This window comes from Rutidosis leptorrhynchoides, chromosome 10 (assembly GCF_046630445.1).
Source record: "Rutidosis leptorrhynchoides isolate AG116_Rl617_1_P2 chromosome 10, CSIRO_AGI_Rlap_v1, whole genome shotgun sequence".
Classification (NCBI taxonomy): domain Eukaryota; kingdom Viridiplantae; phylum Streptophyta; class Magnoliopsida; order Asterales; family Asteraceae; genus Rutidosis; species Rutidosis leptorrhynchoides.
In genome coordinates, this window is record NC_092342.1 from 108,633,822 (window position 1) to 108,705,910 (window position 72,089).

Sequence of the window (72,089 nt, forward strand, 5' to 3'; positions counted from 1 at the left end):
CGACTAACGATGACTTAACGACTCAGTTAAAATGTATATACATGTAGTGTTTTAATATGTATTTATACACTTTTGAAAGACTTCAATACACTTATCAAAATACTTCTACTTAACAAAAATTCTTACAATTACATCCTCGTTCAGTTTCATCAACAATTCTACTCGTATGCACCCGTATTCGTACTCGTACAATACACAGCTTTTAGATGTATGTACTATTGGTATATACACTCCAATGATCAGCTCTTAGCAGCACATGTGAGTCACCTAACACATGTGGGAACCATCATTTGGAAACTAGCATGAAATATCTCATAAAATTACAAAAATATGAGTAATCATTCATGACTTATTTACATGAAAACAAAATTACATATCCTTTATATCTAATCCATACACCAACGACCAAAAACACCTGCAAACACTTTCATTCTTCAATTTTCTTCATCTAATTGATCTCTCTCAAGTTCTATCTTCAAGTTCTAAGTGTTCTTCATATATTCTACAAGTTCTAGTTACATAAAATGAAGAATACTTTCAAGTTTGCTAGCTCACTTCCAATCTTGTAAGGTGATCATCCAACCTCAAGAAATCTTTGTTTCTTACAGTAGGTTATCATTCTAATACAAGGTAATAATAATATTCAAACTTTGGTTCAATTTCTATAACTATAACAATCTTATTTCAAGTGATGATCTTACTTGAACTTGTTTTCGTGTCATGATTCTGCTTCAAGAACTTCGAGCCATCCAAGGATCCGTTGAAGCTAGATCCATTTTTCTCTTTTCTAGTAGGTTTATCCAAGGAACTTAAGGTAGTAATGATGTTCATAACATCATTCGATTCATATATATAAAGCTATCTTATTCGAAGGTTTAAACTTGTAATCACTAGAACATAGTTTAGTTAATTCTAAACTTGTTCGCAAACAAAAGTTAATCCTTCTAACTTGGCTTTTAAAATCAACTAAACACATGTTATATATCTATATGATATTCTAACTTAATGATTTAAAACCTGGAAACACGAAAAACACCGTAAAACCGGATTTACGCCGTCGTAGTAACACCGCGGGCTGTTTTGGGTTAGTTAATTAAAAACTATGATAAAATTTGATTTAAAAGTTGTTATTATGAGAAAATGATTTTTATTATGAACATGAAACTATATCAAAAAATTATGGTTAAACTCAAAGTGGAAGTATGTTTTCTAAAATGGTCATCTAGACGTCGTTCTTTCGACTGAAATGACTACCTTTATAAAAACGACTTGTAACTTATTTTTCCGACTATAAACCTATACTTTTTCTGTTTAGATTCATAAAATAGAGTTCAATATGAAACCATAGCAATTTGATTCACTCAAAACGGATTTAAAATGAAGAAGTTATGGGTAAAACAAGATTGGATAATTTTTCTCATTTTAGCTACGTGAAAATTGGTAACAAATCTATTCCAACCATAACTTAATCAACTTGTATTGTATATTATGTAATCTTGAGATACCATAGACACGTATACAATGTTTCAACCTATCATGTCGACACATCTATATATATTTCGGAACAACCATAGACACTCTATATGTGAATGTTGGAGTTAGCTATACAGGGTTGAGGTTGATTCCAAAATATATATAGTTTGAGTTTTGATCAATACTGAGATACGTATACACTGGGTCGTGGATTGATTCAAGATAATATTTATCGATTTATTTCTGTACATCTAACTGTGGACAACTAGTTGTAGGTTACTAACGAGGACAGCTGACTTAATAAACTTAAAACATCAAAATATATTATTATAGGTTCGTGAATCAACCAGTGGCCAAGTCTTACTTCCCGACGAAGTAAAAATCTGTGAAAGTGAGTTATAGTCCCACTTTTAAAATCTAATATTTTTGGGATGAGAATACATGCAAATTTTATAAATGATTTACAAAATAGACACAAGTACGTGAAACTACATTCTATGGTTGAATTATCGAAATCGAATATGCCCCTTTTTATTAAGTCTGGTAATCTAAGAATTAGGGAACAGACACCCTAATTGACGCGAATCCTAAAGATAGATCTATTGGACCTAACAAACCCCATCCAAAGTACCGGATTCTTTAGTACTTCGAAATTTATATCATATCCGAAGGGTGTCCCGGAATGATGGGGATATTCTTATATATGCATCTTGTTAATGTCGGTTACCAGGTGTTCACCATATGAATGATTTTTATCTCTATGTATGGGATGTGTATTGAAATATGAAATCTTGTGGTCTATTGTTATGATTTGATATATATAGGTTAAACCTATAACTCACCAACATTTTTTGTTGACGTTTAAAGCATGTTTATTCTCATGTGAATACTAAGAGCTTCCGCTGTTGCATACTAAAATAAGGACAAGATTTGGAGTCCATGTTTGTATGATATTGTGTAAAAACTGCATTCAAGAAACTGATTTCGATGTAACATATTTGTATTGTAAACCATTATGTAATGGTCGTGTGTAAACAGGATATTTTAGATTATCATTATTTGATAATCTACGTAAAGCTTTTTAAACCTTTATTTATGAAATAAAGGTTATGGTTTGTGTTAAAAATGAATGCAGTCTTTGAAAAACGTCTCATATAGAGGTCAAAACCTCGCAACGAAATCAATTAATATGGAATGTTTTTAATCAATAAGAACGAGACATTTCATAAACCACCTAGCATGGTTGACCTGGTGAAACTTGATCTAATAAACATCAGTAAATGGCTCACAGTCTTCATCATCCAGTGGTACAAATCTACACAAAAAAAAAAAAAAAAAAAAACCTCAAATTGAGATCAGACTACAAATAAATAAACACATAATTTGGAATCATGCTATACATAATATGCATTCGTTAAGTATATGTATATTTATCACCTAACAGACCACATTTTAAAAATAATAATTATTTATTCAAAATCATTAGCTGAAATAACTTACTCATCAATTTCAGCGTAATCTCCAAAATATTTCCGCAATTCATCACCACAACCTAATGCTGGAACATTCCTAACGATCATATACCTAATTAAAATCACGAATGAACAAAGTGAGTTATTTAGGGTTCAAATACACATATACGATGATTTTAATGATGGGAAAATAGTCACCACCGGCAATTTACAAAGCGGAAACAAACATCCGTTTGACAACCATTTCCCGATCCGTATGAAACCGTGAGGATGCTAACAAATAAGCTATACCAAATCCAACCTAAATCAGTCCCAATTTAGTACCAAATCAGCTAATAACAATAATCGAGCACACACAATACACACGAGAATTTTTACGTGAAAAACCTCTCAAAATCGAGAGTAAAAACCACGGGACTCGTAAGCCACTTAAATTCCACTATCATCAACAAAGAGAACAATACAATAGGTCTTCTCTAGATCATATAGAGGTATACAACATCATCATACTCTTGAACTACAACAATCAACAAGTATATGAACAACCTAAAAGACAAAAGAGGAATTATCTCACCCAAAACTCTGCTCTCTGTTCCAGCAGCAAGAACACGACCTAAAGTCCTTATTAGATGAATTCAACGGTTGAAAATATTGGCACTGATGTCAGGAAGACACAGTCCAAAAATTGTGAAGATTCAACGGTCGGATCTCCGGGGATCGAAGGTTTTCTGGCCTGCTGTCACTGTAGACGGAAATTGGGGTTTTGACTCTTTTTCTTGATCTCTCTTGCACTCTTGAAATGAGAAAGTAGCTGCACTTGTTTTAAATTAAAGATGCCCTCTAATGGTTGACCAAGTCAAACAACCAATTGGGCCTAATTTGTTGGGCTTGGGCTAACCACATAATTGGAAACCAAATAAAAAACCCAACAAATCTCCCCCTTTCCAATTATGAGAAAGGGATCGCCATCCCGGCGATTGAGCAAAAAACCTTGAGCTTCTCACTTGCTAAAGCCTTTGTGAACATGTCGGAACCATTATCATCGGTATGAACTTTATCAAGTTCAAACAAACCATCTTCAAGACGTTCTCTAATCCAATGATACCGCACATCAATATGTTTTGTCCGCTTATGATACATAGAATTTCTAGCCAAATGAATCGCACTCTCATTATCACAAAGAACCACATATTTTGATTGCTTAAACCCAAGGTCTTGTAGAAATCTTTTTATCCACAAAAATTCTTTGCACGCTTCTGTTGCTGCCATATACTCAGCCTCGGTTGTAGACAATGCAACACACTTTTGCAACCTTGATTGCCATGAAACCGCTCCCCCTGCGAAGGTCATCAAATATCCATAAGTGGACCTCATGTTATCTTTGTTTCCTGCCATATCTGAGTCTGTATAACCAACGATCATCGGCTCTCCTTTTCCAAACGTGATACCCAACTTAGAAGTACCTCTTAAGTATCTCAGAATCCATTTAACAGCTTCCTAATGCTTCTTACCATTTGACATAAACCGACTAACAACACCTACCGCATGAGCTATATCAGGCCTAGTACACACCATAGCATACATCAAGCTACCAACCGCTGAAGCATATGGAACTTTGTCCATCTCCTCAACATCCTCCTTTGAAGTAGGGCAATCTCTATCTGTTAGCTTAAAGTTGGTAGTAAGAGGGGAACTAACCACTTTAGCAGTCTTCATGTTGAACCTACTAAGCACCTTTTCAATGTATTGCTCTTGTGATATATGTAACGTCTTAGCACCTCTATCTCTAGAAATACGAATGCCAAGAATCTGTTTTGCTGGCCCTAAGTCTTTCATAGCAAAAGACTTGCTCAATTCTCGCTTCAACTGCGCAATTCTTTTAATATTTTTACCAACAATCAACATATCATCAACGTATAACAACAATATGATGAAATCATCATCACCAAACCTCTGAAAGAAAACACAATGATCTGAAGTTGTCTTTCGGTAGCCTTGCTTTCCTATAACCGACTCAAACTTCTTATACCACTGTCTCGGTGCTTGCTTCAACTCATATAGACTTTTCTGAAGTCTACAAACATAATTTTCTTTACCCTTAACCCGAAAACCTTCAGGTTGCATCATGTAGATTTCCTTATCCAAATCACCGTGAAGAAAAGCAGTCTTCACATCCATCTGTTCAACCTCAAGATCAAGACTAGCAGCTAACCCAAGAACCACTCGAATAGATCCCATCTTCACGACCGGAGAGAAAATCTCATCAAAATCAATACCCTTTTTCTGGCTGAATCCTTTAACGACTAACCTAGCTTTGTACCTTGGTTGTGAAGTAAGCTCATATGTCTTCACTTTGAATACCCATTTGTTTCTCAAAGCTCTTTTGCCTTTAGGTAACTTCACCAGGTCATAAGTATTGTTCTCATACAAAGAATTCATCTCATCTTGCATAGCTTCACCCCACTCTTTCTTATGCTCATCTTTCATTGCTTTTGAATAACATTCTGGCTCTCCCCCATCAGTAACTAACACATACTCATCAGCAGAATATCTAACAGAAGGATGACGGTCTCGGGTAGACCGCCTAAGTGGGACAAATGGGGGCACATCTGGTACTGGAATCTCTACCTGCTCTGGAGCATCACCAACATCAGTACCATGTTCATCATTCTGAACATCATCTCCAACATGTTGTGGAGTAACTGGATCCAAATCAACAAGATCAGTACTAGGTTGAGGAACTGAATCTGTCATCTCAACATCTTTTAACATCTGATCTTCTGTAAAAACAACATCTCGGCTTCGTACAAGTTTCTTCTGAACTGGATCATATAACCTGTACCCAAAATCATCTTCACCATAGCCGAGGAATACACATGGCTTAGTCTTCATATCAAGCTTTGACCTCTCATCTTTGAGAACATGAACAAAAGCTTTACATTCAAAAACTCGTAAATGACGGTAAGAAACATCTTTGCCGCTCCAAACCCTGTTAGGAACATCAAAATGCAAAGGAACACAAGGGGTTAGATTAATAATATGAACTGCCGTATTTAAAGCCTCACCCCAAAAGGAATCGGACAACCCTGCATGTGAAAGCAAACATCTAACTCTCTCAACCAAAGTTCTGTTCATCCTCTCTGCTAAGCCATTCAACTGAGGTGTCTTTGGTGGAGTCTTTTGATGCCGAATACCATTCTCCTTACAATAAGCATCAAATCTGCCAATGTATTCACCGTCATTATCAGTCCGAATACACTTGAGTTTCTTCCCCGTTTGCCTTTCAACTAGTGCATGAAATTCCTTAAACTTCTCATATACTTGATCCTTTGACTTTAAGGTATAAACTCACACCTTCCTGGAATGATCATCGATGAATGTAACAAAGTAGAAACATCCATCAAGTGTCCTAGTCTTCATAGGCCCACACACATCCGAATGTACTAGATCAAGTACGTTTTCCATTCGAAAAGGAGAATGACTCTTAAACACAACTCTGGTCTGTTTCCCTGCCAAACAGTGAGAACACTTACTCAAATTAATATCACTAACACCCGACAACACATTCTTCTTAAATAAGATAGACATCCCTTTTTCACTCATGTGTCCAAGTCTTTTATGCCACAACTCGGTAGAATCAACATTGTCCACTGCGTTAACAATGTTCTGGATGATCTTCGAATGCGTTATGTATAATCTTGAGTCTTTCTTGCCTCTTCCCACTATCATAGAACCAAGAGTTAGTTTCCAAATACCATTACCAAAACCGTTATAATAACCATCATCATCAAGAATGCCTGTTGAAATAACATTAAGTCTCATATCCGGAACATGTTTTACATTATGCAAAACTAACTCCATTCCCGTGTCAAATTTCAAACAAACATCTCCAATACCAACGATCTTTGATAACCCAGAATTACCCATCCTAGCAAATCCATAGTCACCTGGAGTGTAAGATGAGAAGTGATCTCTACATATTGCAACATGACATGTAGCACCACTATCAACAATCCAACTCGTGTCATCATGAGTAAGATTGATCTGTAGAGACCCGTCCTAATCCATCCGGACGAAGTCCATATCGATTATAAACGATTCACAACAGTTGATTACATCGCGAGGTACTTGACCTCTATATGTTACGTTTTACAAACATTGCATTCGTTTTTGAAAAGACAATCTTTCATTACATCGAAAGTTGACGTCATGCATACCATTTCATAATATATTTAATTATAATTGACTTAATAATAATCTTGATGAACTCAACGACTCGAATGCAACGTCTTTTAAAATATGCCATTATTGACTCCAAGTAGTCTCCTTAAAATGAGCAAATGCACAGCGGAAGACTTCTTTCATACCTGAGAATAAACATGCTTTCAAGTGTCAACCAAAAGGTTGGTGAGTTCATTAGTTTATCATAAATAATCATTTCATAATTTTAATAGACCACAAGATCTCATATTTCCATTTCTCATAAACATACGTCTCATGCATAGAGACAAAAATATCATTCATATGGATTGAACACCTGGTAACCGACATTCACAATATGCATATATAAGAATATCTCCATCATTCCGGGATCCTCCTTCGGACATGATATAAATTTCGAAGTACTAAAGCATCCGGTACTTTGGATGGGGCTTGTTGGGCCCGATAGATCTATCTTTAGAGTTCGCGTCAATTAAGGTGTCTGTTCCCTAATTCTTAGATTACCAGACTTAATAAAAAGGGGCATATTCGATATCGATAATTCAACCATAGAATGTAGTTTCGATTACTTGTGTCCATCTCGTAAAACAGTTATAAAAGCAGTGCATGTATTCTCAGTCCCAAAAATGTAAAGAGTAAAAGGGAGCAAATGAAACTCACGCATATAATTATTGTAAAACAGTTAATAAAACATTTGCATGTATTCTCAGCCCAAAAAAAAATGTAAAGAGTAAAAGGGGTTAAATGAACTCACAATAATGTATTTTGTAGTAAAAATACATATGACGACATTGGACAATGCATGGTTGGCCTCGGATTCACGAACCTATATCATTTATATATTTATTAACATATATAATTGTAATCAAATAAATTCATATATTATATATTAAATTATATATCTTATATATTTAATTTGTATATATTTAATAGTTAATATCTATATAGTTTAATATTATATTTAAAATCAATAATTTGTTATATGTTAATATTTAGATAAATAATCTTAATATATAATTATATGTAATATCATGATAGTTGTAGAAAATATTTATTTGTTATAATAATATTGAAAATATAAAAGTAGTAATCATAATAATAATATTAATACTAATATTAATGATAATGATAATGATAATGATAATGATAATGATAATAGTACTACTAACAATACTAACTATAAAAATAATGATTTTACTAATAATACTAACATTTATTTAAAAAAAAATATAATGATAATAATGATAAGAATAATAATAATGATAAGTAAGTAAATTAAATAACTACCTCAAAACAAGCTTTGAAAATAAGATATCATCAGTAGGGATCGAACCCGCGACCTCTCGTATAATACAAACAGCCCTAACATTCCTCTGCTTCTGTTTAATTGATTAAATCAGCGACCTTAATTTATTTAAACCCGTTTTATCCTATTTATTATTTCTTCTCCTCTCAATTAAATCGAACAAGTAATAGCTCGACACAATTTTTTTTTTTTTTTATTATTATTGTTGGGCCAGAACCAGTATTTGGGCTTAGGTTAATTTTTGTTGGGCTAATGATATGAGCTGTTACAATGGGCCTGAGCAAAGCTGTTAATAGTTGCTGAGTTATTTAAAAAAAATAGAATACGTAGGAGTCGAGGATCGAACATTAGACCTCCTGGTAACACACACAACAACCAAACCGTTCCACTGTTTCTGTTTATCTATTATATCTCCCAACCTATTTTTATTTAACCCGTCATCACTCATCACCATTCCCTTTCGTTTCCTTTTTCATCGATATCATAAATTTTCACAATCACCTTCTTCTACGCTTATCATCATCATTAACGCTGTAACATCATTTTCATCGTGATATCCTCCACCGTTATTGTTCGAATAGAAAGCAACGGTGTTTATCGTCATGTATCACCATCGATCTTCATAATCACCTCCTTTCGCTGAATTGACACGGTAACAACAAGTTTGTTGCTGCAAAACTCAAAAGTTAGAGAGGACACGGAGATAGAGTGAGAGAGCTGGGATGGTGGCGTTTTAGGAACTTCAACATCAGCAACTTGTAGCTGCGGTGGTGGTAGTTCATGATGGTGAGGTGGCGGATGAAGGTTGTAGATGTGGTGGAAGTGTTGGCGGTTTGTTGTGGTTCTCGTCTGCGAAAACAGCGGTGAAACAAGAACATAAGATAGCAGCCCAACATAAATCACAAATGGCATTTGTTTTTTTTTTTTTTTTTTTTTTTTTTTTTTTTTTATTCGAAGTTGCTGCATGTATGAAAAAGAAAAATATATATATATATATATATATATATATATATATATATATATATATATATATATATATATATATATATATATATATATATATATATATATATAAGAAAGGGTGTTCGGTATATGGTGCTGGAAGGTGGTCCGGCGAGTATGGTGGTGATTTGGTGGTTTCACGGTAGTGGCCGGTGAGGGTGGTGGTAGATGGCTGAGTGCTCCATGGTTGTGAGGAGATGGGAGGTCGAGAGGCAGGTAACAAACTAAGGATGGTGATGGTTGAAATCAATGGCCATATGTAAGTATATATAATACATCTAATAATTTATAATTATTATATACTAATAATAAAATAAATAAATAAATAAAAAAAAACATCACATGATCTCAAAGTTAAACAGTTAGTAGCCAGCTAATTGTCCTCTTCTTTTGTTTCATGGAATAAAATAGTTTAGGGAATTATTTTAGTTAATAAATTAATTAATAATTAATAATTAATTAAATAAATAAAAGGATTGAAGTTAGGTGGGAATGGGTGGCCGACACTTTAAAGCTTCATCCCTTTTTTCTTTTTTTTTTTTTTTAATAATATAACCTATATTTATATTATATTTAGCTTATAACTTAGACAATTTTATAAATTGTGGGCGTAATTTGGATTCAAAACAACATAGAGGTTTCTAACTATGAATAGCTTGGACATATTATGCAACACACGATATACATAAATCATATCAAATATGAATGATACGACTTATGTCGAAAAATATAAAATTACACGAGTTAAAATATAGAAATATAAAAAGTGTTGAAATTTATTAACTAGGTCCTAAATATAATGTTAGTAAGCCTAAAATTTATAGAACTCATTTTCGTATCACCGTTTATTTTAAAATTACAATAGTTTGAATTTAACTTGCTTAATATCAATCAAAACATCAAATGAGTATTACAATTATTTAATATTTATTTTTAATATACTTTATTTATATATAGAGATATATTTTAAATAATAATTATTATAATATCCTATTTTAATTTTATTAATTTTTTAATAACAACAACATATAATACTTCAAATTATATTTCAAATTATTATTTATATATACATACACACATGTCTATTTACAATTAATTATTCGTGAATTGTCGAGAACAGTCGAAGGTCAGATGAATATATGAACATTGCTTCAAAATTTTCTAGACTCAACATTACATACTTTGCTTATCGTATCGAAATCATATAAAGATTAGGTTTAAATTTGGTCGGAAATTCCCGGGTCATCACAGTACCTACCCGTTAAAGAAATTTCGTCCCGAAATTTGAGTAAGGTCGTCAAGGTTAACAATAAAAATGTTTTCTTGACGAATATGAGTTGATAAATAAAGTTTTATCATTATTGATTAATATATATAAAACTATTCGATTATGTGAAGCGTACGAGTGAAGCTGTCACAAAAGATTGAGATAGAGATTTAACTTTTGACGTAGTCACGTTTGAGTTTTTAGAAAATAAGGTGCATCTAATCTTTTGACGTTGTCTTGGTTGAATTCCGAAATTCAAGAGATTTAAAAGAAAATCTATGAAATCTATAAGATCTGATCCTTCGGGATTTACGGGATTTAAGATCTTTTTAATTAAATGCTATCATTTGTCTCGATTCCTCTGTCAAGTATTTCCACTATAAATGAACTTCTTCCGTTCCATTATTTTCACCATTCCAATACTTTCTTTCTTAGTTCGTACATCCAAAAGTTTGTGAAAATGCTTAATCCAGTTCTGATCCTTGTTCTTATTCTAACTATCACAATGATCATTCTCCTTTTCCAACTTCCACCAGAGGAATCTGCTTTCTTCTACTTTGCCCTTGGGTTTATAATGTTTTTAATTCTCCCGTGTTTTTATGTTGCGATAAACATTGATATACACGGTTTGTAATTTATGTGTTGTTATCGGGCTTTATATTCTCCCTTATTTTTCAAAGCTTTATGCTTTTGTTTCCTCTTCCCGACTTCAAATCAAGCGAATAATGGTCCAGAATTTGTAGATATAGAGTCTCGAATGATTATAATGTTCGAAGCAGGAAGGAATGTGATAGCACGGTTTGATTTGTCAAATTACCAGAATCACTGAGAATAGAACTATCAAGAATATATTTTCTTGATATGTTCGGAGGTGAAGTAGAATGAACGAGTCGTGTAACATGGCACATGATGACGTTATGATCTGTGAATCATCACATTTCATTAGAAACTCAGCATGACTTACTGTAATATAATCACGGTGATCAAGTGTCATTATATTATACTCACTCATGCATCAGTTCCCAACACTACTTCAAAAACATTCATATTTTAAATTCGAAAGTTTACAGAATATAGAAGCTAACAGTTTCTATATGATGTAACACTGATATCTCAAAGAGATAAATGATTTCAGATAAGATTAGTTATGAAAATATATTCAAAAATATCGAGGATATTTATAGTGAAAGATACGATAATATCTTTGAATATTTAAGATCAGAGGATGATAGAAACTATTATCTGCAAGGGTTTAGAGTAAGGAGCAAGATATTCACTAAAGACTTTAGCAGACATTGAATCATTTGGATTCTTTGTAGTCAAACTTATTCTTTGTGATTTGTCTACGGCTTCTTCATAGTTTCACATAATCAGCTTTTCGGTACTAAATTTTCTATTGAATGTTTCCAATATAATGATACCCAGGAAGCACGAGGAGGTATATAATTTCGGACGAGAATATTTATGAAAATATCCTCAGAAATATCGAAGATATTGATGATGATATTTTGGAATTTCTAAGTTCGATGGTTGATGAGGAAAAATTTTTCCGCAAGATCTTAACATGACTTTGGAGCAGGATATTCTCTAAAGATTTCATCGGATTCAGATTTACCTGGATTCTTTGAATATAGAGTTTGGTCCTTGTATTTGTCCTTGGTCTTCTTCATGGTTAGCTCAATCCGTTTTCCAGTTCCAACTTTTCTGAGCTTTTCCAACATACTATTCTTTATCATCAAACTTTCGATGATTAGGGTCGTTTACGGTTATCTACAGTTTCTGCTGCTTCATTCAGATTTTTCAACATTCAGAGTATTGATTTGTGACTGAGTGTTTTTCAGAATTTTAGAATGAGAGATCATAATTCTAAGAGATAAATGTCATACATATAATTGTTGATGTAGATATGCTGTGAGTTTTCAAAGTACTGATTGTCGATTCCTCTGCATTTACTGCTACCCTATCTGAATCATTTGTTATCGACCCGAGATGATTTCAAGAAAGTTGTGTTTTTAGATGATTAAACGCTGACGGTAATATGGTGGAATATAAAAGGTTCCCGGTAACAATAAATGGACATACATATTAGTCAAGGTGATAATGAGGTTGTTTCGGACGAAAAGTCGAAGTTGATTTGCTGAAGCTGTGACAAAATTTGCTACTTTGGAAAGAGATTACTAAGTTATTTTTGCTAATAAATGTCAAAGGATCTGACGCGGCTAAATGTTAAACTTTCACTCAGTTGCCGAGAGTTTCTCAGGTGCATAACTATATGCATAACTCTTTCCTTCCGTAAATGAAGTGCGGTTGGTTCATCCTCTCGATTGAGGTGTTTTCAAGAATCATGAAAGGTTTGAACGCAGATTGTAATCGTCAAGATACAGATGAGGTTTAAGATGAGATCAAGTGGCAAACTTGAAGATATGTTTAGTTTCATATGTTATAATCAATATTTTAATTCATTTTAATTATCCAATGTCGACAGTCCATATTTGATAGTCCACAATTAACAGTCCGATAATACATATATAGCTTAATATATAATATCCGAATTAATTAATACGTATCGGGACCCGTGTACATGTCTCAGACTCGATCACAACTCAAAGTATATATATTATTATAGAATCAACCTCAACCCTGTATAGAGAACTCGATCATTACTGCATATAGAGTGTCTATGGTGATTCCAAATAATATATATAGATGCATCGATATGATATGTCAAAACCTTGTATACGTGTCCCGATATTTAAAGTGCGTAAAATAAATAACAGGAATTAAATAACGATAACTAAAGTGCGTAAAGTAAATAACAGAAATTAGATGACAATAAATAAAATTGCGATAATTAAATTGCAATAAATAAAATGCGATAAATAGAATGTAATCAGTTAGCTAGGAACAGTTAGCTGGAACAGTTAGCATGGTTTCTTAACAAAATTCCATATTGTTAATTAGTCTGTTTCTAATCAATTTTTATTGTGTCCATTATTTCTTCATTATGCCACTTGTTGGATTCTGGTAAGTAAAAATCCAAATATGAAATTGAATTTGAATGAAAATGGTTATTCTGTGGTGAACGGATTCGTATATCGATAGATGTAGGTAAGATGGTAATCGACCGTTGAATCAGATGTAACTTATTAATGTGAAATCTTAAATATTTCTCGGGTATTACCTACCCGTTAAAATATTTTTACCATTAACAGTTTGTACTAAAGAATTTTTAATCACAATCTTTTATGAAAATATATTTACATATATATTTTCTTCAGATGTAATTATGGATTTAATGAGTCAATGTGATATTAAACTCATCAGATTTACGATTAGAACTATGATACATAATCTCTAAAACATTAGAGTTTACATAATCGTCATGTCGAACGAAGATAAATGATGTAGAATGATTTGTGGAACGATAATTATACTCGAGGTACAGAATGAGATGTTGAGGCATGGATTGTTGAAACTTGGGTTGTTGGTGGTACTGGTGCCATTGGTGCTAAGGCTGGTGATGTTACTGGTGTTGGTGATACTGTTGATGATTGCAAATTGTATACCGTGCTCTCTAAAGTTAATACTCGAGCTCGGAGTTCTCTAACTTCTTCTACTAACCCGAGTTGTTTATCAATGTGAGGTAGAGGTCGGATATCTTCTCTAGTTCCATTAATGGTAGTTTCAAGACGAAAAATTCTTGCAAATAGGGTATAAACGGTATTGCGAACGGGTTCGCCGGTGAGCGGGTCAAGTACTCCAAGGTTAGGTGGTAGATTTGATTCATGATATGGAGTACCTTCTTCCTTTCTCCATAGGGTGAGTATGTCGCGAACCCATCCCCATTTTCTCCAGTAATCACGGTAGTTGATTGGTTGGTGTGCTCCTGTCACGCTGTCTTCGGAGTCAGAGGAACTTGGTCGATTCGTAGAGGCCATCTTAAACGATCTCAGGAAAGATTTTTGGTATGAAGAGTTTAGTGGCATCAATTGATAGTTAGATGGTATTCTCAATGCATAATTTGCATAGATATATATAGTACCAGGATCCCTTAAATTAAGGAGAAATTTACGAGAGATATCAGGCAAGGTCTACAGTAACAGATACACTAAGATATGAATTGTCAGATACGCTAAGATATGAATTTTGTCTATACACTATTCATGCAGTCAATGCAGTAAAATGTGTCTAGACTAAGAATAATGAGTAGGTAATTTCCTAAGGATGATAAGCAGATGTTTTCCGATAAAAATGATAAGCAAAACTTTTGACATGCAGACACGGTCGAAGTCCAGACTCACTAATGCATCCTAACGACTATCAGTTAGGCACGCTAATGCAAGACCTGGTTCGCTAAGACCACCGCTCTGATACCAACTGTAGAGACCCGTCCTAATCCATCCGGACGAAGTCCATATCGATTATAAACGATTCACAACAGTTGATTACATCGCGAGGTACTTGACCTCTATATGTTACGTTTTACAAACATTGCATTCGTTTTTGAAAAGACAATCTTTCATTACATCGAAAGTTGACGTCATGCATACCATTTCATAATATATTTAATTATAATTGACTTAATAATAATCTTGATGAACTCAACGACTCGAATGCAACGTCTTTTAAAATATGCCATTATTGACTCCAAGTAGTCTCCTTAAAATGAGCAAATGCACAGCGGAAGACTTCTTTCATACCTGAGAATAAACATGCTTTCAAGTGTCAACCAAAAGGTTGGTGAGTTCATTAGTTTATCATAAATAATCATTTCATAATTTTAATAGACCACAAGATCTCATATTTCCATTTCTCATAAACATACGTCTCATGCATAGAGACAAAAATATCATTCATATGGATTGAACACCTGGTAACCGACATTCACAATATGCATATATAAGAATATCTCCATCATTCCGGGATCCTCCTTCGGACATGATATAAATTTCGAAGTACTAAAGCATCCGGTACTTTGGATGGGGCTTGTTGGGCCCGATAGATCTATCTTTAGAGTTCGCGTCAATTAAGGTGTCTGTTCCCTAATTCTTAGATTACCAGACTTAATAAAAAGGGGCATATTCGATATCGATAATTCAACCATAGAATGTAGTTTCGATTACTTGTGTCCATCTCGTAAAACAGTTATAAAAGCAGTGCATGTATTCTCAGTCCCAAAAATGTAAAGAGTAAAAGGGAGCAAATGAAACTCACGCATATAATTATTGTAAAACAGTTAATAAAACATTTGCATGTATTCTCAGCCCAAAAAAAAATGTAAAGAGTAAAAGGGGTTAAATGAACTCACAATAATGTATTTTGTAGTAAAAATACATATGACGACATTGGACAATGCATGGTTGGCCTCGGATTCACGAACCTATATCATTTATATATTTATTAACATATATAATTGTAATCAAATAAATTCATATATTATATATTAAATTATATATCTTATATATTTAATTTGTATATATTTAATAGTTAATATCTATATAGTTTAATATTATATTTAAAATCAATAATTTGTTATATGTTAATATTTAGATAAATAATCTTAATATATAATTATATGTAATATCATGATAGTTGTAGAAAATATTTATTTGTTATAATAATATTGAAAATATAAAAGTAGTAATCATAATAATAATATTAATACTAATATTAATGATAATGATAATGATAATGATAATGATAATGATAATAGTACTACTAACAATACTAACTATAAAAATAATGATTTTACTAATAATACTAACATTTATTTAAAAAAAAATATAATGATAATAATGATAAGAATAATAATAATGATAAGTAAGTAAATTAAATAACTACCTCAAAACAAGCTTTGAAAATAAGATATCATCAGTAGGGATCGAACCCGCGACCTCTCGTATAATACAAACAGCCCTAACATTCCTCTGCTTCTGTTTAATTGATTAAATCAGCGACCTTAATTTATTTAAACCCGTTTTATCCTATTTATTATTTCTTCTCCTCTCAATTAAATCGAACAAGTAATAGCTCGACACAATTTTTTTTTTTTTTATTATTATTGTTGGGCCAGAACCAGTATTTGGGCTTAGGTTAATTTTTGTTGGGCTAATGATATGAGCTGTTACAATGGGCCTGAGCAAAGCTGTTAATAGTTGCTGAGTTATTTAAAAAAAATAGAATACGTAGGAGTCGAGGATCGAACATTAGACCTCCTGGTAACACACACAACAACCAAACCGTTCCACTGTTTCTGTTTATCTATTATATCTCCCAACCTATTTTTATTTAACCCGTCATCACTCATCACCATTCCCTTTCGTTTCCTTTTTCATCGATATCATAAATTTTCACAATCACCTTCTTCTACGCTTATCATCATCATTAACGCTGTAACATCATTTTCATCGTGATATCCTCCACCGTTATTGTTCGAATAGAAAGCAACGGTGTTTATCGTCATGTATCACCATCGATCTTCATAATCACCTCCTTTCGCTGAATTGACACGGTAACAACAAGTTTGTTGCTGCAAAACTCAAAAGTTAGAGAGGACACGGAGATAGAGTGAGAGAGCTGGGATGGTGGCGTTTTAGGAACTTCAACATCAGCAACTTGTAGCTGCGGTGGTGGTAGTTCATGATGGTGAGGTGGCGGATGAAGGTTGTAGATGTGGTGGAAGTGTTGGCGGTTTGTTGTGGTTCTCGTCTGCGAAAACAGCGGTGAAACAAGAACATAAGATAGCAGCCCAACATAAATCACAAATGGCATTTGTTTTTTTTTTTTTTTTTTTTTTTTTTTTTTTATTCGAAGTTGCTGCATGTATGAAAAAGAAAAATATATATATATATATATATATATATATATATATATATATATATATATATATATATATATATATATATATATATATATAAGAAAGGGTGTTCGGTATATGGTGCTGGAAGGTGGTCCGGCGAGTATGGTGGTGATTTGGTGGTTTCACGGTAGTGGCCGGTGAGGGTGGTGGTAGATGGCTGAGTGCTCCATGGTTGTGAGGAGATGGGAGGTCGAGAGGCAGGTAACAAACTAAGGATGGTGATGGTTGAAATCAATGGCCATATGTAAGTATATATAATACATCTAATAATTTATAATTATTATATACTAATAATAAAATAAATAAATAAATAAATAAAAACATCACATGATCTCAAAGTTAAACAGTTAGTAGCCAGCTAATTGTCCTCTTCTTTTGTTTCATGGAATAAAATAGTTTAGGGAATTATTTTAGTTAATAAATTAATTAATAATTAATAATTAATTAAATAAATAAAAGGATTGAAGTTAGGTGGGAATGGGTGGCCGACACTTTAAAGCTTCATCCCTTTTTTCTTTTTTTTTTTTTTTAATAATATAACCTATATTTATATTATATTTAGCTTATAACTTAGACAATTTTATAAATTGTGGGCGTAATTTGGATTCAAAACAACATAGAGGTTTCTAACTATGAATAGCTTGGACATATTATGCAACACACGATATACATAAATCATATCAAATATGAATGATACGACTTATGTCGAAAAATATAAAATTACACGAGTTAAAATATAGAAATATAAAAAGTGTTGAAATTTATTAACTAGGTCCTAAATATAATGTTAGTAAGCCTAAAATTTATAGAACTCATTTTCGTATCACCGTTTATTTTAAAATTACAATAGTTTGAATTTAACTTGCTTAATATCAATCAAAACATCAAATGAGTATTACAATTATTTAATATTTATTTTTAATATACTTTATTTATATATAGAGATATATTTTAAATAATAATTATTATAATATCCTATTTTAATTTTATTAATTTTTTAATAACAACAACATATAATACTTCAAATTATATTTCAAATTATTATTTATATATACATACACACATGTCTATTTACAATTAATTATTCGTGAATTGTCGAGAACAGTCGAAGGTCAGATGAATATATGAACATTGCTTCAAAATTTTCTAGACTCAACATTACATACTTTGCTTATCGTATCGAAATCATATAAAGATTAGGTTTAAATTTGGTCGGAAATTCCCGGGTCATCACATGATCATATCATAATCAATACAAACAAAGAACTCATCTGTGATAGCGTTAACTTCAACCTTATCATCATCACCACCATCACTTTTCTTTTGTTTATTCTTGTCATATGCCCTTTTCTTCTCATTCTTCAACTTTGGACAATACCACTTTGTGTGCCCCTTTTCATGACAATTATAACACTCAACGTTAGCAAATTTGCCTTTGCATGAGCTGCTACGATGATTGCCTCTTTTACCCTGACCTCTACTATGACTTCTCTCCCGCGTGTCTGTGACCAAGATATCTGACTGTGAAGAGGAACCTTGTGACTTTCTTCTCATCTCTTCATTAAAAATACTACCCTTAGCCAATTCCATGGTGATAGTACCATTCGGTGCAGAGTTAGACAAAGATGTCCTAAAAGTCTCCCAAGAGTCTGGTAATGTACCAAGTAACCAAAGACCCTGAATCTCATCCTCAAACTTGATACCCATACCTGCAAGCTGATTTATAATACCCTGATATGCATTTAGGTGATCTGTAATAGGAGTCCCATCATGATACTTCAAAGCCATCATCTGCTTAATTAAGAACAACTTGTTATTCTCAGTCTTTCGTTCATAACTGCTCAAGCTTTTTCCATAAGACTTTAGCATCATTCTCCCCGCTAATATGGATCACAACATTATCATCAACCCACTGCCGAATATACCCACATACCTGTCTATGCAAAATTTTCCATTGAGCTTCAGACTTACCATCAGGCATACTCTCAGTAAAAACAGGTAAATAATAATCTTTCACATAAAGAAGATCCTCCATTTTACCTTTCCAAACATGATAATTTGAACCATTTAAACTAATCATTTTACTTGTATTAGCTTCCATCTTTCACACAAGTCAAATCAAATAACCTAGCTCTGATACCAATTTGATGGGAAAATAGTCACCACGGGCAATCTACAAAGCGGAAACAAACATCCGTTTGACAACCATTTCCCGACCCGTATGAAACCGTGAGGATGCTAACAAATAAGCTATACCAAATCCAACCTAAATCAGTCCCAATTTAGTACCAAATCAGCTAATAACAATAATCGAGCACACACAATACACACGAGAATTTTTACATGGAAAACCTCTCAAAATCGAGAGTAAAAACCACGGGACTCGTAAGCCACTTAAATTCCACTATCATCAACAAAGAGAACAATACAATAGGTCTTCTCTAGATCATATATAGGTATACAACATCATCATACTCTTGAACTACAACAATCAACAAGTATATGAACAACCTAAAAGATAAAAGAGGAATTATCTCACCCAAAAATCTGCTCTCTGTTCCAGCAGCAAGAGCACGACCTACAGACCTTATTAGACGAATTCAACGGTTGAAAATGTTGGCACTAATGTCAGGAAGACACAGTCCAAAAATTGTGAAGATTCAACGGTCGAATCTCCGGGGATCGAAGGTTGTCTGGCCTGCTGTCACTGTAGACGGGAATTGGGGTTTTGACTCTTTTTCTTGATCTCTCTTGCACTCTTGAAATGAGAAAGTAGCTGCACTTGTTTCAAATTAAAGATGCCCTCTAATGGTTGACCAAATCAAACAACCAATTGGGCCTAATTTGTTGGGCTTGGACTAACCGCATAATTGGAAACCAAATAAAAAACCCAACATTTAATTCATATGCTAGAAGAATCAATCAAGTATAAAAATTGGAATACAAACCTTGATTCGTCGCAAACGGTGTACACGCGTACTGCAGGTGCCTCGTCTTTGTTGCGCGCCATTTTTCTCTAATTGTGACTACGTAATGGTGTTCCTTTGAAGAGTTTCGGCCGATTGAAACGATAATAAAGTAATTTACATATATGGTCCCTAAACTTATGTTGACTTGCATGTATAGCAAATAATTATAGAATTTTTTTAATGATAGCCCTTAGGGCTATCCTTAAAAATATTTTTTTAGCTAAAAAATGTGTACATAATGGTTGTTTAGGAACAGTTTTTTCCATGTAGTGGTTAGTTATTGTTAATGTACAATCAACTATTGCTTGTTTTAATTTCTTAAAGATAGGCCTAAGGGCTATCTATAGAAAAATCCGAGTAAAAAAATTCTGGTTGAAAGACCAATATTAGTATTTAGTACTGTATTTGACATAAAGTAATAACATTGTTACATATTGATTATGTCTTTAATAAATTGTGTTTATTATGTTTATGTTCACGAGTTTTTTAAACACATCCTTAAGCGCTATGTTTAAAATATATTTAAACACAAATTATTCATTTCTACCGTATAACTATTACGACCTTTTGTTTAGTATGTGTGGACAGTTATAATTTTTTATACATGTTACAAAATAATTTGCTCATTACCTTTTTTTTTTTCTTTTTGAAAAATTAAACACGAAAAAAACTTTAGAAAAACTTTCATCAAAGATGAAAGAAAACCTTACAGAACAAACACAGACAAAGACAAACCACGGGAAACAAACCTACATCGAGCCACATTAAGAGCAAAACAACCTATACACAAAACAAATAACAAGCAACTACCACAACAAGATCACAAGAAAGAAATGATAAATAACTAAAAGTCTAAGGAACCACCAAGTTTAGCCCACGGAACAAATGATCCATATTCTTTCGAAATTTCTCCACTTCCTCACTAACAACCTTGTCTTTAGAGATCGTATTAAAAAATTTGCCGTTAACCATTGAGAACCTAACGGCTTTACCCAAGCGTGAAGAAAACAAAAAGTCTGAATCAAATGACCGGTATCAAACATAGCAATTGTCTGTTCTTGTCCACTGCAATGTAGATAATGAAATGAAACGAAACTGGGAACAAATAGCTATTGAGCCAAATATTTTAGTCTTTGGAATAATAGAGTTTCACTCGTTTTGGCCATTCATCACATCATATAAACTGTATAAAATACTACTAGGTGATATATGAAACTACCAAAACTACAACAAAATCCAAATAGATATCTTTTTAGGTGATATTAAACTACCAAAACTACAACAAAATCCAAACATATATATCTTTTTAGGTGATATTAAACTACCAAAACTATCTTTAAAATGAACTGATAATTGCATTACAAGATTCTCAAGTCATTACTAATACTGTATTTTAGCCTTAATATAGTTCATTTGGAACTTCCGGCGATCATGAAACATTTATACAAAAGCATAATAAAATATAAATATTAGAACTAAAACCAAATCAAAATCATTGAAGAATGAACAAGTGCAGCAGTACTTTTTTTTTTTGAAAGGCAACAACAAGTGCAGCAGTACTATCTATAATGACATGCATTTCACATAAACTTCCAAATTTACCGCAACTGTTTTAGCCATCAACAGCCCAAAGTAACAATTTTTAACCAATCAGTTTCAGAAATTATCTTCAACAACAACCAAAAAAAGATATAGATATACCGACCGTATCAGCCAAACAAAAAGATTAGAATCGGGATGGCTAATCTCTACCCATAAGGGATTTAACTGCATCAAGAATTCGAACATAGTCATAAAAAAGCGAAGAGTGCTGTCCTTGTAGCCCATCCCTTGTACGTCTATTCCCACCAGCTAAATTATTACACGGGCTCCCTCCAATTACCAGATCGAAACCTCCAAATGCACCGATCCATTGTGCTAATTGGTCACGGGTCACGTCTTGAACATCAGACACGTGAATTAAATTTCCTGTTTGGTTAGTTTGCTCCCACCAACCTTGAATGATGTTTTGACAAACTGAGGACTTCTCAACGGAGACAACATTCTTCATTTTTATACCCAATCTGTGTAGAGCGACTTCAGCCCCACCAATGCCAGAAAAAAGAGAGAGTACGTTTATACCATCAGGGTACAAATTCTTCAATACAGATAGCTGATAAGCTACCGTATCAACCTGAAAACATAGCAATTAGTGTACGTTGGAAGACGTCATTAATCAAAATAAAGTATTTACTATAACAAAAATGAAGACTACATTTTTTGAAACCAAAGCTGCACTTTATATTTAATACCATATTGCTATCTGTATTATATATATATATATATATATATATATATATATATATATATATATATATATATATATATATATACTGACCCATCAAGATTACCAAACAGTGTACATGTAAACAGTGGCGAAAACAGGAATTTTTTTCACCCGGGGCGAAATTTTTTTTAAAGCGTATCAACTTTTTTTGGTAAAATATTGAGGTTTTTGGGAAAAATATGGTGATTTTTGAGCAAAATGTGGAGGTTTTTAGGCAAAATGTGAAGGTTTTGGGGCAAAATAGGGAGGTTTTGGGGCAAAAAAAAAATTCCACAGGGGGCAAAGTCGAAAAACCCAAAATTTTTACACTAAAATTGCAAATCTACTGGGGCATCAGGACCCCCCCCCCCATGCTATTTCCGCCACTGCATGTAAACCCAATTACAGAAAGTTAATATGGACTCTGCTAGTATATACATTTTGAGATCAATCAGCCCTAAACGAACTGCCTTTTTGGCCTGGCCCCCAAACCACTAAATTAACTCAATGTAGAACTTCTAACAATACAATCACAACTAATGCATCAAATCAGTTTTTCTAGATCATAAAAGCTATACAGTACTAGTTTTACATTTTAAATTACATGTCAGTATGATAATTATTCATAAAAACACTTAATAGCATAATATAATAAAAAATATATATAACACATGAAAGACCAGGCATTCGGGTCTTAAAATCAGGCTTTGGGCCGAGCCTAACCCGGCCTAACAAGGATCTTTGACTAGTATATACGTTCTAGGATCAACCAGGCCTAAAGGGACTGGCTTTTTGGCCGGGGCCTGAACCACTTGTACATCTCTTTAACCATCATATCTTTCTACAGAAGGATAACTAAATACAGATGTAACAGGTTTTAAGTCCAAACCTGAAACGCATTGCCGAGGCCTCTGTATCTTTCAACTCTGCTTGCACCTCTAGTATGGTATGTCGGGTACCCCATTATCTGCTCTATCTCATCAGGCTCAAGGGGTGCAACCCTATTCTTGCCAGTCCAGACCATGTTCCACTTTCTACATTGACCATTAACAAACTTCTTGGCATTTGAATTAGGCTCACCAACACAATTCTCAACTCGTAATTTGATCCTCTCACTAAGTTGGGCACTTCCTACACACGTGAGTATGCAATTCAGTTGTTCTCTTTTATCCCATGAAGGCCACCATTGTTTAGTACCAGGTAGAGCTTCAAATATTGTTTTGGGAGGAATTGGCTGAATCGGGAATCTGTCTTCTAATGGTAGGTTATGAATATAACCTCGTTTTCTTGCTGCAGCACAAAAAAACTTTGAATCAACAAACTCGGGTTCGATTTCATATAGAAAGCTTTGGATAGTGTTCCATACGCCCTTTGGTGTAAGAGCAACATTCTCGTAAAAGAAATAAGGTGGGCCCTGAGCTGCAGCTGGAATTTTTCTGCGAACGAAGTGAGGTTGGTTAGGTACGCCAAATCCTATCATCGGATTAGGAAGATGAAGCACATCATCATCTTCATCCTTCCTTTTTCTTACAATTTTCTTGTTTTTACTCTGAAATTTTCCTTTTTGTAACTTCCTCTTCTTGTCCTTTGACTGTACACAGAAATAAAATAAATAATTTTAAGATAAAAAACACATCTTGCTTAGGCAAACAACATGTGACTTATGGAAGTATAAAACTTTATTAATTTGCAAACCATTACATGTGAGTGAGATTCAAGTCCATTTTCAAAACTGAGTATGTCCATTTCAATATCAGCCTCCTTTGATAGATGAGCAGCACTAACAAAATCTACTAGCTCCGATAATGGTGTGTCTTTTCCTACAAATTAGAAGACGTTATCACTATTCTCCATGTGAAATGAAGATAGAATTACAAAAAAATGATAATAAAAAAGATAAAAAAAAAAAAAAAGTAATATACGCACCACATCTGCTAATAGCAGTTTCAGCTTCTTCGGGTGAGTACCCCATATCAATCAGACTCACTAATGGGTCATCCTTGTCTTCCTGAAAATGCAGATAAAATTAGCAATGACATATGCTTTTCTTTTGCAACAAAATCAAAAAAATCAAGATCCGCAACAGAAAATGTAGGATTGACTGAAATAAGCAATGACATGAAACTACTTTTGCGCACCAATTGACTGAAATTTGAAGAGTTTAAATGTTTGCATATTAGTTTACTTCATAACTAATCTAAACAAAGTGATATCAGGGCTTACATTATCACTTAAGTCACTATCAAAATCTGAGAAATCACTGTCAATATCGATCTGAGGCAGCAGATTTGGATCGTTGGGTTCGATTTCTGGTTGGGGTATGTCACCAACAGCCTGCAACACATTCAATTATAAACAATACATTGATTTATTTGATACAAGACGCTAAAATATCAAAAGGAGAACTCACAGAATATGTAAGCAGTGTGTCTACAATCGCATCAGCATCACTTTCTCCTGGAAGTAAAACAAGGTACAAACATGTAAGCATAAACCAGAAAAGGTACAAACACGTAAACATAAACTAGAACTACAGTATTACCTAGTTCTTGTATGACTTTGGTAACCAATGCTTCAGAAAATCCCATTTCCATATAGTGCAGAACTACCTTAGTGGGACCTTTACTTGAAGAACTTGACTGCATTGACCAAATAAAAGATTACAAGGTAAGTTTGACGAAATCTTACATATACTTGAACAGATTTTCAAAAGCATTTTTTGTGATATTTTTCAGATATCAACGAGTGTGAAGGACCTCAAAATGATTTCCTACACGGCTTATTTGTGCAGGTGACAACTTCTTTAAAAGCGTAAGCTACACAATAGAAGTTATCTGCACAGCCTCTTTCGTAAAAGGGAAACCATTGGAGGTCTCTAAGTTTGAAACGGAATATAAACAGGTCAGTTATCATAGTCGGTTTGATCCTTAAACCAGTAGATATGCTCAAGAAATGCAAGAGGTAAGTTCAAGAAACGTTGTTTTCAACAAATACGTGTGACCCATTTTGAAACTCGCTTATAAGTTACCCGTTTGTCCTGTGCTAAAAAGTTACCCGTTTTGACACTCACTTAAAAGTTATAAATTTTTGACCCGTTGTGACACTTGCTTAAAAGTTATTCGTTTTTTACCCATTTTGACACTCGCTTAAAAGTTATTCGCTTTGACCCATTACCCGGTTTATCCTGCCTACCAGTTCCCACTTCAAACAAACTCTATTTCTTAACAGACATTAGAACGGGCATTTTGGCCTCCTTTGTACTAGCATTTATTCTGGAAAGGCAACCAAGAACAATGTAAAAGTACACTAGCAGATAAAGAACGGTTGCCATTACGATATCCAAGTCGATTGAAGAGAACCAGATTGATCAGTGTATAAATACACTCAACAACACAAATTATTCATATTCATAGAAATATTATATCTTCAAAAATACTTTTGACCGAACTTATATTATATGACTGCAATAACAGCCGATGTTGAGGCATAACTTGGTATTAATGTATGGGTACAAATATTATAAAGTACCTCCCCAAATTCAAAGTTAAGAGCTCCATTAGTACTCAAAGGAACTGATGAAGATGGGGATCCCAGCTCATCGTCTGTACTCCAATCAATACTAATACTTCCATCATCCGAAAAATTGTCATCCTGCACAAATACAAATCCTTTACAACATACAGAAAATGTATACAAGCACTATATAAAGGAACATGTAATTACAAAATGTATGCAATTAGCAGGACTTTATGAAGCAAACTCGATGAACTCTTGTAGAAACGAAGTCGCTTAAGCCAAGTGTTCGTAACTAAGTTTACTTAAGTCACTAATCATGGCTTAAGATACTCGGCTAACAGGTTATGCATATTTGGGCATTCCAAAAGGGAAAAACTGTAACTACAATATTCAAACAAAAGATTTTTTGATTAATAATTGGGACCCTTAATAATTTTAATTAAAGGCTATTTAAACAACAGATTAAGTTACTAAAACAAGATAATAACCTCATAGTCACTCTTAAAATCTGGGATAAAAATGATTCCTCATTTTTCACATGTTCTAGTATATGTAGGTCCCAAATTTATATATCATATAGAATAAAATAGAATGTATGGGAACAAGAATCACATTTTTCATTTCTTCTTGTGTAACATGTAAATAGGACCCACAAAATAGCCAATGGAACTTTATAATTTAAAGCAATACATGTTGACAATTGTCTCATAAACATTTATATATTATCATCTACAGAGCATTTATACCATCAACTTACCATCTGTCCACAACTTGTATTATACCCCACTCTGCACCAAACAAAAATTTGTTAAAAAAATAAGACTGAACGAATCTCTATTATTAATAAAGTACTAATACAGGAGTATAATTTTCCATTAAAAATTACTAAAAAGATAAAACATACTTTATTAAATCAAATCTAGGGCACAAGATACAATAAACCTAAATTTCCCCCATTATGTATTTATGTATACGTGATTAATACACGGATAACCTAACATAACTGCATTAAATAATACTCCGTAGTCATTTTTCTAAACACATTTAAACTCCCCAAATCCGTACAATCATCAAGCTATATACAAATACATACAACATATATACATAAATGCATAATCACTATCAAAATCCATTACTTATACATATATATTTACTTGTAATGAGCATTTGTAACATCGTCGATCATTTTAAGAGTTCCTTTTAGCTAGGTTATGTGAATAATATACTTGAACACTTTTAGTATTTGGATTAAAACACACCGCACCAGTGAAATTGATCTAATACGAGTACAAGACTAACAATAATCATAATGTTTGTGTGTATGCATATGTATTAGCAGCAGGATGATAGTAATTTTAGGGCTTACTTGTTAAGCAAGCTAAAAAATTGGCTGGCGTTGCTGCTTGGAGAATCTCGGAATGGGGCACGAAAAAGACGTGAAAGGTAATTGTAGCATTTATGTACACCAAATATTAGTAATATTTAAATTCCATTTGCATATTGTGATTGTTATTTACAATTTTGTCCTTAGAATGGAGATAAAAAAATGAGTTTTTGTTGGCGTGAGGGGCTGCAAAATTTTTTGTGGTGAAATGCAAAAGTTAAATTTGATCTTAAAACTCTAAGAAACTAAGCCATATATTTATTTTTTATACCCGGTTTGACGGTTATCTCATAATCGTTTTCATATTTTTTTATGATCAGTCGAAAATATATGATGATAATAATATTTAAACTTCGGAATTCTATCTGTGTTACTTCATTTACATTTGAGATTATAGAGGTGTCCGGTTTCGAACACGTGGCCTTCTTTTTATTTTTATTTGGTAATGAACACGTGACCTTTTAGCTTTTGCTATCATTAACATTATTATTATTATCATCAACATTATGTTAGCCTTGATTATTAAGTTTAGAACAATGTTATATGCACAACTAAATAAACTAAATAAAAAGTGCTCGAAAACTATATAAGGGACATTGATGTATCCATTATTATTTTTATTAAATCCATCATAACTTACTGTTGTAGCGTTTTCTAGTCACTAATATATTGTACATGGTGTTCCCTGTTTCTTTCTTCTCGGACGCCGGTAGCACAAACCGATTGTCCTCACATCATCGGGTGTGACTTCCGGTGGTATGGAAATTTAGGTTCCAAGTATTTGTGTTTTTTTATGACAGAATTTAGTTTTTACAAGTTTTCCATTTCTCGTTGTTGGGGATTGTACGTGTAAGTGGCACCTTTTATGTGATTCCTAAGGCATTTCCTTGTTTGCAGTAGGTTTAGGGTCTACATCGGTTGTTTAGTCTTTGGTTTGGTCAATGTGACTATGTGAGGCGGGGTTGGTGTTTCATTTGAGTGTGAATTGGTTCTGTTCCCGTTTATACAAGCTACTTCAAAAATAACTCAAGTTTCGCAAAGAGGCAAGTGTATGGACTTTTCAATGGTTGTATTGGTTGGTTCGGTTTAGTTGTTATAAAGTAATGATGCACATACTCACATATCTCATACATGTGCATCACACGTGGCTGACACGTGCTTAAAAATGCCTAACCATTTGAGATATTTTAAACTACAAGTATGGCATCCGCGCCTCCAAGCATTATAGTGTGAAGCGTTCATTAAGGAGCTACCTAACCAAGCGGCATACATGGCGTACGCACCACATAAAAGGGGTGCAAACACGAGCGCTAACCAGATAGCGCTACATAAGACGGCAGGACAATAAAGGACGATACAAACGGTTGTGCACTATAATGACTCGAATCCAAAAGTATACTCCAAAAGCCCACTAGAGGGAGGTCTCTAGTCCACAAGCTTACCCTTGCCCTTGTCCGCACCTGAATCTAAAAAGAGTAAACAATGATGGGGTAAGCATAACGCTTAGTGAATGCAACAATTATACATATACATATATAATCTACTTAATTGCAAACACCTACACAAATACCGCATGCATGCTAGCAATATAATTAGTATACAAACTTAATGTACAAGCTAAAGTTCTCAACACGTCACAAGCTAGCATCACCAATAGCATATAATTATCACAATATAACATGCTAACACTACCGACACGTAACCATGGTTAACCATAAGCACAAGGAAATGGTACCCGCGAAAGACCATCAGTGCTCACAACAACCATTAGTATACATACGCCTTGTATCACCAACCCCGTGAGTGGTATCGAACTCACGAACTTAAACCCACCCGTCACACCCAATGTGGTATCGAACTCACGAACTTAAAACCCACATCGCACGCTAACCCACATGATAAATGAGGTATCGAACTCACGAACTTTAACCCTCATCTCATGCCAAACACGATGTGGTATCGAACTCGTGAACTTTAAACCCACATCGCATCACACACAAGTAAATACACTATATACATACACATATAATTATTCCACTCACCTTGTCACTTGGTGAAAGTGAAACCAAAGTCCCGCAAACTTCAATGCAATGTACATATTACATTAATTACTTAATTAACACACAAACAAGTTGGACTACTCACCAACTCATAAGTCATAACCATAGTGCATTTATGACCCATAGTGCAATTATGACTCATTTGCACTACTAACACCCACAATAGGTCAAGACTATTACAAATCACTAGTAGTTAGTGATTATAGTCCAAATACATTAACTAACACAAGTTATGAGTAATAAACACCTCATCATACTAGTTGGGTCACACTACACCCATTTAACCCATTTCAAGGTCAATACTTGCATTTGGGTCAACCATGAACCCTAATACACCCATTTCACTAACACAAAAGTGTGCTAGTGATTCAACAACCATTTTAGACTCACAAACCCCAATTTACAACACTAAACTCTAAATCATGAGTCTTTGAGTCTATGTACACAAATCTTACCCAAAATCACCACTTTATCATGAAAATGGGGCTTACCCCCAACCCATGAACAAAACCCTAGCCATAACTCAAATTAAACACTAGAACTTGAAATTGGAACTTACCACAACACCAAAACGTAGTTAGCAAGTGGATGCAGCAAGATCCAAGCTCCAAGTGACTAGAACTAGCTTCTTCCTTCTTGAATCAACTTTCTCTCTCCAAAGCTTTCTCTCTCTAAGTGGAAGTGTTTATGTAGGTGAGAAAGGAGATGAAAATGAGATCAAGATCTGATCTCAAGATATAAATACGTCCATATGTGAAAAGACCAAAGTGTCCTTCTTATCTTTACAATTTAACTCAAAAACCCAGATTCTGGCACACGAACGTCGTTCTACATAAAGGAACGTCATTCCCCAAACTGCTCCAAAATGATCTGTTCAACTTTTTACGCATTCCTTCTTTACACAACGTCGTTCTTGGATTCTGAGACGTTGTTCCACCTTTTGGAACGTCGTTCCTCATATAGGAACGTCGTTCCTTCACTGTACAAAATTTGGGTTGTTACATGCACGATCTCGACATAATACAGCTGACAGGTAGTGGTGCAGGGTGCACGATGGTTGGTACAGGCAATTGGTAGGCTACGCTAGGGACCACTTACACTTTATCAGCTTTACCGACCAAATAGTACAACCAGGAAAAAAGGATGTTCCCTATGTCTTATTACGTGACACTAAAGGACAAAAAGCTCATAAATAGGGCACCGAACCCTAGGTAAAAGGCATCTACACTCACACACACACATTTACACGAGGCCTCACTTCCTTACATCCAACTCGCCGGACCGAAAACACTGAGTAACCTACCCAACTTACCGTAGTATCAAACAGCTCACAAGCTTTGTACAGTAACAGGTAACGTTCTTCGAACAATAAACCTAATTCCTCCCTTGAGCCACCACTTCCCGACTAGCTCGATGGTGGTGGGTCTACGTTTAACCACCCCCTCTGAGATTATCATCTCGTATGGGGGTCATTCACAGTAATCCATATCGGAGAGTAAACTCGAATGACCATTAAATCCCCCATCTTTGCTGATCAGCATGGACCGAACCCCTTGGATCTAATCTATTCTTGATCAAATGGGGCCATCAGTGGGACATTTTAAGTTAAGAGGTTTAGTTTATCTTTTATCTTAATGTTCATAACACTCTTTTTCTTCCTTGCGTGTGGTAACTCTTACTGGTAGCAAGAGCATTGATAGCACCAAAATTATACATATTTTCATACTTTTTTTATGGTGATATCTTCCTTGGTTTCTCACATAAGTGACATATTCCTTTATTTATTTGGGGGAAATGAGCAAAGACTACTAACAGTGTGGAAAAGTTTATTTATGATCTGAACAGGTACATTTATATGGAAAACAAGCCAAAGGAGTGAAAAAGTTAAAAGAGCAAAGAAATCCTTAAATGCCTGTGTTGGTTAGTGATCCAATATTAATATTCAAATGTTAATCACTTGATTTTGATGATGACACCAAGTCTTGAGTGCTTAAACAACATATAGAACAACACAAGTTCACAAGTCTACACAATCTCTAGCAAACGACCAAAACTGTTAAATCAAAAGAGTCATTTAAAAATACTGAAGAAGCACGATTAGTACCACGGTCGACCGTGGGTCTGACAGTGGGAAGCCCTGTACCCTGGTTTCACGAAACAAGGTACAAGGTCGACTCCACGGTCAGCCGTGGGTCGAACGCAGTTTCTTCTGTCCGGTTTTTTGATCAAAAAATGTTTGACTACTTCGGGGCATCTATAATTTACAAAACTTTTTTAAACATGCTTAGAATAGTTGCCTCCTTCATATTCAAATGAGTTTTGGTCACTAAAATACTAATCTTGGTTAATCATACTTAATGACGTCTTAATGACACTTTTAGCTTATTATTAATGTTAAACACACAAGTATGGCTAAAAGTTCTTTTTCAAAGGGTATCTTTTTAAATCTAAATTAAAAGTAATGAAACATTTAAGATGGTCATTAAGTCCCAATTAAAGAGATGCTCTCCACTTGATTAACCATTAAGCATTAATTACATGCTTAATAAGAGATTAGTGTCAACTCCCAAAAGTCTTCATATAAAACAAGTTAGTCTAATTTGGAAGATTTCAAGTAGCCAATGAGTGCATATACTTGCAAAACTAATGTTGACAAAAGGTTTGAAGACTTGTGACTTGAAGTTTGGAAGCTTGTGGTTGTCATGGGATCAAAATTCTGCATTTGCTTTAAAAGGAAATTAATGACACACCTCTAGTACAATATGACTTTCCTCTTTCAAGCCAAGGTCAACCTCAAAGAATGCTTCCAAGATAAAAGAGGTAATGCAGGTCTTTTTGTAGTGATCCGAACTTTTCCATGTTTATATATATTAAATGATTGTTATTTACATGATTAAGTGTTTCCAACATGTTAAGCAATCAAACTTGTTAAGACTTGATTAATTTAAATAGGTTTCATATAGACAATTGACCACTGATGTTATGCGAGGTGTATATAAAATAGTTATTAATTTTAGCAGGAAATACTATTAAATACGATACAATTTTACACAAGATATTTATTTATTTATAGAATGGATATACTTAAACCTTGCTACAACACTTATAGGCAGTGTACCTAATCGTACAGTAGTGTAGTTTTTAGTAAGTCCGGTTCGTTCCACAGGGAAATCTTTAAACAAAGCTCAACGCTATATTAGTTTACTTTTATAAAAATACAAACATATATATAAGTAATATTATTATTATAAAGGGGGGTTTTTACCGTTTAATGACCGGTTTGTCGATTTTAAGACTTTAGTCGCAGTTAAAACCTAATGTAAAATATAAAATAAATACAAGACTTAAATTAAAGCGTAAAGTAAATAACGATAATGAAATTGCGAATAATAAAAGTGCGATAAAATAAACTTGCGATAATTAAAAAGTACGATAATTAAAAGTGCGATTAAATAACAATAAATAAAAGTGCGATAATTAGAAGTGCAATTAAATATAAAATAAAGGAAATTAAATATGAAATAAAAGAATTATGCTTATTTAAACTTCCGTAATCATGATGTTTGACGTGTTGATTTTAGTTTTATGCCCATGGGTTAATTGTCCTTTGTCCTGGATTATTTAATATGTCCGTCTGGTTTTTGTCCATAACAGTCCATCAGTCATAAATATAAAGTGCGAGTGTCCTCATCAAATTATTCTTATACCCGAAGTTAAATATTCCAACTAATTGGGGATTCGAATTGTAACAAGGTTTTAATACTTTGTTTAATGAATACACCAGGTTATCGACTGCGTGTAAACCAAGGTTTTACTACTTTGTTAACAATTACACCAATTACCCTTGAATGTAATTTCACCCCTGTTTTAATTATTCTAGTGGCTATTAATCCATTCCCGTGTCCGGTTAAATGAACGATTATTCGTACATATAAATACCCCGCCCATCGTGTCCGATTGAGTGTATATGGTAATTTATAGGGACGCCCAATTGTAAATCTTTATATTAACATTAACAAACTATCATTTAGTTAAACAAATATAAAGCCCATTAATAGCCCATAGTCTAATTTCCACAAGTGTCGTTCTTTTGTCCAAACCCCAATTATGGTACAAAGCCCAATTACCCAATTTTAGTAATTAGCCCAACATCATGATTACTTCGTTTTAAATAAGCATAATAATAACTTAGCTACGAGACATTAATATAAAAAGGTTGAACATAACTTACAATGATTAAAAATAGCGTAGCGTTACACGGACAGAATTTCGACTTATACCCTTACAATATTCGCTAACATACCCTTATTATTAGAATTATAATTAAAATTAAAATATAAATTATATATATATATATAAATTTTACGTATGATAAGAGAAGGAAAAGATGATGATTTTTGATCAGAATTCGGTTTGCTTTATAGCCAGAGTCGAAATTTGGGGCTCCGCGACTCGCGGTGATTTTGGCCTTCAAACTCCGCGAGTCGCGGAGGTTACTTTTACAGCTCAGTCCTTGGAGTTTTTCTCTGCCGACGGTTTTTTTATTTATAATATATATATATAATTAATATAATTAATTATATATTATATTATATTTATATACATAGTTAACTTGTAATTTTTAGTCCGTTGCGTCGAGCGTTAAGAGTTGACTCTGGTCCCGGTTCCGGATTTTCGAACGTCCTCGCGTACAATTTAATATCTTGTACTTTGCGTTTTGAATCTTGTACTTTTGTAATTTCGAGATGTTTCTTATCAATAATTGGAACCTTTTTTATTGTCTTTTGTACTTTTGAGCTTTTTGGTCGTTTGCGTCTTCAATTCGTCGAATCTGTCTTTTGTCTTCACCTTTTATTATTTAAACGAATATCACTTGTAAATAGAACAATTGCAACTAAAAGCTTGTCTTTCTTGAGGAATAATGCTATGAAATATATGTTCGTTTTTAGCATTATCAAATATTCCCACACTTGAGCGTTGCTTGTCCTCAAGCAATATCGTCTTGAAATACTAGAATCACTTCTTTATTCTTCACACTTTGTACATCAGTGATTTCTATACGGCGGTATAAACAATGGTAGTAACGATATGGTTTACAGTCCCACATGACTATAAAAATTTAGATCCATTAAGGAAATTGGATCTTTATGAAAACATTTGATTTTTTTTTTTGAAATCTAGTTTTTACCCTAGATAAGTTTTCCGGAATAACCCTTTACCGGTGTTTGCAAAATATTTTTGTGGGTTTGGTGGGTTTCAGATTTGAAAATTTTAGCTCAAAACTTGCGATTTTGTGTCACCCACTTGCTAACCTTGTATTTGGAAAGCAACACGTCCAGTTTACTTGTCCCGTATATTACCTTTCGGTAAACTACCGTCCGGTTGAAAGGAAAGCGTTGAACAAGCAACTGTTAAGGCAATGTCCCGTGACATGCTTTTGATTATGGTCTATAACGTGTCGGACGCAATTACTATCCTTGGTAGGAGCAATAGTAAAGCTCACCCTTATAATTTTTCGGCCTGGCACAAGGTCCTGTCTTTGACCATGCTATGCAACCACCGTTCTTACGGTTGACACCCGATTTAGTTCAGGTGACCTAATGAATTCCAGGTGAATTCCTAGGATTTTACGTTCAATGGTAATGAACGCATTGAAAATAGGGTTTTCAGAAAACAAATCGGTTTGTAATTTTGATCAAAATATTTTCTCGTTCAAGCTCGAGTTTAGATATCATTGAATTCCATGAGTTTGAATTCTCAATCTTTAAGGTCAATCTCTAGGATTGAGTAATATCAGTCTTAAAAGCTGATTTTTAATCTTTAAGGAGATTATCCTTTCTGGGGATCTGATTCATTAGTCTTATCCAGCTAATTTGCATGGTGCCCCCCCATTGTACGAGATAAATCCTTCTCATGGTTAGGATAAATCTGACCACTTGGCGACCCTGTTTAATGCTGAGGTCCGTGGATTTCCTGCTGATTTTAGTGATGACTTTTCTAGATTTTTCGTCAACCTACAGCTGGTCTGGACGACAACTTCATGACCTAAATCAAGAAGCGCGTGTCTTTTTCGGAAGACTTTACTTCCTTTTAATGATGGAATTGATTCATCGTGTAGATCCATCTCTTCTTTTCTTTCATCGGGTAAAACAGTTTAGTTTAGTCCAAAGCAAAAGTATTTTCAGTTATTTGTTACAGATATATGTGACATATGTTTAAAATAACTTGGTAAATTTTCCCACACTTGGCTTTTATTTTCCTTTTTATCGTCCTCTATTCCATTTTAAATGAATTTTAACATTTTAGTTTGTTTCTTAATTTATGTCCTTTCCGAGGTAACAATAATTTCGGTGTTAAAACCTAGTTTTATCGTTCATAAATATGTATAAACATGATTTTGAATTCATTTAATTGAAAAATTTTACTAGAATTGGGTAGTCAGTATATAAGACTAGGGCTGTTCTTTTTTATCAGAGAGCACTAGATTCTAATACAACTACTGCTTTACTAGTATTTTTAATGGTAACCAAGTGTATAAAGTAAAAAATTTTAAAATCCGAAAGAATTTAACCCCTTCCCACACTTAAGATCTTGCAATGCCCTCATTTGCAAGAAATCAGTAACAATTTAAATTATTGAGGGTGATTTGTGTGAAAATGATTAAATTTTTACCAAAGTTTCCAAATATATTGGCGTTTGTTTGCTGAATGATAAATGGTGCACATCATTTGTTCATTCCGTCTTGTTGTTATTTCACATATATTTTGCATCTTGTCGTCAAAATTAGTTGCTTTTGCTGAACTTAATGCCAGTCTTTGAAAATGCGTTGTTTTACCCTGTTGTGTACATAAGATAAACTGCAAACATATATACATATTTTTGAAGTTTGGTATATTACCCCACATTCAAAAATTATTAAAGTCTAAGAATAAAAGTTAGATAATTATAAAAATGATTACAATATTAACAAAAGTATTAAACGTATCAATAATTACAAATTACAAAATAAAAAAAAAATAATAAGTAAACTAAGGATGATATTGGTACCAATAGGGGTTCCAGGCATAACCATAAGTGCTATAGAATGCTTCGGCAGGGTCATACGTAGGATATGGTGGCTGCATCTCTATAGACCAAGGAGGGAAGATGGGTTTCGGTGTAGGAATATAGTTTCTACCTATATGTTGGCAATGAGCTATGATCTGGTTCTGATGAACTTGCCAATCTTCAAATGCTCTCTGTCTAGCATTTTCGTATTCCTGAGAAGCTATAAACCTATGCATTTCTTGCATCTCATTCCCCCCTCCTACATTACCTTGCTGCTGGTTTCTCTCCACCTGTGGATGTCTACCATGGTATCGCACTGCGGTGTTATTTCGCCTCTTCAAAACTTTCGCACCATGGTATACATTTAAACCTATAGTATCGCGGGGTTCCGGCTCTTCTAGTAATAATCCCCCCCGACTTATATCCACACCGAGATATTCACCAATCAAAGTAATAAAAATACCACCTCCTATTATGCTATGTGGTCGCATCCCCTGAACCATAGCTGATAAATAATAACCCACACAATATGGTATACTTACAACGCTTTGTGGGTCTCGAATACACATATGGTAAAACAAATCTTGTTCATTTACTTTTTCCTTATTTTTACCCCTTTGTGTAATCGAATTAGCTAAAAACCTATGTATCACTCTTAACTCGGCTCTATCTATATCCAAATAAGAGTAATTTCCCCCTTTGAAACGGTGATGGCTTGTCATTTGACTCCACACACCGTGTGTATCAAAATTCTCATCTATCTTTCTACCGTTTAGTATCAATCCTCTACAATCGGCAGACGCTAACTCCTCAGGCGTATATATACGTAAAGCCTGAGCCATGTCCAGTAAAGACATGTGGCGCATCGAACCGCCTAACAAAAATCTAATAAAAGAACGATCGGTTAAACTAGCTACCCGATCATTCAACTCTATACTACATAACAATTCTTCACACCATACTTTATATACAGGTCTACGTATGGTGAATAAACATATCCAGTCATTAAAAGAAGAATTACCATACCTCTGTACAAGTAATTCCCTAATTGGCCCGGCCAATTCTACAGCTTCTAAGGGTCCCCATTCTATGACCCTCGGTACCTCAACAACCTTAGAGTGAAGAGTATGCAAACCCCGTTGATATTTTGGATAATCTATCCAAAGTCTGTCAAATCTCAGGTTCGGGTGTAACTCTTCCAAGTGCATATCGGAAAAGGTCATGACTGGATGAGGTACATCCTGCTTGTAGTAGTTATCCACCTCCTGTTGTTCCAAATTCTCAGCAGGAGCATTGCGGGCTTGGGATGAAGATTCACCCCTTTCATTCTGCAAAACACATCAAACACAATTTTTGTGCATCCAAATATGCATTAGTGTCAGCAAAATAATCAATCAAAATAATTACAATGACATTATCAATTTATATCAAACTTAAGCTTATTTTCACATTTTTATCAAATCTACACTTTTTCAAATAAGCATATACGAAAATTTTCGCCAAGTTCATAAGCATTCAACTCAAATAACATGTCAAAATAATCATTACTAGCAATTAAACAAGTCTCAAATGGCATTATCTTTCAAAAATCAAGTTCATGAATTTTAGACTTGAAAAAGTCCACTTTAATTCTCAAAATCATGTTTAGGCTCAAAGTTTGGATCATTTAACTACCTAGACATGTTACACTACTCAATTTAGCAACAATTCATAACAAAAATCGGCCATAACCTGTTTATATCAAAAGCCCCAAATTGCTCAAGAACACAAACCCTAGATTATTCAAAATTTGAAGTTTAAGGCTTCTAATCATGTTAAACAGCATCAATCTAGGTTATACAAGCATAATACATAAACAATTTAAGTCTAATTACACTAAAAAGCATCAAAATCAAATTGGGGAAAAATTTGCTCAAGAACACCAAATTTCGGATTAAATGGTGTTTAGGTGTAGAAATTTACCGTTTTTCTTGAGTAATTCTTAGATAGCATCCTTCTCAACATGATTTTAGCAAAAGATTTGGTGATTAACGGTTAAAAATTGTGATTTTTGGGGTGTTTTTGGGTGGTTTTTCGGAGTATTTTCGCTGTTATTTTTCGCAGTGTGTTTTTGTGGTTGTGGACTGATCAGTTCGGGTGTTTATTATTTTTTTTTTTTTATATATAATCATTAACTTTTGAAACAATTAAGTACTTAATTTTAAAATTTTGTTTCCCTTGTTATTTAGGACGAGGTCGTTTCGGATCGATGTCCTAGTCCGTCCTTCGACAAAATTTTAAAATTTGTCTTTTTGTAGCGATTGTTTTAAAAGCTAAGATTTTTGGGTTTTTTAATGTTTTTGGCATACTTTAAATCAATAAGATTAAAAATAATGATAATAAAAGTTCTCGTCCCTCCCTCGGGTAAAGCAATTTCGGTTCAAAGACCTAGTCTTCAACTTACGACGAATTTTAAAAATCATATTCTTAACTTAATGAGATAAAGTAAATTTTTGTTTTTAAATTCACACAACTTAAATATAAAATTCAAAATTAATATTAAAAATTCACACCAAACTTAAAATTTGAAATGCATAAAATTAAAAATTTATATTTTAAAAATTAAAAGTTCACACCAACTTAATTTAAAAATTTATAAATTCATATCAAACTTATATTAATTTTTCAAATATTTACAATTTTAAATATATTGTTTTTACAAAGTTTACAATATTAATTTAAGATTTAAATATTAATTTTAAAAACATGGTAAAAATAAATTTTAAAAATCTTTTTGTCTTTTTATCCCACTTTAATCAATCAAATATTATCAAAAATATGCGCCCCTCTTTTTGGTAAAGTAATTTCGGTTCCAAGACCTAATTTAACTCATGACGAATTTTTGAAATATTTTGGGTTGATTGTTTAAAGATATTTATACCTTAAGAATAAACGTTAAATTTCGCAGTGATGTAATAAATTTTTGAATGATATCAATAATTTCGGTCGCCAAACCTAATTTTATTCAATACCAATTTAATACTTTTTAGCGAACAAATTAGCGTTTATTATCAAAAGGTTAAAAATAAAAATAAAAATAAAAACTGTACAGACATACCTGTGAAATAGATTTCTTAGTTATATGATCTATTCCATTCATAAGATAGTCGGTTTAATTGATTTTCCATGGCTACATAGGCGTAACCTCGAGCATTCAGTGTCTTTTCTTCTAAACATATGAACGGTCCGTCTCTGTATAAAGTAACAAATTCGGTATTTGAATAGGTTTGATTATTTGAACATTTACCTCCATGTGACCATTTTCCGCATTTGTGACATCGTTCTAGGTGTCGTGCTCTTCTTTTCGCTGCGGATTTTGATTTTCCTTTACCAAATTGTAACTTATTATCTTCGCATCTGGATTTTTTTCTAACTCCGTCCATTCTTTCTCTGATTACTGATACTATTTCACTTGGTAGTATGTCATTATTTCTTTTAGTGATCAAAGCGTGTAGCATTAGACCATGGTTTAGTTCACAGGCAGTCTTCATTTTGTAAAAACCTAAAAAAAATAAAAATTCAGAATGGGGGGAGAAGACTAGTTCTTTAGGGTCTGCTAGGGAAAGACCATTCGGGTTCCATTTTCGAGAACTACACGAAAACAGACAATCTAACTCTAACAGAAATACATATTATCCTTTAAAGACTTGATTCTCCCCACACTTAGTTAGCTGTGGTGTCGAAATTGTGATTAACTTCGTTGTCGACTTCCATCGGACCATGTATGTAATGTTTAACTCTGTGACCATTAACTTTAAATTCTATCCCATTTGAATTTATTAATTCTATCGTTCCGTATGGGAAAACTCTTTTGACTATGAATGGTCCAGACCATCTTGATTTCAATTTTCCAGGAAATAGCTTGAATCGTGAATTGAAAAGAAGAACTCTGTCTCCTTCTTTAAATTCTTTTGAACTTCTGATTCTTTTATCATGCCATTTCTTCGTTCTTTCTTTATAGATTAACGAATTTTCGTATGCTTCATGTCTTAATTCTTCTAATTCGTTTAGTTGACTTAATCGTAGACGTCCGGCTTCATGTAAATCAAGATTACATGTCTTCAAAGCCCAAAATGCTTTGTGTTCAATTTCTACTGGAAGATGACATGCTTTTCCATAAACAAGTCTAAAAGGTGTGGTTCCAATTGGAGTTTTGTAGGCTGTTCTAAAAGCCCAGAGTGCATCCTCCAATTTAATGGACCATTCCTTCGGATTTGATCCTACGATTTTCTCTAGAATACGTTTTAAAGCTCGGTTGGTATTTTCAACTTGTCCACTTGTTTGTGGATGATATGCGGTGGAGATTTTATGAGTTACTCCATATCTTTTAAGAACTTTCTCAAGTTGATTATTACAGAAATGAGTTCCCCGATCACTTATTAAAGCTTTCGGTGCTCCAAACCTTGCAAAAAGACGTTTTAAGAAATAGACTACAACTCGTGCATCGTTAGTTGGGAGAGCTTGTGCTTCCGCCCATTTAGATACATAATCAATGGCAACGAGAATGTAGCGATTATTATGAGATTTTGGAAATGGACCCATAAAGTCAATACCCCAAATGTCAAATACTTCACATACTTGAATGACATTTTGTGGCATTTCATCACGTTGACTTATTTTTCCGGCCCTTTGACATGCATCACAGGATTTGCAAAGAAGGTGTGCGTCTTTGTAAATTGTAGGCCAATAGAATCCAGCTTCATAAACTTTTCTTGCTGTTAGTTGAGGCCCATAATGCCCTCCTGTTGGTCCTGTGTGACAATGGTTTAAGATTTGATTGGCTTCTTCTCCGAATACGCATCGGCGTATTATTCCATCGGGACATCTTTTGAACAAATGTGGATCTTCCCAGAAATAGTGTTTTATATCACTAAAGAATTTCTTTCGTTTTTGGTACGACAACCCTTTTTCAAGGAATCCACAAACTAAGTAGTTTGCATAGTCTGCAAACCATGGGATTTCTTTATAATCTATCTTCAATAGATATTCATCAGGAAAGTTGTCTTGTATGGCTGATTCATTTAGAACTTCTAATTCGGGATTTTCAAGACGAGAAAGATGATCAGCGGCGAGATTTTCTGCTCCTCTTTTATCTCGGATTTCAATATCAAACGCTTGTAATAGTAAGATCCAACGGATTAATCTTGGTTTAGCATCTTGTTTTGAAAATAGGTATCTAAGAGCAGAATGGTCGGTATAGACCACCGTTTTTGCTAGAACGAGATATGATCGAAATTTGTCAAAAGCAAAGACAATAGCAAGGAGTTCTTTTTCAGTAGTTGTATAGTTCGTTTGTGCTCCTTGTAATGTCTTACTAGCATAATATATAGGTTGAAATCGTTTTTCAATCCTTTGTCCTAAAACGGCTCCCATTGCAAAATCACTTGCATCGCACATTAGTTCAAATGGTAGATTCCAATTTGGTGTTATCATGATCGGCGCATTAGTGAGTTTTTCTTTAAGAATATTAAAAGATTTGATACACTCATCTGAAAAGATGAATGGAGCATCCTTTTCTAGGAGTTTATTCATAGGAGTGGCAATTTTAGAAAAATCTTTTATGAAACGTCGGTAAAAACCGGCATGCCCTAGAAAACTCCTAACTCCTCTAACATTTGTGGGATGTGGAAGTTTAGCAATTACATCTACTTTAGCTCTATCCACTTCAATTCCTTCTTTTGAAATTTTATGTCCAAGAACGATGTCTTCTTTAACCATGAAATGGCATTTCTCCCAATTAAGTACTAGATTTGATTTTTCGCATCTAATTAGCATTCGTTCCAGATTAACTAGACATGATTTAAATGTATCACCGAAGACTGAAAAGTCATCCATGAATACTTCCATGCATTCTTCTATCATGTCGTGAAAAATCGCCATCATACACCTTTGAAAGGTTGCAGGGGCGTTACAAAGTCCAAATGGCATGCGTTTGTAAGCAAAAGTACCATAAGGGCACGTGAATGTGGTTTTCTCTTGATCTTCGGGTGCTATTGGAATTTGAAAATATCCGGAAAATCCATCTAGAAAACAATAGTAACTATTTCCGGCTAATCTTTCCAACATTTGATCTATGAAAGGTAAGGGAAAGTGATCTTTTCTGGTGGCGTCATTTAATTTTATATAATCAATACATACACGCCATCCTGTTACAGTCCTAGTAGGAATAAGCTCATTTTTCTCATTTGTAATGACAGTCATGCCACCCTTCTTAGGTACGCATTGAACTGGGCTTACCCATGGACTATCAGAAATTGGATATATCAAACCTGCATCTAGCAGTTTAATAATCTCTTTCTTAACTACATCTTGCATATTAGGATTTAGTCTTCGTTGGCGTTGCACATACGTTTTATGACCTTCTTCCATAAGGATTTTATGTGTGCAATACGAAGGACTTATTCCTTTAATATCATGAATCTTCCATGCAATGGCTGGTTTATGAGCTTTCAACACAGAAATGAGTTGTGATTTCTCATTTTCAGTAAGAGAAGACGATATTATTACAGGTAATTTAGATTCACCATGTAAATAAGCGTATTCCAAATGGTTTGGAAGTGGCTTTAACTCTAATTTCGGAGGTTCTTCTATTGATGATTTATATCGATATCTGTCTTCTTCTTTTAGCATTTGAATTTCTTCTGTTGTTGGTTCATATCCATTAGCTATAAGTGTAGCTAACATTTCAGCTTCATCAATTGGTTCATTACCTTCTCCTAAAGAACATTCTCCTGTTCCTTGTAATTCTGGAAATTCTTCTAATAATTCTGCATGTGCATCTATAGTTTGAATATAATAACATGTATCATCTGCAGATTGTGGTTGTTGCATTGCTCTATCAACTGAAAAGGTAACACTCTCATCCTCTATACTTAGGGTCAGTTTCTTACCGAACACGTCTATCATTGCTTTAGCCGTGTTTAAGAATGGTCTTCCTAATATGAGAGGAACTTGAGAATCTTCTTCCATGTCCAAAACAACAAAATCTACTGGAAATACTAAAGTACCAACTTTAACTATCATGTTCTCCATTATCCCTCTAGGATATTTTATTGATCTATCGGCTAGTTGTATGCTTATTCTGGTTGGTTTCAATTCTCCAAGGTCTAGTTTAGCGTATAGTGAATACGGCATTAGATTTATACTACCACCTAAGTCTGCCAATGCTTCTATTGAACTAAGACTACCCAGAAAACATGGAATTGTGAAACTTCCTGGATCAGATAATTTTTCTGGTATCTTATTCAACAGCACTGCTGAACAATTAGCATTCATAGTAACAACCGAGAGTTCTTCCATTTTCTTTCTATTTGAGATTAGATCTTTCAAGAATTTAGCATATCTTGGCATTCCTGAAATCACATCAATGAAAGGAAGATTTACATTTATCTGTTTAAACATATCCAAGAATTTGGATTGCTCGGCTTCAAGTTTTTCTTTCTTCATTTTACTCGGGTAAGGAAGTGGTGGTTGGTATGGTTTAACATAAGGTTTATCCTTAACTGTGTTATTTTCATTAACCTTTTCAACTACCGGTTCTTTTTCCTTATCTTGATCAGGTTGTGGTTCTTGTGGAGTAGGAATAGTTTCATCAGAAGTTACAGGTATTTCAGGTGGTTTAAGTGTTGTACCACTTCTTGTGGTAATAGCTTTAGCTGTTTCATTCCGGGGGTTAGCATTTGTATCGCTAGGTAGACTTCCCGGTTTTCTTTCACCTATTAACCTTGCTAGGTTACTTACTTCTTGTTCCAGATTTTGAATAGAAGCTTGTTGATTTCTAAATGCTTGAGCATTTTGTTCATTGGTTTGTTTCTGAGATGTGAAAAACTGTGTTTGAGTTTCAACTAGCTTCGTCATCATATCTTCTAAATTCGGCTTTTTATCATCGGTTTGTTGTGGTGGTTTGTTTTGAAAATTCGGTCTTTGCTGATTGTAAGTATTATTGGATACTTGTTGATTGCTAGGACCTTGTTGGTTGTTGTATGGAATATTTCGGTTATAATTCTGGTTTTGATTGTAAATTGGTCTTGGCGGTTGATAATTATTCTGATAATTATTTCCAGGCCTTTGGTTTATGTATGAAATATTCTCTCTTTGTTCCATTGTTAATTCAATACTGAGACAATCTTTTGTCAAATGTGGTCCTCCACACTGCTCACAACTAATTCGTATTGAGTGAATATCCTTAGTCATCTTTTCCATTCGTCTCTCCACAGCATCTATCTTTGCGGAAATGGAATCTAAGTCATGGCTAGAATCGGCTCTAGCTGCTTTAGATGATCTAATGATGTCTTTTTCTTGGTGCCACTCATGTGAGTGGGAAGCAGTGTTATCAATAATTTTGTAAGCATCAGTTTCGGTTTTCTTCATAATAGAACCACCAGCTGCTATATCTATGTCTTTTCTTGTAGTGATGTCGCATCCTTGGTAGAATATTTGTACTATTTGACAGGTGTCTAAACCATGTTGCGGACATCCTCTTAACAACTTTCCATATCTTGTCCACGCCTCATATAGAGTTTCATTTGGCTTCTGTGTGAACGTAACAATTTTTGCTTGAAGTCTTACGGCTTTAGATGCAGGAAAGAATTGTTTAAGAAATTTGTCAATTAAAACATCCCATGTATCAATCGCCCCTTCAGGTAACGATTCCAACCAATCTTTGGCTTCTCCCTTTAAAGTCCAGGGAAATAACATGAGATATATCTGTTCATCCTCCACTTCTCGGATTTTAAATAGTGTGCAGATCCTATTAAAGGTACGTAGATGTTCATTTGGATCTTCCTTCGGCGCACCACTAAATTGGCATTGATTAGTCACCATGTGTAGAATTTGTCCTTTGATTTCATAATCTGGCGCATTAATGTCTGGATGAGTAATTGCGTGACCTTGGCCAGTGCGTTTAGCTCTCATTCGGTCTTCCATACTTAAAGGTTCCAGATTCTCCATAATTGAATTTGTTGAATCGGTATCACTAGATGATTCTGATTTAATGGTTCGTTCCTCAACAATCTCTGTTTGAATGATTGGTGGTTCCGGAGGAAAGTTTAGTGGTTCAGGATCTACGAACCGTTCCTGAATATTTTCTGGATTCTCAATTGTGAGGTTGGGTTCAAAAAATGGATTATCGGAAATTTGAACTGAAGTACTTGGTTGACTAGATGACGATTCTAAAGAAAAATCAACGGCGGTTATATTTGCTAAATGTCTTGATCTAGTTACAGGTGGTGAACGTACAAAAGGTGATGAACGTCTTGCTCGGTGCATTCACTGAATATCCTATTAGTTTTTAAAAGGAAAGAAAATTTATAATAAGTTATCCAATTAATAGACTTTTCTGATTTTGCCCACGTTTCGAATAGCCAAAAGATGCAGCAGAGGAGCAGGATTCGTTTGGTCTCAATATAATTGAGGACTGTTTGGCTCCAATAACCCGGTCCACGTACAAATCCAACTATTACTACGAACCAGAAAATTTTGATGTCTATTAATTTAACCACTTAAAATAAATTTTCGTAATTTTAAGAAATTTAGATAAGAAGTAGAATAAAAATCTATGTCCTAAAACTAGAATAGCGAGAAATAAGAGAGAAAAAGAGTTCGTCGAAAAAGGTTGAAAAAGAAAAAAAATGGTTGAAAAATAAAAGGTGACGGAAAAATAAAAGAAACTTATAAAAACTTAAAAATACTTGACTAACCTAACCTTATTACTACAACTAACTTAAAATTATAATCGCAAATTGAAATTACTAATTGGAATGACAATTGGTACATAGTAAAAGGTCTAAAATTATTAAAGCTTACAAGGAAAAACTAAATCCCAAATGGAAATAACTTAAAAAGAAACTAAAACTTAAAAAGGCGTCGCAAAATTCTAAAGCACCTAAATCTTAGTCTAAAGAAAAAGCACTTAAGGAATTCTACGGCAAAGCCTAAAAATCTAGGAGTAAAAATAACTATAGCAAAAACTAAGTTTAAAATTAAATATGAGCTAAAAATACAAATATTACGCTACAACGATTAAAAAGGGACAAAATATAAAAATATACAAAAAGTTGTAAAAAGTACAATTTTTATAAAAATATTATTTTTATATTATTTACTTAATAAAACTATTAATTTTACAAATTAATTAAACTAATTAATACTAAATACATAAATTAAATAAAAAGTAAAAATAAAAATAAAACTAATAATAATAATAATAATAATAATTAGGTTTAAATAATAATAATTAATTAAAACCCGTAATTAATGCTGGTTTAGGGTTTTTTGTCGCCTGTCAGAAAGGCTCCGCGAGTCGCGGCAATTAAAGCGTCAAACCCCGCGAGTCGCGGGGTTCCAGAATTCAGCTGACAGGTTTGAAATTTTACGCGTTTTTATATTTTTTTATTTTTTTTATTTTCTGTTTTCTGTTTTTTTTTCTATATATAAAAGATATTTAATAAAATTTATATTATTATAAACTAAAATAAAGATAAAGAAACTTATAAAACTTAAATATTTAACAAAATCTTAAAAAATACTTATATTTTTGTTTTTCTTTTTATATTTTTGAATAATTAAAACGTATTTTTACAAAAACGAATTTTTAATAAAAGTAACTAAAAATCTTTTTTTTTATATTAGCGTTGCGCTTCCGGCTTTTAAGATAGTTCCCCGGCAGCGGCGCCAAAAATACTTGATGTTATGCGAGGTGTATATAAAATAGTTATTAATTTTAGCAGGAAATACTATTAAATACGATACAATTTTACACAAGATATTTATTTATTTATAGAATGGATATACTTAAACCTTGCTACAACACTTATAGGCAGTGTACCTAATCGTACAGTAGTGTAGTTTTTAGTAAGTCCGGTTCGTTCCACAGGGAAATCTTTAAACAAAGCTCAACGCTATATTAGTTTACTTTTATAAAAATACAAACATATATATAAGTAATATTATTATTATAAAGGGGGGTTTTTACCGTTTAATGACCGGTTTGTCGATTTTAAGACTTTAGTCGCAGTTAAAACCTAATGTAAAATATAAAATAAATACAAGACTTAAATTAAAGCGTAAAGTAAATAACGATAATGAAATTGCGAATAATAAAAGTGCGATAAAATAAACTTGCGATAATTAAAAAGTACGATAATTAAAAGTGCGATTAAATAACAATAAATAAAAGTGCGATAATTAGAAGTGCAATTAAATATAAAATAAAGGAAATTAAATATGAAATAAAAGAATTATGCTTATTTAAACTTCCGTAATCATGATGTTTGACGTGTTGATTTTAGTTTTATGCCCATGGGTTAATTGTCCTTTGTCCTGGATTATTTAATATGTCCGTCTGGTTTTTGTCCATAACAGTCCATCAGTCATAAATATAAAGTGCGAGTGTCCTCATCAAATTATTCTTATACCCGAAGTTAAATATTCCAACTAATTGGGGATTCGAATTGTAACAAGGTTTTAATACTTTGTTTAATGAATACACCAGGTTATCGACTGCGTGTAAACCAAGGTTTTACTACTTTGTTAACAATTACACCAATTACCCTTGAATGTAATTTCACCCCTGTTTTAATTATTCTAGTGGCTATTAATCCATTCCCGTGTCCGGTTAAATGAACGATTATTCGTACATATAAATACCCCGCCCATCGTGTCCGATTGAGTGTATATGGTAATTTATAGGGACGCCCAATTGTAAATCTTTATATTAACATTAACAAACTATCATTTAGTTAAACAAATATAAAGCCCATTAATAGCCCATAGTCTAATTTCCACAAGTGTCGTTCTTTTGTCCAAACCCCAATTATGGTACAAAGCCCAATTACCCAATTTTAGTAATTAGCCCAACATCATGATTACTTCGTTTTAAATAAGCATAATAATAACTTAGCTACGAGACATTAATATAAAAAGGTTGAACATAACTTACAATGATTAAAAATAGCGTAGCGTTACACGGACAGAATTTCGACTTATACCCTTACAATATTCGCTAACATACCCTTATTATTAGAATTATAATTAAAATTAAAATATAAATTATATATATATATATATAAATTTTACGTATGATAAGAGAAGAAAAAGATGATGATTTTTGATCAGAATTCGGTTTGCTTTATAGCCAGAGTCGAAATTTGGGGCTCCGCGACTCGCGGTGATTTTGGCCTTCAAACTCCGCGAGTCGCGGAGGTTACTTTTACAGCTCAGTCCTTGGAGTTTTTCTCTGCCGACGGTTTTTTTATTTATAATATATATATAATTAATATAATTAATTATATATTATATTATATTTATATACATAGTTAACTTGTAATTTTTAGTCCGTTGCGTCGAGCGTTAAGAGTTGACTCTGGTCCCGGTTCCGGATTTTCGAACGTCCTCGCGTACAATTTAATATCTTGTACTTTGCGTTTTGAATCTTGTACTTTTGTAATTTCGAGACGTTTCTTATCAATAATTGGAACCTTTTTTATTGTCTTTTGTACTTTTGAGCTTTTTGGTCGTTTGCGTCTTCAATTCGTCGAATCTATCTTTTGTCTTCACCTTTTATTATTTAAACGAATATCACTTGTAAATAGAACAATTGCAACTAAAAGCTTGTCTTTCTTGAGGAATAATGCTATGAAATATATGTTCGTTTTTAGCATTATCAACCACCCAAGTTGACCGGTGATTCACGAACGTTAAAACTTGTAAAACTATATGATGACATATATATGATTATATATATAGTTAACATGATATTATGATAAGTAAGTATCTCATTAGGTATTTTAACAATGAGTTATATACATAAAAATGAGACTATTGAATTTAAGAAACTCGAAAACGATATATATATATATATAACGATTATCGTTATATCAACGTCTTACTAAGTACATATGAATCATATTAAGATATTGATACACTTGGTTAATTATTTTAAATGATAAGTAAATATATCATTAAGTGTATTAACAATGAACTACATATGTAAAAATAAGACTACTAACTTAATGATTTCGAAACGAGACATATATGTAACGATTATCGTTGTAACGACATTTAACTGTATATATATCATACTAAGATATATTATATATCATAATATCATGATAATGTAACAATTTAACATCTCTTTAGATATAATAAACATTGGGTTAACAACATTTAACATGATCGTTAACTTAAAGGTTTCAAATCAACATTTACATGTAACGACTAACGATGACTTAACGACTCGGTTAAAATGTATATACATGTAGTGTTTTAATATGTATTCATACACTTTTGAAAGACTTCAAGACACTTATCAAAATACTTCTACTTAACAAAAATGCTTACAATTACATCCTCGTTCAGTTTCATCAACAATTCTACTCGTATGCACCCGTATTCGTACTCGTACAATACACAGCTTTTAGATGTATGTACTATTGGTATATACACTCCAATGATCAGCTCTTAGCAGCCCATGTGAGTCACCTAACACATGTGGGAACCATCATTTGGCAACTAGCATGAAATATCTCATAAAATTACAAAAATATTAGTAATCATTCATGACTTATTTACATGTAAACAAAATTACACATCCTTTATATCTAATCCATATACCAACGACCAAAAACACCTACAAACACTTTCATTCTTCAATTTATTCATCTAATTGATCTCTCTCAAGTTCTATCTTCAAGTTCTAAGTGTTCTTCATAAATTCTATAAGTTCTAGTTTCATAAAATCAAGAATACTTCCAAGTTTGCTAGCTTACTTCCAATCTTGTAAAGTGATCATCCAACCTCAAGAAATCTTTCTTATTTACAGTAAGATATCTTTCTAATATAAGGTAATACTCAAATTCAAACTTTGATTCAATTTCTATAACTATAACAATCTTATTTCAAGTGAAAATCTTACTTGAACTTGTTTTCGTGTCATGATTCTGCTTCAAGAACTTTCAAGCTATCCAAGGATCCTTTGAAGCTAGATTCATTTGTCTATTTTTCAGTAGGTTTATCCACAAAACTTGAGGTAGTAATGATGTTCATAACATCATTCGATTCATACATATAAAGCTATCTTATTCGAAGGTTTAAACTTGAAATCACTAGAACATAGTTTAGTTAATTCTAAACTTGTTCGCAAACAAAAGTTAATCCTTCTAACTCGACTTTTAAAATCAACTAAACACATGTCCTATATCTATATGATATGCTAACTTAATGATTTAAAACCTGGAAACACAAAAAACACCGTAAAACCGGACATACGCCTTCGTAGTAACACCGCGGGCTGTTTTGGGTTTGATAATTAAAAACTATGATAAACTTTGATTTAAAAGTTGTTCTTCTGGAAAAATGATTTTTCTTATGAACATGAAACTATATCCAAAAATCATGATTAAACTCAAAGTGGAAGTATATTTTTCAAAATGGTCATCAAGACGTCGTTCTTTCGACTGAAATGACTACCTCTTACAAAAACGACTTGTTACTTATATTTCCGACTATAAACCTATACATTTTCTGTTTAGATTCATAAAATAGAGTTCAATATGAAACCATAGCAATTTGATTCACTCAAAACGAATTTAAAACGAAGAAGTTATGGGTAAAACAAGATTGGGTATTTTTTGATTGTTGTAGCTACGGGAAATATTGTAACAATTCTATACAAATCATATCCTAGCTAACTTATATTGTATTATACATGTATTCTAGTATATTATGTAATCTTGGGATACCATAGACATGTATGCAAATGTTTTGACATATCATATCGACCCATGTATATATATTATTTGAAATAACCATAGACACTCTATATGCAGTAATGTTGGAGTTAGCTATACAGGGTTGAGGTTGATTCCAAAAATATATATACTTTGAGTTGTGATCTAGCCTGAGACGTGTATACACTGGGTCGTGGATTGATTCAAGATAACATATATCGATTTATTTCTGTACATCTAATTGTGGACAACTAGTTGTAGGTTATTAACGAGGACAGCTGACTTAATAAACTTAAAACATTAAAATGTATTAAAAATGTTGTAAATATATTTTGAACATACTTTGATATATATGTACATATTTGTTATAGGTTCGTGAATCGACCAGTGGCCAAGACTTACTTCCCGACGAAGTAAAAATCTGTGAAAGTGAGTTATAGTCTCACTTTTAAAATCTAATATTTTGGGATGAGAATACATGCAGTTTTATAAATGTTTTACGAAATAGATACAAGTAAATGAAACTACATTATATGGGTGAATAATCGAAGCCGAATATGCCCCTTTTGCTTGGTAACCTAAGAATTAGTAAACTGATCTACTAATTAACGCGAATCCTAAAGATAGATCTATTGGGCCTAACGAACCCCATCCAAAGTACCGGATGCTTTAGTACTTCGATGTTGTTTTTATCATGTCCGAAGGATTTTCCGGAATGATAGGGGATATTCTTATATGCATCTTATTAATGTCGGTTACCAGGTATTCACCATATGAATGATTTTTATCTCTATGTATGGGATGTATATTGAAATATGAAATCTTGTGGTCTATTATTATGATTTGATAATATATATAGGTTAAACCTATAACTCACCAACATTTTTGTTGACGTTTTAAGCATGTTTATTCTCAGGTGATTATTAAGAGCTTCCGCTGTTGCATACTAAAATAAGGACAAGATTTGGAGTCCATGCTTGTATGATATTATGTAAAAACTGCATTCAAGAAACTTATTTTTGATGTAATATATTCTTATTGTAAACCATTATGTAATGGTCGTGTGTAAACGGTATATTTTAGATTATCATTATTTGATAATCTACGTAATGCTTTTTAAACCTTTATAGATAAAATAAAGGTTATGGTTGTTTTAAAAATAAATGCAGTCTCTGAAAAACGTCTCATATAGAGGTCAAAACCTCGCGACGAAATCAATTAATATGGAACGTTTATAATCAATATGAACGGGACATTTCAGTTGGTATCAGATGTTTTTGGCATCTAATTGCAGGCATCCAATAAGGGAAAAAGGCAAAGTTAAAGATCTCAAACAGCTACAAAAATTAGAGGTCAGGGCTTGCACAGTCGACCGTGAGTGAGCTACAGATGTTCATGTTTGAATTTCTCTTGCCTATAAAAGCCAAACCTTGGAGCACTTGAAGACTCACCTCTTGCACTTAAACTTTCATACATTTACTGATAATATTATTATAATCTATTTAGAATGATTCAAGCAAGAGTGATTATAAACTTAGTTATGAGTTTACTTGTAAACTATCTTCTTAAAGGGATCTAGAAGATAAGTGAGGTTGATGGCCATCCTTTTCCTTTAACCTGTTTGTTGATGCCTATACCTAGCTTTGATGTAGTAATTGGCATGAATTGGTTAAGAGCTAATAGGGCTAATATTAAGTGCCATAAGAAGATGATTTATTTTCTTTTAGCCGATGGGTCCTAAGTAATAGCTAGGGGAGCGCAGTGGATTTAACTTTCCTATGGTTTCCCTAATGAAAGCTCAGAAGGCGATATCGAAAGGGTATAATTCGTTCTTAGCTTATGTGATTGATGTTAAGAAAGAAAACAAGCAGGTGACCGACATTCTAGTTGTGTCAAAATTTCCTGAGGTGTTTCCTGACAATTTACCAGGGTTACCTCTAGTACGTGAAGTAGAGTATAAAATTGATTTGGTTCCAGGTGCTACGCCAGTTGCAAAAGCTCCTTACAGATTAGCTCCGTCAGAAATTCGAGAAATGATGTCTCAGATTCAGGAATTGTTAGATAAGGGGTTTATCCGACCAAGTTCTTCACCGTGGGGTGCTCCTGTTTTGTTTGTGAAAAACAAGGATGGGTCGCTTCGAATGTGTATAGATTACCGTAATTTGAACAAGAGAACCATAAAGAATAAGTATCCGCTACCAAGAATAGATGATTTATTCGATCAGTTACAGGGTGCTTCCTACTTTTCAAAGATTGATTTATGTTCAGGGTATCATCAGGTACGTGTTGTAGACACCGACATACCGAAAACAGCGTTTTAAACAAGATATGGGGATGTGCAAAAGTGTGCAGTGCTTAATTTGCCTTTCAAACTTTTAAATTTATAAAACCTTTATTAATACACTTTTAACACCCTAATGAGCAACAAAACCCGATCAGATGTAGTATTTTAGGTTATCGTCCCAAGAGAGCGTAGGTGCGTTATAAGTTGTTTTATTCTTAGTTTAATTCTTATTAAAGAATTAAAGATATATTTTTATATCTTTTATGAGATAGATTTATCTCTAAGGAAAGAGATGTTTTTTAAGATAAACAAAATAATAAAATAAAGCAAGAAATTTAAAATACAAAATAAACAGATAAAAGTAAAAGTAGTTACAAGAACAACCAACTCATAAGGGAATCATATTAGGCAAGTTTCATGACTTATATTAACACAAAGCAGAATAACAATCATAGACCAATTATTATCCCTTAATACGCTAAACTAGGTGTAACATATCATTCAACAAGTAGGACTTAAATCATATGCTAGATATGTGATGTGCATAACTAACATCTTAATTCTTCATGTTCAGTTCAATTACATGATACATATTAATCTTGTGATGAGGATCGATATGCAAATAGACTGACAAATTATATAAGATATTAAACACCAAGTAGATCAACTCAAGTTACTTACTGAAAGTCAATTACTACTAAGTTCTCATGCAATCATTAATTAAACAAATTCAAACAAAGGTTCTTCAATTAAGCCTAACAATATCAAATTCTATTATATAAGCGTAATTCTAATTAAACAAGTTTATCACCATTAATCTTTTTAACCTAGTTGCATGCAATTCAATTTAACAAGTTTGATGGACTAGATCTAAACAAGTAGCATGAATCGAATAATAGATTATCGGATTAAGTACTATTCAATCCTAAAATCATGTTATTTAATCATTAAGCATGGAAAACAAATGTATTTAAGCAAAACAGATTTGAAACAGTTCAAATATTATTACAGAAACTCGACCATACAGATCTGGAAAAGAACCAAAAACTGTACGGATAAAGCACATGAAGCCGACGGCTTCCTCCCAACAAAGCCGGCGGCTTCATCTGATTCCCTGATGAAGTTCAGTTTTCATCCACGTAACCACTATGAACATTTAGTTCATAGCAGAAGACGAACAGAAACAATAAAAATAAATAAAATAGATTAAACAATAAACTAAGGATAGAATCATACCTTAAAAAGGTAAATGCAAGAAACTTGAATTAAAAACTCGAATGATTCTTGTTTACAATGAATAAATCTAACCTAAGGGTTTAGATAAAACCCTAAAAAGAAAAACGAACTAAACATGATTATTGAATTCTGAAAACTGCATATGAAAACTGAGACCAGAGGCCTTTATTTATAATGTTCAAAATCGGTGACCAAGCTGGCGGGTTCAGTGGGAAGCCAGCAGCTTGCCTTAGGTTGATGACTCCTTCTGCAAGTTTAACTTAATCTGCAAGCACAAATCTTTTAACCATCATAATTAAGCCTGCGGCTTCTGGGAAGGCCGGCGGCTTCTTAGATCCGCCAAATCTTCTTGATTTTGTTTCCATTTTTACTTGAACTTGGTCGACAAGTCGAGAAACCGTGTTCATTAGGCCGGCGGCTTCCTTTGCTTTTTACCTGATCAACAAGTTCTTTCAATTTCACAGAGATTCTGGAACACTCTGGCGTATTCATCTCCAAGTCGGCGGCTTCAGTGAATCCATGACGGCGGCTTCCTTAACCTTTCTGCAATTTTCTCTATTTTTAATCCTGTTTGATACATAACTTTGATAAAATTATTAGAAATATATTTTTCCCATTTTTACCCATTTTAGCGTGTTTTGGGATTAAAATGACTCTAAAATACTAAGATAACTCCTCAAAATGTTATTAAAAAACTGTATAATTTAGGAGTTATCAAATTCCCCACACTTAAACCTTTGCTTGTCCTCAAGTAAACCTTATAATTATATCATGAGTATTAAATTAAAGTAAAATTGCAAAGTCAAAAATATGTCTTAATAAGAAGTTAGCTTTTATTATTCGTAAGAACTAGTCTGAACCAGACCAAGGATTACAAGCAGTCCTAAAGTTTATTAAGCCATATTTATACAAGTTGGTCATGATTGGACTCTTTTATTTTCTAACCAGAGATTTTATAAGTGTGTGGTTCTCATTGGAACTGTTTTCTTTTATTGGCCTTCATTGGGCTCTTTTTCCTTTCATTTATTTTGCTTCCATGCTTAGTTTTTTTAGCTTTACACTTTGACAATTTTTCTAAATTTGCCCTTCATTGGGACTCTTTTGCTGCCTCAGTGGTCCATGCTTATTATGCCATATGGTAGTGGTTATAAGTTTGCACTCGTTTCACAATTTTTGGCTTTTCTCTTTTATCTTAAACAAGTAATCCGATCTTGAAATTGAGAGTAGTTTTATTATTACCATTAAGATTAAGTTAATAAAAAGACATAAATTTGACTAAGAATTTATACTTTTGAAAAATTTTAAAATTGTACCCATTTTTCACTTTTTCGGGAAAATTTGTAGTATTTTTTTTTAATCTTTTTAAGTGAGTACACTTCCCTCCCCACACTTAGATTATGCAATGTCCTCACTGCATTTATAGTAAAGATAATAATAAATAAAGGACTTAATTGAAAATAAGGGAAAGAGTGATGGTACTTGATTGTAAGATCATAGAACGATTGCGGAGCACTTTTGCGGACTTCCTTTGAATTTAATATAAATAACTTGACAAAATATTAAATAATATGAAGTATAACACAAACATAATATCTCATTAATAACTTTCATCACTTAAACAATTTTAATACTTAGGAGCTATATTGCCCTTACATCGATAATCAAATAATTAAACAAATAACAAAACACTTAGAAAAAACATAATCCTAATAAATATAAAGGGATAGATAGTTTTGATTATAGAGTCGGTTGCGCGACTCATTCTTCTGACGAAATTACTCCTTAGGTGCATTTCCCCATACTTATTCTTTTTTATTTCATTCAACATTTTAATTTGTTGCAAGAAATTCAATGTGGTGTCAAGACCATTTCGAAATGATATTTCAAATTTAACATTCAATTCATGGATTTGTTTTCTCACTTCGGAACTAAGCTTATACTGCTCTTTTATGAATTCGGTCACTATTTTATCAACGGTAAACTCATCATCATCTTCTTTATCAATTTTAACCATTTTCACATTTGAGCGAGGAACTTTAGATCTCGGAACTAACGGAATAGATTCAAATATGGCACCACAACGAATAATTAACGAATTATCATCATAGTTAATGGTGGCACGAGCAGTAGCTAGAAATGAAGATCCTAGGATTAAAGGAGTTATCAGATCTTCTTTCATGTCCATAATCACGAAATCAAATCTATAGAAAGCATAACCAACGATAACTTCAACTTGATTAACAACCCCCAACGGCTTATGTAAGCGACTATCAGCAAAACAAACACTCCCTTGAATAGGTTCCAATGATGGCAATCTTAAACGATTGTAAACGGAGAATGGCATAACATTAATGCTAGAACCAGTATCAGCTAATCCAATAACAGAAATTGGACCACAAATTAAGCAAGGAATTTGGAATTCCCCTAGATCAGAACTCATAACAACAGGAACTTCAGGTGACGCATATGGATCTACCGGATTAATTGTGAATGAATAAAGAGGCCAGAAACCTTCTTTTCTTCTTTCTTCCAACTGTTTCATAGTATCAGCTAACCAATCATCTTTATTTTCACATTTCAAATTTTCAGATTTTTCACTACTAACTTCATCATTTTCATCAACCTTTTTATCAACTTCTTCTTCCTTCTCATCAAACAACTCATGCATGAAAATTACCTCATCACGATCAAGACCTCGAACTTTAGCATATTTTGATTTATCTTCCTCATTAGCAGTCAAATTTTTTATTTATTGATCATATTCTTTTTCTCCTATCTCAAATTCCCATAAGTACCTCAAACCAGGTTCATAAGTATCAACCCTATTTACTTCTCGAATCACATTCACCTTTTCAAAACGAACTTCTTTAGAAACTTCAAATTCAGTAGGAACTTTACCCTCGACAAGTTTGAACAACTTAACAACATTTCATTCTAAGTTTTGAATGGACGCTTGATGATTTTTTTGCACTTGGGAAAGTTAAGCCTTTATGTTATCATTAGCTTCATTTTGATTTTTGATGAAAGTTAAGATGCTTTCTTCAAGGTTAGACTTCTTGTCTGTTTGAGCATTAGAAGAATTTGGAATGAAGGGTGCTCTAACAGGAAAGAAACCAGGTGGGTTTTTATTAATATTAGGATAAGGTGTATTATAATTATTACGGTAGTTTGGGTTTTCTTGAAATTGATTCACATACGAGACATTCTCAACTTGCTCCATGGTAAGACTAGCAACAAAATCTTTAGTAGCATGAAGACCTTGGCATCTTTCACAACTTACCTTAATCATATGCATTTCTTTGGTAAGCTTTTCAATTTGCCTTCCCAAATTACCTAATTGCACATTCATATCCTTAACCATATCTTCAGAATCATAACTAACAGATTTTACCGAACGAGAAATGTCTAAGTCTTGGTGCCATTCGTGGGAATGAGCAGCCAACTTATTTATCAATGTTTCAGCTTCTTCGGCAGTTTTACTCATAATGTTTCCTCCAGCAGATGTATCAATCTATCTTCTTGTAGCAATATCACAACCTTTATAGAAAGTAGTTACCATTTTAAACTTATTCAAACTATGTTGTGGACAACCTCTAAGCATTTGACCAAATCGTACCCAAGAAGAATAAAGAGACTCATTAGTTTTCTGACAAAAATTAGCAATTTCAGTTTGAAGGGTGACAGTTTTTGATGCGGGAAAGAATCGAGTTAGAAATTTTTCAACCATCGTATCCCAACTAGTAATATCTCCTTCAGGTAATGAGTTTAACCATTCATTAGCTTCATCTTTTAACTACCATGGAAAGAGGCGAAGATAGATGACATTACTTTCCACACTATTAATGTTAAACATATTACAAATATATTTAAAATTCCGAATGTGAGCATTAGCATCTTCTTTTTCAGTACCCCTAAATTGGTTATCCTTAAGCAAATGAAATATAGGACCTTTAATATCAAAATTTTATTTTATAACAGGCTGAGTAATAGCATGACCTAATCTTTCCCGACCCGCTTTCATTAACGCTTCCATTGAATTTTCAGTAGTCATTTCAAAATCTGAACCAAAAAGAGATCCCAAATTAGAATCAGGACTAGACGGTGGACTAGATAATGAATCATCATTAGAAGTAGTTCCTTCATTGAAATTTAATTTCTTAACAATATTCGAATCCTTAGAAGGTTTAAATAATATATCAGGATTTGGTAACATATCTTGTAAGACTGGTTTCTTGGATCGAGTATTCATGTGATCTAAAATCATAAAAAGAAATGTTTTAGGAGAAAATGTTTTAGACCTTAAAGGATGTATATAATTATATTTTGAATTTATTCTAATTTCTCTTGTAATATTTAAGAAATATATTAGTATATTAGTAAATTTTAAATTAATAACTATAATAAATATTAATGACATAATTAAAAATATAAATATAAAATAACAACTTTTATCGCATAACAATGAATAATCAAACATACACGGCCTATTGAATCTTTCAATACTTAAGTGACCCGTCAGCGTCTAGGTTCGAGCAGGAGCCTTTAAATCAGAACCCTAGCAACCCTCCCCTAAAGGAAGATAGTTATCACCCGTTTTCAAGAAATATCAATAACCAAAGTATATCCAATTTCTGTATTTACCGCGCTCCCCGACAGCGGCGCCAAAAAGTTGATGTGCAAAAGTGTGCAGTGCTTAATTTGCCTTTCAAATTTTTAAATTTATAAAACCTTTATTAATACACTTTTAACACCCTAACGAGCAACAAAACCCGATCAGAGGTAGTATTTTAGGTTATCGTCCCAAGAGAGCGTAGGTGCGTTATAAGTTGTTTTATTCTTAGTTTAATTCTTATTAAAGAATTAAAGATATATTTTTATGTCTTTTATGGGATAGATTTATCTCTTAGGAAAGAGATGCTTTTTAAGATAAACAAAATAATAAAATAAAGCAGGAAATTTAAAATACAAAATAAACAGATAAAAGTAAAAGTAGTTACATGAACAACCAACTCATAAGGGAATCATATTAGGCAAGCTTCATGACTTATATTAACACAAAGCAGAATAACAATCATAAACCAATTATTATCCCTTAATAGGCTAAGCTAGGTGTAACATATCATTCAACAAGTAGGACTTAAAGCATATGCTAGATATGTGATGTGCATAACTAACATCTTAATTCTTCATGTTCAATTCAATTACATGATACATATTAATCTTGTGATGAGGATCGATATGCAAATAGACTGACAAATTATATAAGCTATTAAACACCAAGTAGATCAACTCAAGTTACTAGCTGAAAGTCAATTACTCCTAAGTTCTCATGCAATCATTAATTAAACTAATTCAAACAAAGGTTCTTCAATTAAACCTAACAATATCAAATTCTATTATATAAGCGTAATTCCAATTAAACAAGTTTATCACCATTAAGATTTTTAACCTAGTTGCATGCAATTCAATTTAACGAGTTTAATGGACTAGATCTAAACAAGTAGCAAGAATCAAATAATAGATTATCGGATTAAGTACTATTCAATCCTAAAATCGTGTTATTTAATCATTAAGCATGGCAAACAAGTGTATTTAAGCAAAACAGATTCGAAACAGTTCAAATATTATTACAAAAAATCGACCATACAGATCTGGAATAGAACCAAAAACTGTACGGATAAAGCATGTGAAGCCGACGGCTTCCTCCCAACAAAGCCGGTGGCTTGGGTTTGTGAGGCCGGCGGCTTCATCTGATTCCCAGATGAAGTTCAGTTTTTATCCACGTAATCACTATGAACGTTTAGTTCATAGCAGAAGACGAACAGAAACAATAAAAATAAATAAAATAGATTAAATAATAAACTAAGGATAGAATCATACCTTAAAAAGGTAGATGCAAGAAACTTGAATTAAAAACTCGAATGATTCTTGTTTATAATGAATAAATCTAACCTAAAGGTTTAGAGAAAACCCTAAAACGAAAAACGAACTAAACAGAAAAATTGAATTCTGAAAACTGCATATGAAAACTGAGACCAGAGGTCTTTATTCATAATGTTCAAAATCGGTGGCCAAGCCGGCGGCTTCAGTGGGAAGCCGGTGGCTTGCCTTAGGTCGGTGGCTCCTTCTGCAAGTTTAACTTAATCCGAAAGCACAAATCTATTAACCATCATAATTAAGCCGGCGTCTTCAGGGAAGGCCGGCGGCTTCAAAGATCCGCCAAATCTTCTTGATTTTGTTTCCATTTTTACTTAAACTTGGTCGACAACTCGAGAAACTGTGTTCATTAGGCCGGCGGCTTCAGGATGAAGCTGACGGCTTCCTTTGCTTTTTCCTTGATCAACAAGTTCTTTCAATCTGGAACATTCTGGCGTATTCAGCTCCAAGCCGGCGGCTTCAGTGAATCCATGCCGGCGGCTTCCGTAGCCTTTCTGCAATTTTCTCTATTTTTGATCCTGTTTGATACATAACTTTGATAAAATCATTAGAAATACCTTTTTCCCATTTTTACCAATTTTAGCGTGTTTTGGGATTAAAATGACTCTAAAATACTAAGATAACTCCTCAAAATGTTATTAAAAACTGTATAATTTAGGAGTTATCATATGGCCACTATGAATTCCTGGTTATGCCATTCGAGTTAACGAACGCGCCAGCAGTGTTTATAGATCTAATGAATAGAGTTTGTCGTCAGTATCTCAACAAGTTTGTGATTGTCTTCATAGATGATATTTTGATATATTCAAAAATCGAGAAGGATCACGCAACAAATTTGAGGCTGGTATTAGAACTTCTAAAAGAGGAACAGTTGTACGCTAAGTTCTCCAAATGTGAATTTTGGTTGCGGAAAGTGCAGTTTCCGGGTCATGTAATTTGTGAACAGGGTATTAAAGTGGATCAGTCCAAGATAGAGGTCGTAATGAATTGGAACTCGCCGAAAATGCCGACAGAAATTAAGAGTTTTCTGGGTTTAGTAGGTTATTATCGCCGGTTTATCAAAGACTTCTCTAAAATAGCAGGTCCATTGAATAAGTTAACCAGAAAAGATGTAGCCTTTCGATGGACTGATGAACAAGAAAAGGCTTTTCAGACTCTCAAACAGTTGTTATGCCAAGCGCCGGTTTTAGCTTTACTAGAGGTATCGGAATATTTTACTTGGTGACTACACTAGCATGGTCTAGGACCGACAATGTACTAGGGGTCTAATTAGATGTTTCACTATAAAAGAGTCCTCAGTTGGAATCCAAGGCTTGGTGGACTTACTACAGTTGGTGTGCCTCAGTCAAACTCACATTGTATCCGATAGACTTCTCTTACCAAGGGGTGACACAGATAGTGTACTTTGAATCGGGGTTCGCGACTTCCCAATAACAGAGCCAATAATTACGTTCTATTAGTTGGAAAAGTGATTGAGTTAGTTGGAAAAGCGATTGAGTTCAAAGCATAATCGGAAAGCATTTTGACAACATACACAAGCCATAATATAATTTGGGAATTATAACTAACTACGTCATGTAACACCCCGTCAAAAACCATTAACGGCGATGTTAACTCTGGTCCTAGTGCTTGGCTTGACTTCTATGTAACAGCAAAATTTTACAGCGGAAGCAAAAAGTACCTGAGAATAAACATGCTTAAAAAGTCAACACAAGGTTGAGTGAGTTCATAGGTTTGTCATAATTACTGATTTTGATAATAGTAATAGATCACAAGATTTTAATTTTCATAAATATCCTTACACCGCAGTGTAATAAAAAGATTTCTACAACCATGGGCACCTGGTAACAGCCTTAACGATAATAATATAATAATAAATACCCCTGATGTCTATAGAGCAGCGAATCAAGTGCGATAAATACCCTCGAAGTACTAAACATCCGTTGACTGCTAGCGCGACTAGCCCGGATGGGGTTGTCAAACCCGATAGATCTATCAATAGGATTCGCGCCTATGGTACAAAGACCAATAGATTACGTTACCAAGCTAGGGGAATATTTGTGATTCTAACCCACGTATAATTAAGTTTAGTACTTGTATCTATTTTGTAAAACAGATATAAAACATTGCATGTATTCTCAGCCCAAAAATATATATAAAAAGGGAGCTATGAAAACTCAGGATACGATATTTTGTAGTAAATATGCATATGACGGCATTGAACAAGTGCATAGTTGTCCTTGGATTTACGAACCTATATCAAGTATATATATATTAACACATATACTTGTAATCGAATAAGTTTATACGTATATAAATTTATTAGTTATGCCATTTTTATATTAATAACATATAAGTTTCTTATATTCATTTTATATATTCTAAATAGTTAAGAATATAAATTTTATTATGTTATGTGTGTGTGTGTGTATATATATATATATATATATATATATATATATATATATATATATATATATATATATATATATATATATATATATGTATATATATCATTTGTTTGTTAAAATAGTAATTGTAATAATACTAAAATAATATTAGTAATGATAAAAATAATAATAATGATAATATTAATATCAATAATAATGATAATAATATTAATGATTCTATTAATGATAATAATAATGATAGTTTTTATAAAATCTAATAGTCATATTAATAATAGTAATACTTATGTTTAATTATAATAATAATACCTTTATTAATAATGATAATAGTAATGATATTAACAGTAATACTTGTAATAATGATAATGATTAATACCATTAGTAACAATAATAATAAAATGATAATTTTAATAAAAATAATACTTTTAATAATAGTAATTTTTAATAAAAATGGTAAGTTTAATACTAATGATAATGAAAATAATATTTTTGATAATCATACTTAATACTTAATAATAATAATAATATTACCATTTAATGATATTACTAATAAGGATAATAATATTAGTAATAATGATAATAATAATAAAAATCTTACTTGTAAATATAATTATAATAAATGATAACTAATACTTTTTCAATAATAATAATTATAATACTTTGTAATAATAATAGTAATAATAATAATAATAATAATAATAATAATAATAATAATAATAATAATAATAATAATAATAATAATAGTATTGGTAATGAAAAACTACCTCAAAAGCTTTCTTAAAAAAAAAATGCCCAAAACGGGGCTCGAACCCGAGACCTCTTGCTAACCCGACAAACACCCAAACCATCCTTCTGTCCTCATTTTTCTGATTATAATTACAACTTAATTATATTAAACCCGCCTTTTCTGTTTCTTCTTCTTCTTCATGTGTAAATCGACAGAGAAAAAATCATTCATAACATCAAGAAATTGAAATGGGTTTTAGGATTTAACAGGAATGATTAAATGGTGTGATTGAGACTTAACAGAAAACAACAAAAAATAAAAAAATGAAGAACAGCCTGATGCTGCTGTCGCACGATTAAATAAAAAAATTGATTTTTGAATTCCAGATGTTTTTAGCTTATGATTATAGCATGAATTATGTCGTAAATCATTCACTGAATCTTCGTAACTCGTTAATTGGTCCAGAAACAACAACACGGACTCGAATTTTATGAAGAACATGATGGTTGACTTTTTAGTTTTTAAACTTTGACTTCCAAATTCGAGATCAACCGATAAAATTAAGGATTGAAAACTTGCAGATAGTTTGAACAAGAGATTCCTAACATAACTGCATTAATGGATTTTGAAAAATGATTCGGATTCGAGGTTTTGAAAAATGAAACAATAGCAGAGGTAGCGACGTGTTCAAAAAAATGGCTGTAATCGTTTGATAATGATGATGGATAGTTAAATGATTTATTCACTACACTGAGTAATTCGTTTACTTTATAAGAATTGGAAATCGATAAGACAAATCTATAACCAGTAGAACAAATAAATAAAAAAAAAATAATCAAATGGTAATAAAAAAAATTAAAGCTGGATCACTATGAAAATAAAAAATTAAAGGTGGATCACGTTTTTAATAATAAAAAATAAAGGCAATTATTATTAATACCTAATTTAGGTATATGTATATTCTTTTAATTTATTTAATATTACTAATTAATTATTATATTAATAATAATAATTATTATTATTATATTAATAATAATAATAATGTTATTAATGATAAATAATAATAATAATAATTTTGATAATAATAATATTTTAATCATAATGACAATACTGATAATGATAATTGTAAATGATAATAATTAATTATAATTTTGTTAAATATTATATTAATAATAATAATAATAATATTAATATAATAAATTAATATTGATGCATTATTATTTACAAATAATTGTTCGTGAATCGTCAGAATTGGTCGAAAGGTAATTGAATTCATGAAAACAGTTTAAAAATTTGATACGCATGATAACATACTATGCTTAATGTGTCGAATTCATATAAAGATTAGGTTTAATTTTAGTCGGAAATTTCCGGGTTGTCATACGTCATAACATACACTAAAGATAACTACTCGTTAATCATGGCAACAGTATCACAAAGCATAATAATGGAAGACATTATATAAAGACAAAGGATAGAAGTACCAGTAGATTAAACGAGTTCCGAATGCAAAAGTGACAACTTCAAACTCCAGACCGCTCATAATACAATCTTCGGCGTTCTTCTCCGGGTACTAGGTTTCCCGCACGGAGTTGAAAGCCTTGAGAGTATGACTAATATTGTACAAGAGATAGAAAGAAGTGAATTGAAGTGCGTGTTTAAAATGAATGACAAAGACCCTTTAAATAAGTTTGATTTTTGCCTGCAAACGGCTGGCAGGCCGTTTAGCAAGCCGTTTGCTGAGGCCGTTTGCCACAACAGCCCGTTTGCTGAGGCCGTTTGATTTAGGCGTGTGGCAGGCCATTTGCAAGCCAGGCAGGCTGTTTGGCAAGCCGTTTGGCAAGCCGCTTGGCCCGCTGATTCGCTGGATCGTAACTTAATTGCTTGTCTTTCACCGTTTTCGCTCTAGAATCTTCGTTTTAGCTCCGATTTTCTTGATTCTTTTTGCACCATCTTCGTAATTACTCGTTCTTCAAATTTAACCGATGAAGCGGGTATTTTAGCAATAAAGCTCGAAACTTTATAGTTTTTTGGCCTTAATACCGAGGTGAAAACGTGACTTTTTAGCCGATATCAAATATCCCACACTTAGGCTTTGATTGTCCTCAAGCAGACTTCATTTTTTACTTTAAGAAATCTTTTTAAAGTTTTTTTTTCTAAAAGCCTAAGCGGTTTGCTTTTTATTATAAGAGCGAAAGATAAGGTGAGTCACCTATGTTAGGGTTGAAACTTATCTCTGCAAGCATGCGAGGAGGTTACATGACTTAGGCTAGCTTTCACGGGTCACTCAAATCACTCAAGTGTTTAGGGTTCCCTATAGATCTAAGAAATGAATTTCACTCATAGCCAGTCATGTTGCACTCATCGTCATAGGCTTGATAAAGACTCAAATCCTTGCTACTAATGTAAAATTGGTAATAACTATTGCTTTTAGGTCATTTATCAATGATGAAAAGGAATTTTGGAGTGGTGGTGAAGTTGTTCTTAAGGGGTGAGAAATAGGGTAATATTGTCTTAAGAGACTTTTATTCGGGATTTCGGGAATTTTAAGATAGATAGGAGTGCTGATATTTTTTAGAAGCACTTTTTGAACTATTCTTCCTTTTGGAGTGATAGGCATTCGTGGTCAAGTTCTTCTTCGGCGTTTCTCTTTATCGGAACTTTGATTTTTTTTTGGAGATTTAATCTCGAATAACTTTTTGCCGGTAAACTTTTTCAAGACCTTTGTCGTGATACTTGAGAAGTTTATAACATCGGGTTTACGAAAGGAATCTCATTTTCTGGATTTCGAGTGATAGTAAAGACGATGTGAATGAGGTGGCGTGGTAGAAGTAGCGGAGGTGTGAAAGGGTTGTTTGACAAATGGCTAGCTCTTCTGATTATAACCGAATCACATTTCGTTACTTGGAAATGCAGATCTAGAGCAAGTTTTAATTCTGAGCACATATATCGGTACTCTCACCGGAAAATAGTGGAGCATTAAAGATGAATGCTGGTCTTATTTGGGTGTCTCACCATAATCAATTTAGGTCGATAATGCTTACTCATGCAATGCTCTTTTAGAGATTCGGTTCATCCTAACAAGATTTTCACCTTACTTAAGCCTTATTTTTATTTACAAATGTTTTAGGTTTTCAAAAATACTTTTTTGAAAAGGCTTTCTTTTGTTAAAAATTTTGAAATTTGGTTTAAGAACTTGAAATCTTCGTAATAGGTTATTTTAATACAACGTACAAAGATTATACCAACATCCCACACTTAGACGAACATTGTCCTCAATGTTCCTAGTGTATCCCACACTTAGGAGTTTTAGTTGAAGATTTGGGATTATTCATTTAGTGTTTATTTTGGTTGAAATCCCAAACTTAGTGATAAGCTAGGATGCGGCATAATTTTAAAATTTGAGCTAGTAGCGGGAAGAAAGGAGTACCCCCAGCAGACGTGGTTATTTGTGATGAAGCTGGCTGGCTTAGAAGTTTCGCCCTTTATTTATCGGCTCACTTGTCATCCTTTATTCTTCTACTCTACTTTATTGCACGGGTTGCCTCCCGAGAAGCGCTTTTGTTTAAGGTCGTTGGCTCGACCATAATGATGTCTAAAAAGTAGACATTCCCCTCTGGTAGTTGTGATCTTGGTCGTCTCGAGGGAATGCTAGTCTTGGTGGATAAAGCCTGAGGAAGTGTCGGATCAAAAGCGGTAACAGATCCGGTACTTCTCTTGAAGATCTTCTGAAAGAGAGATAATGCTCGGTTTCGGCTCGTAACAAATCTTGAAGTCCGATAAGAATATGGTCCACTGCTCTGCTGATTAATCCATGAATGTCAATCATTGAGGCAGTGCTGGTGGTGATTACTTCTCTGATAGGATGTTCATTTCGAAGATCTTCAAATAGTGTCAGAAATTGTATCTTTAGTGTCTCAAAATCTTCTGATTGGTGGTCTCCACAATAGGAGTCTGCAGCTTTGCACAGAGTAGTTAAGAGGCGAAGCTGAAAAGAAGTGAAGAGCAGCCCTGATCCAAGCATTAATGTCACCGTCTTTGAGTATATCTCCCGACATCCAGCTTTGAATGTGAAACTGGGATCTGTGGATTCTTGAAAGATACGTGCTATCTGTTTCGTAACGTAGGTGGCAATGTTGACTCGGTCTGGTTCAAGATGAGAAAACGGATTGTTGCATCTTACTTCCTCTGTGACTGCGTCTTGTAATTCTTTGATAATCAGATCAACATGGTGATCAATTGTTATGTAAATCACTAGCCTCTCTTGTGTGCTTTCAAAATTATCTCTTTCCAAGAGAGCGAAAAAGCTGTGAATATCCTCGATCATTTGCAAATCAGAGTGATAAGTCGGGCGTCCAGTAGAAAGATCCATATGCTTCCGAATGAGAGTCAGCAGTGCTCGTTGATTTGCTGAGAACGGAAGTGCAGATTCGGCTAAGGCATTGTAGTCCTTAGAGTGAATGATCTTCTGATCTCGATAGAATCTTGTCTCTAAAATAGTGTGAACTACTTAATCGTGCTCTCGTTGCCTTTCTTCGCGGTAGATATGATCGTGAAGGGTATTGATAAAGTCTTGAACGCGTTCTTCTGGGATTTCAGCATTATTGTCTTCTCTCTGTAGATAGAGGGTGTATTCGTCTTTGATAGTCGTGATTCTTTCGGTTAAGCGTAGCGTGTAATCAATTGTTGATTTATGGATGGCTTCGAGAATCTCTTCAAATTCATCAGTGTCATTGATGAAGGTAATCATGTCGGCGTGAGTAGATATGATCGGAATCCGATCTAAAGAAGAGTCTGGCTCCTCCTGATCTGGTTCAGATGGAGAATATGAGTTATCCAAAATGTCTTCATGTTGCTCTTCCTCGTTGTCATCGGTAGAATAGTCGTCTGAAGATTCGCCTGATGAACGGGTTTCTTCAGTATTATGTTTCTTCACTTTGATACTTGCGGGATCAATTTCTATGTCCTTAACTTTAACCTTATCAGTATTCTTCCTGAAGCGAATGATTAAACTGTGATCTTTTATCTCAAGCCTCATTAATTCTTCGTGATGTTTCGGGCTTGGAGATGGTATTATCGCAGTTTCTTTTACGTCTTCCATTTCCTCTTCCTCCTCAGATTCTTCTTTTTCCTCTATTTCTTCACTGGGATCCTCTTCTTCCATTTCTGGGACGTCAACAGACTGTGATTCGACACCCATCTCGATATCTTCGACTGGTGGTGGGGACTTATCATCGAAAGTGATTTGTCTGGTGCAAATAGCAAACATCTATGCCTGTCCAGAAAGATCGGTAGGTCGGTCAATTTTGAAGGTGACGCTCTCCCCATGTGATCGTAAGATCATGGTTTGATTGTACACATCAATGACAGTCCTAGCCGTATTCATGAAAGGTCTTCCTAACACTATTGGTGTTTGTAGGTCTTCCTGAATGTCCATCACTACGAAATCCGTAGGGTACAAGAATTTGTCGACTTTCACCAAGACGGTCTCAACTATGCCCTTTGGATATCGAATTGTGTGATCGGCAAGTTGGATTGCCATTTTAGATGGTGATAAGTCTCCTAACTCTAATCTCTTGTAGAGAGCAGGGGATTAGGTTGATACTTGCTCCTAAATCTGCCAACGCATGAATGGTTCCAGATTGGTAGATTGAACACGAGAAAATGAATCGGCCCGTATCTCCTAGCTTCTGTGGTAAAGAGTTTCTGAGTATTGCTGAGCCTTCTTCACTCAGCGGAATTTTGTTAGAATCTGGTATCTTTTCCTTTATAGAGAGAAGCCTTCAGATATATTTCTTTTGATTGGGCATTTTGGATACGGTGTCCAGGAATCTTCCATCAAGTTTAAAGGAATCAAGCTTAGATGGTTCCTCCTGCAGCCTTCCAGGGTAGGGTACACGAACCGGAGTTGCGGTGGACAGCTGCTGAGTATATGTCGATTTGTTCTTGATCCTAGCTGACCTTCTCCGTGGTTCTTCTCCTTGGATTACTGAATCCATTTGCTTAGCTTCCTCTATGTGGGAATTTTGGATAGTATTACTAGGTAACCTTCCTTGCGGTCGGGTTCAAGGCGTTGTGATAACTGTCCGAGCTTCGTTTTTAGACTTTTGAGCAGAGCCAGTTGATTTCTCATTAGTATCTCCGTCTGGTCTTGTCTAGATGCAGTTCTCTAATTTAGTTGTTGTTGTCCTTGGATTAACTGTGTCAACTGATCATCAGTTCCGAGAGTAGGGTTAGCTACTTTTGTAATTTGGGTGGTTGGGGAATTTTCCTCAGCTGGTGGACCAGTGAGTGGAAGTGGTTGATCGTAGGTTAATTGAGATTGTTGGGGTGGATAAGGTGGGTAACGATAGCGAAAAGGTTGGTTGTTTCTTTGGAATTGATTAACCCTATGTTGTTGATTGAATCCGGGATTTGATTGGCGAGCTGGGTATTGAACGTAACAGACTGAACCGTCAGGGTTTTCGTACTCAACTTGATATTCTTCAGTGGGTTGCGGGTTGGTACAATTAACACAGGCCTGAACCTGGTTAACTTGCTGCGATTGCGTATTCAATTCTCTGAGTTGTTTGGTAAGAGACTCCATCTTGCCTATGAGAGATTTGATGGCCTCTGTTTGGTGATTAAGTGCGGAGAGTGGTGCAGATGATGAAGTTGTTTCACTGCTGTTCCAGTCATGATGATGCATTGTCATGTTCTCGAGCAACTCCCATGCTTCATCTGCGGTTTGGTTCATCAGATTTCCTTGAGCGGCGGCATCGATCGTCGTCCTATGATTTACCGTAAGACCATTGTAGAAGGTACAGATTTGGGCTGACCGTTCTAACTGGTGATTAGGGCATTTCTTCAGCATGGTTTTGAATCGCTCCCATACAGTGTAAAGAGATTCATCATAACTTTGTTTAAAGTTAATGATGTCATTCTTGAGGTTGGTTTGTTTAGAAGGAGAGAAATATTTGGTTAGGAATTTAGTAGCCATCTCCGTCCAAGACGTGATGGAATCTTTTTCCAGTCTTTAGAACCATGTTTGTGCATGATGAGTGAGAGAATAGGGGAACAAGTATAGCTGGACTATATCTTGTCCTATCCCTGGCTGTTTGTAGGAGTTTGAAAGAGATATGAATTTATCAAGGTGAGAATTAGGATCGTCATTCGGCAATCCATGGAATTGACAGCCATTTTGGATGAGCTGTATAATGTGATGTTTTAACTCGAACGAGCGTCCTTGAATCTCCGAGAATCTGATTGGTCCTCCTCGACCTTCAATCGAGGGTTTAGTGTTTTCTGCTAAAGTAACGCGTAATGCCATTTGTTTCCTGATTCGTGCTTCCTTGCGTGCTTTAGAGATTATAGTGTCTGGATCAGGTACGAATAACAACGGCCCTAGTCTAGATCGGGTTTGGGTCATACACTGGGTATGCCTCTTTTTGTTTTTAAATTTTAAGCAGATAAACTAGGTTCCTAATTTTAGTCTAAAGCAATCTAAGATTATTCTAAAGTAATCTAAGGTAATCTAAGGTAATCTTAATCTAAAGTAGTCTAAGGTATTCTAATTTAAGGTATTATAATTATCCTAATTATAGATATGTTTTTAGTTCTTGCTACTGATTCCCTGGTATTTCGATAATAGAGCTTATCACGAACTATTCAACAAACCAAGTGGCCAGGCCGACTACGGAGAGGCAGAATCCTTTTGGTTCCAATATAATTGGAGACTGTTCGGAAAATCAAACAACCAAGTCCGTGTATAATTGTCTTTCTTAGATACCACTTAAATGCTTTTGAATGAGTTTGATATAAACAGTATTTCTGATACCAGTTCCCCGGTAGCGGCGCCAAAAACTTGATGTC

General features: G+C 33.5%; 1 protein-coding gene and 1 non-coding gene across 2 annotated transcripts; one reads left to right on the top strand and one right to left on the bottom strand.

Annotated features, from left to right (window-relative positions):
- Window positions 1–22,245: 22,245 nt before the first annotated feature.
- On the bottom strand, window positions 22,246–57,606 carry LOC139870531 (DNA (cytosine-5)-methyltransferase DRM2-like). The gene is made up of 9 exons (XM_071858317.1): window positions 57,088–57,606; window positions 26,403–26,525; window positions 25,417–25,513; window positions 25,285–25,331; window positions 25,098–25,208; window positions 24,801–24,882; window positions 24,576–24,694; window positions 23,764–24,465; window positions 22,246–22,742 (listed from the first exon to the last, which is right to left on the bottom strand). Exons 1-9 carry the CDS (start codon window positions 57,604–57,606, stop codon window positions 22,311–22,313), a joined length of 2,232 nt encoding a protein of 743 aa, XP_071714418.1. The 3' UTR covers window positions 22,246–22,310.
- A 13,456-nt stretch (window positions 57,607–71,062) lies between these two features.
- Window positions 71,063–71,169, top strand: LOC139874026 (small nucleolar RNA R71). The gene has a single exon (XR_011767730.1). It is a non-coding gene; the product is annotated as a small nucleolar RNA R71 (small nucleolar RNA).
- Window positions 71,170–72,089: the final 920 nt, after the last annotated feature.

Excerpts from the sequence above, each read along its gene's own strand:
- LOC139870531 (XM_071858317.1), bottom strand. The coding sequence starts at position 57,606 with ATGAGTTCTGATCTAGGGGAATTCCAAATTCCTTGCTTAATTTGTGGT. Across the intron at positions 25,209-25,284 it reads ACACACTGCTTACATATTCT|GCTGTTGGTGACATACCCCA; the intron begins GTGAGTTCTCCT and ends AATGTGTTGCAG. Across the intron at positions 24,883-25,097 it reads ATAGTGACTTAAGTGATAAT|GAAGACAAGGATGACCCATT; the intron begins GTAAGCCCTGAT and ends CTGCATTTTCAG.